Source organism: Diplotaxodon limnothrissa, linkage group LG11, assembly GCF_057381915.1.
Source record: "Diplotaxodon limnothrissa isolate DT_005_m linkage group LG11, D_limnothrissa_male_GT1.1, whole genome shotgun sequence".
Classification (NCBI taxonomy): Eukaryota; Metazoa; Chordata; class Actinopteri; order Cichliformes; family Cichlidae; genus Diplotaxodon; species Diplotaxodon limnothrissa.
The window spans coordinates 36,141,117-36,213,205 of record NC_140606.1 but is presented as its reverse complement, the minus strand read 5'-3'; the positions used below and the strand labels follow the sequence as shown (position 1 = coordinate 36,213,205).

At 40.4% G+C, this 72,089-nt stretch overlaps 3 protein-coding genes across 6 annotated transcripts in view; 1 reads left to right on the top strand and 2 right to left on the bottom strand.

Annotated features, from left to right (window-relative positions):
* Positions 1–12,945: 12,945 nt before the first annotated feature.
* Positions 12,946–30,974, bottom strand: phf1 (PHD finger protein 1). Of its 4 annotated transcripts, none has more exons than XM_085365927.1 (15): positions 30,897–30,974; positions 30,663–30,744; positions 29,903–29,989; positions 28,526–28,620; positions 27,852–28,000; positions 27,275–27,370; positions 24,595–24,663; positions 24,209–24,332; positions 22,780–22,847; positions 22,010–22,141; positions 19,720–19,798; positions 16,980–17,095; positions 15,078–15,164; positions 13,107–13,360; positions 12,946–13,070 (listed from the first exon to the last, which is right to left on the bottom strand). In XM_085365927.1, exons 1-15 carry the CDS (start codon positions 30,972–30,974, stop codon positions 12,946–12,948), a joined length of 1,641 nt encoding a protein of 546 aa, XP_085222053.1. The 4 variants fall into 4 exon arrangements, with proteins under 4 accessions (XP_085222053.1, XP_085222054.1, XP_085222051.1 ...); XM_085365928.1 differs by having other exon boundaries at positions 12,946–13,112; positions 13,158–13,360; XM_085365925.1 differs by having other exon boundaries at positions 12,946–13,360; positions 22,004–22,141.
* Positions 30,975–34,915: 3,941 nt separating this feature from the next.
* Positions 34,916–66,835, top strand: rgl2 (ral guanine nucleotide dissociation stimulator-like 2). Its single transcript, XM_085366681.1, has 20 exons — positions 34,916–35,108; positions 37,063–37,232; positions 49,004–49,051; positions 49,524–49,607; positions 49,730–49,896; positions 51,342–51,398; positions 52,306–52,502; positions 52,975–53,084; positions 53,780–53,995; positions 55,175–55,278; positions 56,982–57,066; positions 60,131–60,190; positions 61,139–61,225; positions 61,315–61,347; positions 61,715–61,836; positions 61,964–62,050; positions 62,786–62,879; positions 63,034–63,258; positions 63,487–63,601; positions 64,788–66,835. Exons 2-20 carry the CDS (start codon positions 37,074–37,076, stop codon positions 64,967–64,969), a joined length of 2,232 nt encoding a protein of 743 aa, XP_085222807.1. The 5' UTR covers positions 34,916–35,108; positions 37,063–37,073; the 3' UTR covers positions 64,970–66,835.
* A 982-nt stretch (positions 66,836–67,817) lies between these two features.
* Positions 67,818–72,089, bottom strand: part of dnase2 (deoxyribonuclease II, lysosomal) — an 8,999-nt gene continuing 4,727 nt past the window's right edge. Inside the window, exons 6-7 of the mRNA XM_085365924.1 lie at positions 68,656–68,874; positions 67,818–68,500 (exon numbers count right to left, since the gene is read on the bottom strand). Coding sequence (XP_085222050.1) covers positions 68,136–68,500; positions 68,656–68,874 — 584 coding nt within the window. The 3' untranslated portion in view covers positions 67,818–68,135. The remainder of the gene's footprint in view (positions 68,501–68,655; positions 68,875–72,089) is intronic.

The following is a 72,089-nucleotide window of genomic DNA, read 5'->3' as shown; positions in this document are numbered from 1 at the left end:
CAGGCTACATTAGCCAGGCATATAGAGAGGATGTAGAGCTCAGACACCAAGAGGACAAGGCCAGGATGACCTCCCTCGCTTCCCCCTTTAGCTGCAACCTAGCCAGCCCTCAGTGGAGGCGGGATGCTATTCTCCATGAGACGGCCTCGCGCTATGGAGCTCAGAGCCAACAGCACATTCAGGAGAATCAGCTAGCCCCCCAGCTGTATCCGGAGAGATGGCATGGGGAACAAGCCTATGATCACTCTACTCCTCTACCCTTCGTGCTCCCCTATACACATCCAAATAAGGAAATAAGTGCAGAGTTAGAGGATATCCGTCAGGAGCGCCACCTCATCCAGCAGAGCCAGCAACGTATGTCATCAGATCTGGTCGAACTCAAGGCACTGCGGGCAGAAATGAGACAGTTAGTGGAAGCTGTCCAGAGCATGCAGGGCCCATCTTCTCTCCAAACCAGTAAGTCAATGCAGTCACCGCTACCGGGTGATGCACCAGAGATTGAGGAGGATGATGACTGGCCTGCCCCACCACCGTGGCCAGATCCAATTGAGGAAGCGCCACTGCCTAGTGACCCACCAGTGTTGAACCCCCATCGCCAAGATGCATGTATGTTTCCAGCCATTAAGACAGAGGCAATGGCAATCCCACCTGCTAATATGGTCGTGGACCACCCAGGACAGAGTCTGTCATCAGATCCTCCACCAGCTCTCAGGTTTCCAGATAAAGCCTCCCATAATCCACCTCCCTGGTTCAAGCCGGTTCATCTCCCACCTCGCCCAGGCAGTTTCCCACTGGGTGGGTCCAAGCATCCGCGCGCCGCCTATGGGGACAGTAAGACTGAGCATGGCTGTAATCCAGCATCCCCTGAGCAGCAGTTCAATCTGTCCTCTCCACAGCCACTGCCGGACAGACCGAATCCGGGCAGGACTCCTATCACCTCAGAGACAGTTTACCGTGGTCCCCGCCCAACAATCCCCAACTTCTCCAGTCGAGACCCTAGTGAGTTTGCTAGGCTTAAGATGGCATTGGGGAATCTTCTACCTGAGGACACGACTGAGCTGTTCAAGTATCAAGTGTTGGTTGATCACCTGCACTTAGAGGAGGCCAGATTAATAGCCGATGCTTACCTCAACTCTGCCACACCCTTCACTGATACGATGGAGGCCCTCAATGACAAATTCGGCCAACCACATCAGATAGTGCTGAGGCGTATTGCTGCGATGATGGACTCACCTGACATCAGACGTGGAGACGTCTCGGCATTTGAGAGATTTGCCCTCCAGATACAGTCACTGGTGGGGATGTTAAGGACACTAGGCCCAGAAGGAGAAGTGGAACTACACTGTGGTTCACATGTTTCTCGTCTGCTTAGTAAACTACCCCCCGAGCAGAGAGCGGAGTTCCGCCGCTGCATGTTCCAACAAGGTGTGAGGATGCATACCTTGGCAGATCTCGCAGGGTGGCTTAAGTATGAGTCCTGGTGCCAAGACTCTGAAGGGCAGCTAGCAGTGAAAGGGACAAAGGAGAAACAGTGGCCCAGGCCTGAGGTGCGCCAGGGTAAGAGATCCATCACAGTCCTTCATGGTGCAAAGGAGGTAATGACGAACCCACAGGCTTTGAGGCCAGGTGGTGTGGCCAGCAAGAACAAGCCATACTGTCCATTCTGTAACACGGAAGAGCACTATCTCAGTCAGTGCACAATGGTATCCAAGTTGACAAAGGACCAGCTAACAGAGTGGATAAAGAGTAACAAGAGGTGCTGGCGCTGCGCACGGTCACACCAGGCAGCCCAGTGCAATCTGAGGAAGACTTGCAGCCTCTGCCAAGGGAAGCACCTGCAGGTACTGCATGATGTCAATGTTAGAACACCTAAAGGGTCGCTAACAACAGCGGTGGTGAGCGGTGACTCGAAGGCAGCAACCGACGTCCTGTATCTAGACAGACCCACTGAAGGCTGCAAAGTCCTTCTAAAGATTGTCAAAGTCTGCATTCATTATGGCAAGCGAACAATCAGCACTTATGCTGTACTGGATGACGGGTCAGAGAGGACAATGCTTCTGCCGGAGGCTGCCGAGAAGTTAGGCATGCAAGGGATCGCAGAGGACGTCCCACTGCGCACGATTAGGCAGGACGTGCAGACTCTCAGAGGTGAGTCAGTGTCGTTCTCTGTTTCTTCTCCATCAAGGCCCAGGACCAGGTTCAAGATTGCTGGGGCCTTCACTGCTGCACGCATCGGACTTGCAGGCCACACTTATCCCATGGAGCAACTCAGGGAAAGGTACAAGCACCTGATTGGTCTTCCGATCCACACCTTGTTAAATGTGAAACCTTTGCTACTCATTGGCAGTGACCATCCCCATCTGGTTACCCCCGTTGAACCAGTCAGGCTGGGACCTCGAGGAGGGCCTGCTGCTATTCGTACCAGGCTAGGTTGGGCGCTACAAGGGCCAGCAAGTATAGTTGGCCAGCTTACCCAACCGCAGCAGTGCTTGCTGACTTCTGTTGCACCTCAGGTCAGTGAGTTAATGAGACATGTGGAGAAACTGTGGCAGGTCGACATCGTTCCATTCCGAAACGAGAAGCTTGTTACTCGTTCAAGGCAAGACCAAGAGGCCATATGCATTCTGGAGACCAGAACTGTCCGAATAGAGGTTGAAGGCATACGTCGCTATGCCACCCCACTGCTTCGCCGGAAGGGGATGCCTCTACTGCAGGCAACTAAAGACGCCGTCATGCCAAGTCTACGGGGTGTAGAGAGAAGGCTGGCCAAAGACCCAGAACGAGCTGAGGCCTACAAAGTGGAGATGGAGAAGCTTATCAAGGCTGGCTCCATCATTAAGTGTGGCTCTGGGACACCTGTGACAGAAGGTCAGGAGGCGTGGTACATCCCTCATCACATGGTGAGCCATAATGGCAAGAACCGATTGGTTTTCAACTGCTCATTTCAGTACAGAGGACAGAACTTGAACGACTACCTGCTGCCTGGGCCCACCTTAGGTGCGTCGCTTCTGGGAGTCCTATTGCGCTTCAGAGAGCATGCAGTTGCAGTGAGTGGGGACATTAAAGGCATGTTCCACCAGGTTCATCTCTTACCAGAAGATCGTGCCCTGCTCAGATTCGTCTGGCGAGACATCAGCGACGAGAGCCCTCCAGCAGTCTACGAGTGGCGGGTGCTCCCGTTCGGAACCACGTGTAGCCCCTGCTGTGCCACATTTGCCCTGCAGCGTCATGTCATGGATAACAGCCAGCCAGATGATGACGTGAGACTCTCGGTCGAAAGGTGTTTTTATGTGGACAACTGCCTTCAGAGTTTCCCCACCGTGGAAGAGGCAAGGAAACTTGTCGACAGGTTACGGGCCATCCTAGCCTCAGCAGGTTTTGACCTACGTCAGTGGGCCAGCAATGAACGTGACGTCATCAGTCACTTACCACAAGAGAGCTGCTCCGCTAGTGTGGAACTATGGCTGGCCCAGAACAAGGTAGATACCCCAGAATCTACCCTGGGATTGAGCTGGCTATTCCACACAGATGTCCTAGGCTACAAGCATCGTCAAGTTCCATATGCAGTCCCCACGATGCGCAATATCTACAAGGTCTTGGCCAGCCAGTACGACCCCCTAGGGTTCATCTTACCCTACACAACCAGAGCGAAGGTAATCATCCGCCATCTTTGGGACAAGCAAAGGGGTTGGGATGACCCACACCTACCTCAGGAGCTTATGCAGCAGTGGACAGCCTGGGAGGAAGAGCTGCAATTTCTACCTGAAATTACTCTTCCCCGACCATATGTGTCTAAGGAAGTGGACCCCTTCAGCTGTCAGAGAGAGGTGCACATATTTTGTGATGCCTCTGAAGAAGCTTATGGCTCAGTAGCTTACCTCCGGACCACTGGCAGAAATGGTGAAGTGCATCTGTCATTCTTGGTGGCCCGTTCCAGGGTTGCCCCTAAGCAGTTCCACTCCATGCCCCGATTGGAGCTCTGTGCTGCACTCACTGGGGCACAGCTCTCACAAGTGCTGGAAAGGGAGCTCACCCTTAGAATCGACCAGACGGTCCTATGGTCCGATTCTACAACAGTGCTGACCTGGCTGAGGTCTGAATCCTGCCGATTTAAGGTCTTCGTGGGCACTCGTGTAGCCGAGATACAAGAGCTGACAGACAGGCACTCCTGGAGATACGTCGACTCTGGAAGGAATCCAGCCGACGATGTGACACGTGGGAAGAAGTTGAAGGAGCTCACTGTACCAAATAGATGGAGCCAAGGACCATCCTTTCTCCTGCGCAGTCCAGACTCCTGGCCAGAGGATCTCACGGTTGACCAAGCAGGAGATGCCTCGGAGCTGCGCAAAGCTGTGTTCTGTGGGACCACAGCAACTACTCCGTCAGGTCAGCCAACTTCAGATTTGAGCCGCTACAAAACCTGGAGTGAGATGTTAGAGGTTACAGCGCGGGAGCTACATGGGGCGGCCCAACCAGATGGTCATCCCACTGTTGAGGACTATCGCAAGGCGGAGAGGCTGATCCTACAGAGGGCCCAGATGGATAGTTTCCTGGAGGAGTACAACCTGTTGAAAGTCGGTAAGCCAGTTCCCAGGAGCAGTCGTCTTCTCTCTCTGTCACCCGAAGTGGATGAGACCAGACAGCTCATTTGTGTTGGAGGACGACTTCGTCGATCTGAAGATTTGGCTCTGGAGACACTCCATCCGATTATCTTAGACCCAAGCCACCCAGTGACCAAACTCCTGATCCAAGACTTTGATCGCCGCCTCCATCATCCTGGCCCGGAGCGGGTGTTCGCAGAACTTCGGCGCTCCTACTGGATTCTGCAAGGGCGTGAAGCTGTCCGGCGCTACCAACACCTCTGTGCTGATTGTCAAAGGTGGAGAGCTAGACCTACAGTGCCAAGGATGGCAGACCTGCCAGCAGCCCGGCTACGTCTATATAAACCGGCTTTCTACTCTACGGGAATGGACTGCTTCGGGCCGTTTGAGGTCAAGGTTGGTCGGCGTATTGAGAAGAGATGGGGAATCATATTCAAGTGCCTCACCACCAGGGCAGTCCACTTGGATGTTCTTAACACCATTGATGCAGATGCATTCCTGATGGCTCTTCGGCGATTTGTCGCCCGTAGAGGAACACCTGCCGAGTTGTTTTCAGACCAGGGGACCAACTTCAGGGGAGGTGAGAGGGAGCTGCGTGAGACCTTTCTGAAGATGGCCCCGGAACTACAACAGCTTCTAGCACCCCAGAGGATCAGCTTCCGCTTTAATCCTCCAGGTGCCCCACACTTTGGGGGAGCATGGGAAAGGGAGATCCGGTCGGTTAAGTATGCCCTCTATGCCACCGTTGGTGCTCAGTCAGTTCCAGAAGAAGTGCTTCGCACTGTACTCACCGAAGTGTAAGGGATACTCAATAGTAAGCCCCTGGGGTATGTGTCTTCCGATGCCAGAGATGCAGATCCGGTGACTCCTAATGTTCTTCTGATGGGGCGGCCGGATGGATCGCTACCTCAGGTAGTATACCCAGAGAGTGAGCTCCTCAGTCGCCGTCGCTGGAAGCACTCCCAGGTTTTGGCTGACCATTTCTGGTCACGTTTCATTCGTCAGTACATTCCCAGTCTGCAGACTCGCCAGAAGTGGCAAACAACGGCAGCTGATTTGGCTGAGGACTCTGTGGTGATGATCGCTGATCCACAGCTTCCCAGGGCTCTCTGGCCGGTGGGGAGGGTGATTAAAACTCATCCTAGCCCTGATGGACGCATCAGGTCAGCTGACGTGAAGGTGAAGGAGAGAGTCTACACTCGGCCAGTTGCCAGACTGGTTGTCCTCCCTGCGCTGCCCTCTGGAGAAGATGAGGACAGCTCTGCGTCGAACTCACCACAACCCTAGAACTTTGTTGCCTTATTGATGAGCAAATGTCTTACATACATTTGGGGGCGGCTGTATAAAAGGCCCCAAAGTTCATATAATAGTTTTATTGGTGTTTATAAGTTTATATAAGTTCATGTAATGTTCCATCTTCTGTCAGTTTGGGCCAGCCCACCTTCTAGTGACATCATCCGGTTAGTAAGGTGGGCAGTTTAATGGCGGCTGAGCAGTGTTGGTCCGGAGGGGGTGCACTGATTCCTGGGGCATGTTAGGTGTGCGTAAATGACAAGTAAGTAGTGACCTGTGTCGTATTTTGCCTTTGTTGTGTCAGTACTGTAGTATGTTACCATTTAGGAGCTAATGTAGTCCATAGTTGGAGCGGTAGGCCACGCATGCAACGCGTGAGTTCACCCTCATTTCATATGCTAACTTATGTTGTTAGCTTGGCCCCGGTTTAGCTTTGTTGACGCATGTACGGTCGTTCGTATGTCCATAATGTCGTTCCTGTGTTATCAGACCTTCTCTGTATGTTGTATGTGATGCTTGTGATTGTTTACTTTGAAGTAGCGGAGTTTGTAGCGAACAATTAGGTATGTGGATTAATAAAATAGCGAACGTAGTTTGACCGGAAGTATAGCGTCCCGTTTGCCCTTCACAATAAGAGCATTATAGCGGATTATAACGGGGGATGCTTTTATTTTGTATAACTACCGGAAGCAGTTCCTGTGTACTGACGGTTGCTTAACCTCGCACTGATGCTATTTAGTTGCATAGTGTGAGCAGTTTGGAGTGTATTATATTTTTCTGATCTTTATATTTGATAATGTTAACTATGTTGTATTATGTTTATATTTGAGTATTTGACTTGTCTATTATCTTTATTGATTGTTATTTCCCTTGTTTATTTCCTTGTAGGAAACCACACACACACACACCCAGACATACACTTATGTACACCCGCTGTGTTACAGCCCCAGAAATTAAGCGGTGACAATAAAGTGCCTCAAACGGAACCTCAAGCTCTCTCCTTCTTTCGTGCTCTGGGCAATTTGGCCTTAAGTGGTGTTCTGGCCGACACACCGGGGTGACCGTAGTGCTCAAAGACTGAATCAGTGCCACAGCCGTGCCTATCTTTGATATCTCCACTACAGAATCAGACATAAGTGGGGGAGCATTTAATGAAAAAATATGGTATTTTAATTCTTAAAGAGAGAGTTATTTTTCTATTGTTTTATAACATCAGAAAGTTCTTTTGAAAAATTGAAAAATCATCTTAAGGTGGTAAAAACCAGACTGGACATCGCACACCACTGCAGATATGTTTTGGTCCAATATGAAATTAGTGATATAAAAACACCTGTGTAGTCCTGTTAAAAAAACAAGTACACCCCATGATTCAGCAGCTTGCACAACGGCTTTTAACAGCAATAACCTGAAGCACTCACTTTCTGCATTACTCTGTCAGTCTCTCACATTGTGGAGACACTTTGACCCACTCGTCTTTATAATGTTTCTTCAGGTCACTGGGATCTGTGGGGATTTGTTTATGCTAGACTCTCTTAAGGTCTCACCACATCATTTCAGTCACGTTGAGGTGCATTATGGCCCAAAACCTTCACTTTGGTCTCATCTGTCCAAAGGTTTGTTCACAGGAAGCTTTGCAAACCTATGATGTGCTGTCATGAACTTTAATATTTAACATGGTAACTGAGGCCAGTAGAGTCTGTAACGTAGCTCTTAGGTCTTTTGTGATTTCTCTGAGCATTGCACCTCGGGGTTGAGTTGTGGTACTAATTTGTTTTCCCTATCACTCCATCCGTACAGCATAACAACACCTTACAGGGAAAATAAACTTTAAAAAAAGACCAACATGGTAAAAAAAACAATTCTCTAATTGACAGTGATTCTGGTGAAAGTTATTTTAAAATATTTTTCTCACACTTCTTTTGTAAGCTGCATATATGTGAAGCTCTGTTTTTTGGTTCTACTTTGTCTCCTTACTTAAGAATGTAATTCTCTCATGTTTTAATATGATTCCTGTTCTTTGCCATTAGTGCAGGAATGCTTGAATCACCTCTAATTAACTACGGAGGACAATGAGCACAACATTTTGTATGAAATCATGTAGAGTTCACTGGTTTGAATTGGTTGAAACCAGAGTGAATATCTAAATCAAACCACCCAAATGCATTTCAAAGGGTCTGTCAGAGGTTACCTCTCACGGTACAGTCAGTTGGTGATGCTTGCACGTCTTTGCACCTGTTTGACAAAGGACATATATAGCGTGGAACCACATACATTAGCACCCTCTGTAATCTCAGTGACGATCTGTCAGACAAATAAAAAGATGAATTTTGATTATTTCCCTCTCACAAAAGATGTTTAAAGGGTTTAAAAGTCTGAAACAGCTCATCTGGATCTTTTAATTTGAAATTTGAAAATTTGTGTTTTTATCCTTCTCTGACCTTCAACCAGGAAAGTAAAACACACATTAATTTGATAGTGGAAAATAATGACAGCAAATTAATTAATCCTGGTTTGCATTTATCTTGTGAACCACTTTCTGATGGACCGACACCTAACAGGACAACTTATTTTTAAGTTTTTTAATAGAACAGTGCAACAGAGAGGTGAAACTTTTTTATTTTTCATGTTACATATTAGGTGTATCAACGCAGAGTATACATGTACAAATGTAATTTCTTCAAAAATACATCAAAACTGAACTTGGACTTGACTACTAATCAGAAAAAGAAGACCACGTCTCCCAAAATAAATGGTTTTTTTTTTCTTTAATGTAGATGTTTTATTTCCTCCTGTTTTGTTTTAAACTAATCTGGTTGGTTTCCACCAAGAGTACAACCTATAACAAGCACTTGACGGGTATGGACATACCATAGAAAACACACAAATACATTCATCACCATCGCCTAGAAAGGTTCAACACACTCCTCCCTAATAAACTACAGTCAAATAGTCACTGAGGAGGATGAGAATTGCAATGCAATATTGTCTTACTGGACAGGAGCTAATATAACAAAGAGGTTGCTATTTAAATAAAATCTGAGCATTTTGCATCAATTATAACTGCATAAATGTTGTACTAGTCTTTTTATTTTTAACTAAACCTGTAACGCAGTCTTTCTTTAAAAGATAGAACTGACAAATGTGCATGTTGTGTAAGTTTTATCAAACAGATTGCTGAAATAAACCTCTGTATAAAATATAAACTCTGAAACCCGCACAACAGTTTTCTAGATTTATGTAACCTGTTTGCACAAAGATAAAATCCAACTTTCAGCAGCTCCACTTCACCTCCATAAACATATTTAAGTAGATGGGACGTGAGCAGTCAGGCCTCAGCTGATGCATTCGTGCTTAATGCCTTGTTTTAGATTTAAACCATAGACGGTTAGTCCCTGGAAGAAAACTATGGTTTTAGTATGGAGTGTCTTATTTACCTGTACTGTTGTGAACAGTATTGGAGTGGGAGCGCCTTTAGCTGATCTTTATGACATTTAAGTCCCATCATAAACAGACAAAAGAAAAGAAAATTCTTTCAAATAATTCCACTGTGATGACTTTAAATGTATGCTTTGCTAAAATGTGTTTATATACTGTTTTGTTGTTTGGAATGTACAGTAACATCACAGTCCTGTTCGATTAAAAAACTCTCTTCAGCAGCGTAACTGGTCCGTCTATGCACACGTACACAAAGGTTTGGGGGTCACTTTGAGTACTCCAAGTTGGGGGTTTTTCCTACAGCATAAGATTGAACATATGTTGTAAATGACAATTAAGGATGAATGAAATCACTCATCATAAGTGATTTATGAGTTTGTGTAGATGTTGTTGGAAGATAGGAGTGACACTGAAAACTTACCACTGTACTTCTACATAGATTATCTATTATAAAACATAAATTATTAATGATCGATTATTCCCTTAATTGTCACAGATAACATTACCAATCGGTTGCATTTTATATAATATCACAATCTTCTCAAAATTCATGCATTATCTAAGGGAACCCCAAACCTTTGAGGTACTGTTGGATCTGTCAACAACGAGCCTTCACTTGTATCAGTATGGACTCATTCGTGTCTTTTCACCGTCTGATTGGCCGACCCAGTCGAGCAGACCAATCGGCAGGTACACACCCTATATAGGCACTATGCAACCACATCAAAATAAATAAAATAAAGTTGTTCCATCATAGCAATATATTGTGAATATATAATTCTATCTATAAAACAAAAGCCCTCTTGTGGCTCCTATTTCTAAGACATAACAGTAGTCTAAATGTAAATTATGTGTGACAAAATCTAACATAACAAATAAGTATCCCCATAATAACATGTATACAATCTCTTATTAACATACTGTGATGAAAAAAAAAACATGAAAACCTCCAGAGAATTTGTTGTTTATAGAGCCAAAGTCAAATCCTTCAATAACGTACTCGTCAGTGAGGCATTAAACTCCCCCCAACGTAGTCCAAAATATAAGCCTGTCTGTAGTACTGTGTCCATTAAAAGGTTACTGCTTTTTCATGCACAGCCAGCAGCCACCAGCAGGCTGTCATAATGCCTCTCACTGATGAGAGGGCCATTCGTCTCTGATAACATTCTGGGCTCATTTTCTCGCTGAACTCCACGTGAACATTAACCACGAGTTGATGAATGAGCAATTAGAAAAGCGAAAGCTGATGGAAGCTTGACGTCTCATTTCTTGGATATCAGTAGCAAATGCTGTTAATAACTTGATAAATGTTTGTGAGCTGTAAAAAGTACAAAAAGTTTGGGAAGCTTTGTGAAATATAAATAAAAACAGAATCCAGTTATTTGCAAGTCTCATAAACCCATATTTTATTCACAACAGAACATAGAAAGCATAATACACATACTGGTTTAAACTGAGAAAATGTTACTAGTTTAAGAAAAATATATGCTTATTTTGAATTTAATGGCAGCAAAATATGTCCAAAAAGATGGGACGATGTTGACTGTGAGGCATCGTCGCTTCTTTTAACAACAGTGAAGAACAAGAACTGAGGAGGCCAGTTGCTGGACTTCCAGGAGAAGAATAATATCCCATTTTTGTTTGATATAGAATTCTAGCTCACCAAAAGTCCTGACTGTTCTTTTTCATACCAGTTGCAAACATATCAAATGTTTTCAACTGGAAGTCTTCCTGAGCCCAGGCTGTGACTTCAATGACAGACTCTTGCCTGTTTTAATGCAGTGTCACCTGAGGGCCTGAAGATCGCTGTCAACCAATATTGATTTTCAGTGAGATTTCAAATTATATATATATATCTATATAGATATAGATATATGGTGAAAACTTGGCCCGTTTCTTCTGAGAAACTCTTCCTCTCTAAGATGCTCTTTTTATACCCAAACATGTGACTGAGCTGTTGCCACTTAAAACCTAATTAGTTGCAAAATGTTCCTCAAGCTGTTTCTTTTAGTAACACTTACTTTTCAAACCTTTTTTTTGCCCCAATCACAACTTGTTTAACCCTTGTTGCCGACATCAAATTCAAAATGAGCCATTTTATTCATGAAAAGTAAAATGTCTCAGTTTAAACAACTGTGGGTTTATGAGATTTGAAAATCATTACATTTTGTTTTCATGTACATTTTACACAGTGTCACAACTTTTTTAGAGTTTTGTAATTAAATGTAGTAAAACTTTATGGGGCCTGCTCTATCAGTTTAGTGATTGTAGTCCTCAGATGTCCAAATTCTTTTAAAAAAGAAGCAATTTTCATTTTACAGAAAATAAAAAGATGTCAGAATCACAATATTTTCAAATTAATGAATCATCATCACATCATACTATCTAAATATTAAAGTATAGTTCAGAGTATTTTAGTCTATGGTCATTTATATTTAGCAGCATGGAGCAGCAGCGAGACGAAGCAAAGTATACACAATAATAATAACGGATATGACACTGACTCTGGAAGAGGGTTCCAAAGTAGCTTGCAGATGCACTGCAACTATTGGCAACTTGAACCAGTTTAAATAGCACGCTGCATTTATATATTTTATGAGAAATGCCAAATCAAATAGATGTGTGAAATAGTGGCTGAGCTCGTCCTCATGACCTGCCTGTAGTAATATGGTCAAACTGTTAACAAAGCGGAAAACAATTTTCACTTTTTGGCAAAATTTGATTCTCGTTTCTGGTAAATCATCAAATTCTTGTTTATTATCACAGTAATACTTTTTCTACCTGTTCTCTTACACATTTCCTGTCATTTTGTGCATCGAGTCAAGCTGTATTGTACATTATTCTAATTTAGTGGGCAGGAACAATTAAATGGTGTATTGTAGGTTTTTTGCCAAGAAATAGTTCCAAATTTTAGGAAATACGCTTTGTTGTTTTCTTACTGTGGACATCCCACAGAAAAGCGGTAGTTACCATCTTTGCACTTGTACATTACATTTGAAGCTACACCCAACACAAACTGTTCCTAAAACTGAGCCATAAAATCTTAAAATAAGCATGCCAGCGATAACATTTAAATTAATGAGCTTAGGATGGATCTAGGTCAGCTGTTTCTCTCTGCTTTTTGTCTAAAGTGACTCTAACTCCACTCTTTTATTTGTGATAACTAGGTTTCAACACAAAACTGAACCAGAACAAAGTAAAATAAGTATATTTGGGGGTTTTTGACTGTTAAATGTTGAAATTTCAGATATTTCTTTTTAAGCGTGGCCTTTTAATTACAAATATTAATGTGGTCCAAACACAGATAAAATCATCAGGAGGTTTACACATTTTCCCTCATCATTGTAAAAGATGATAAATGCAAAGGCATATTCCAAAGTTAACAGTACAAATATCAGAGAAACACTAGCAAAGAGGGACATTTAGTAACAAGTAGTGAGGTTATAATGATGTAGAATTAGAGGTGATGCTATGAGAGCAACCTGGATTTGCAACGTGTACAATTTTTTTTCCTTTTTGTTTTGTTTGTACTTTAAACACTGCCACGTATTACATACACAGCAGTTCTGTGACAACTGCAAAACAGTCATTGTGTCTCTAGTTTACGCTCTTTGTCTCAGTACAAACTCACGTTCTCCCACTCCACCAGGTACTGCACCTTCCCGTCAGGTGTGACTCGTCTCGCCAGGATCCTCACTGCCTCCCCTCCTCCCCAGCTCCTGGCCACTGTTCCGTCCCCACCTCCCATTCCCATTCCCGGTGCCCCGCCGCCGCCACCTCCTCCTCCTCCACCACCGCTGCCACCTCCTCCTCCTCCGCCTACACCACCTCCTGCACCCATGCCAGCCTGATAAGGAGGTAAGTCACGTAGAATGAGGGGCTCCAGCTGCTTCTGCCCCAGCTGGTGTTGATGTTGGTGGTTGTGCTGGTGGTTGTGATGGTGCTGGTGGAGGTGGTTGTGGTGATGGTTGCTGTTGGAATTGAGGGGGTATGGGAAGTATGTTGGTGGTAACCTGCAGTTGTCCTCCATGCTAGGAAAAGAGAAGGGGAGGAGTTAGGAAAAGAGGATGGATTCATCTGGATGGAGATCAGTCGGTCCTTCACATATTTTATCTAAGAAAAAAAAATTAAATATAGTATTAGTGAAGTTCGTAAATAACCCATATATTAATATTAGGTAGACTTTTGGTTTGTGTCTTCTTGAATCGATGCCGCTCTCACTGCTCTCATCACTCTTGCTTGCTGCGGTTTTTTTTAATAATAATTTTGTGAAAATATGTCACAATCGCCCTTTTTCTGTTCCAAAGTCATGGTACTAATAATAGGCCAAAGAAAGTGTTAATGCAAAACAATATTACAAACATTACATTACAGCCAAGTTAACCTGTGAAGTTTGGGGTATAAAAATTACTTTGTTATTTTATCCTAATAGATATTTGTGACCAAACTCTGTGCAGACAGAGAATTAGCAACCAATTTGCAAAGCTGCATAGTCAACCATGTATCAGCCAAGGATCTAAACACTTACCCCATCAATAGAGGTTATTACCAACTGAATAGTTAATTATGAAGTTAATTATAGATGTAAAAAAAATAAATGGTTGGCAAAGACCAAGTCAGTTTTTGATATTTTAGATAACTGTATTAAAGATATTATTTTAAGTTACATTAAGTTTATTCTGTTATGTATATTTTATTCTAGTTCCTGATCTGTAGTAGTCAGTAGTATGGTTTTATGAGAAAAACATTTAGATTTTTTAACTTGTATATAAAATACCAACTATGGACATGAATTGAACTACAGATTCTCTGTGCAGAATAAGAGTTTCATGGTCAGTTTAAAAACTGTAAAATAACCTTGCTGTCTGCTCCAAAAGAGCCAAAATTTAACAACTAATTAATTAATTAATCAATTACTGTAGGTTTGCGCTCAAAAAACCCAACAAAAAATTATATTAAGAAATCTACAGTTAAGTAATATTTAAATAACTTAAAAATATTTTATACCTGTATTATAAGAGATACAAGATGACAACAACTGTGTTTTATCTCAGAACTATTAAAACATTTGTAATAATGAATGGTCAACTAGTTCCTTTTAAGTTATTTATGTAATTTTAGATCAGAATATCAGAATCAGAAAAATTTATGAATAAATTACATAATTCTGAGCTACGTGCCAGTCTTTGCTTTGGTGTTAGGCCAAGAAACAATAACTGTCAAGAAAATCATTGATAATTAACTTGAAAAAACCAGAATGACTTCTTCTTCATAATGAATCTCTTAATTGTGAGCACATAAAACGTTTAGCAGATTTTCATTTATATTCTCTTTGTTTCATACACATGCCTGCGGTGCTTGTAGTGGTTTATTTTGATAACTTAATCGATAAGGGGGGCTGCTCAGCTGCACTGGGAAGATTAAAAATTTGTGCTGACCGATAAAATATGTAGTGTGCGCACACTGAACGTCAACAAACGTGCCACTCGGTGCTCAACTGTCAAATGTATACGATTGAGGGATCTGTCTAAAATATTTGTATACACCACATATATGTTGGCACTCACAGTGCCCCCAGGCAGTGCTTATGCAAAGGTGTTCAAGATTGGTCCACTCGTCTAGAAAGGGAACATACAAGCATATATACATACACTACATTATAGTATGACAAGTTACCCCAGACAAAGTCAGCAGTGAGCCACTATATAAGATTTAAGTCTAAATATGAGGAGGATAAATGAGAAAAACCTGTTGTAGTGATGGAGACTCCTGGAGAGTGTTGAGTTCCCATTGTAGGTGGTGTGGTATAGGGCATACATCCGTTTTGGAGGAGAGCTGTGAAGGGGATTCAGACAGGTTGACACACAATTTCCATCCAGCTGGGTTTAAAAGGAAAAGAATTTATTTTAAAGCCTCTTTGAAAAAAAACAACAACACTTTTGTGATTTCTAGCCTTGGAGTTATTTGTTTCAGGTTACTTACTTTTCTGCCACGGAGATTTCTACTGCCTAAAGAATATGATGGAAACAAGGTTTTTGACGGGTTCCTCGTGTATTTTCTCATTTTTACCTTTATCCGTGCGGCCCTGTGCTTTTCATCTGACCCAACACCCTCAAAGGCATGTTTGATGGCATCAACAATCTTATCATGTTCAAGTGAGTTCAGCTGAGCTCATCTGAAACCGGATTTGGTCACTTTTATAATCATAACCTACTTTTATTTACCTTTTTCAACTTACTATAATTTTAAGACTACTATTTCAGCCTGACATTATTCAGTTTAACAGCTACTTAAGTATTACGCGTAGCAACTAATTTTGCTTGATTAGCCCTCATCGTCAACAAACAACTGTCATGGTCCGCGCACCTCGCCAGCTGACGTCAGCTCTCGCCTCTGCTCTCTTTCTCTCTCGCTCTCTCCCGCTCTCTCTTTCTCCTGCCGGGGCGGAGCTTAGTGTGGGCTCCCGCCCCTGGCCCACGCACCTGGGGATGATCAGCACACCTGCCACTGATTATGAATTAGTGCTAGTTAAGATGGCGGACCTGCGCTACTCGTCGCTGGATCGTTGAGCCATCAGCGTCAGTCGTCCTGCAATCTGCAAAGTTTAAGTTGTGAGTACGCCTGAACCTGGAGACTAACTGTTTATCTGTATGTGTGTAGATTCCCCCTGGACCCGTTCCCTGTGCACTGTGACTGAGCGTGAGCCAGAGTGGTGGTGGAGAGAAGAGGAGCTGTTTGTGTTTAAGAAAGCTGTGTGGAAATCTTCCCTCCCTGGACTCCTGCCCCTTTCACTCCCGGACCCTGGAACCCCGGCCCCTTTTCCCCAAACACCTTTGTACATATATTTCACTGTGGAGAGCACTGTAAATAAATGCACTCTTGTTTGAAGGAGTTTGTGGTCTGCGCCTGAGTCTGCTTTGCTAGCCTTGACAACAACTTTATTTATACTGTTAGACAACAATATTTTATTACATTTTTCATTTTTTAAATGGTATTTATTCATTTATTCATAATATTTAGCTAACAATTTGATAACAACTATAAACCCATATCTCCGCCTTCAACTATTCATCAGTATTCATCAGCCAATAGTTAATTAAATATAACTTTTTACATAACTACTCTGTTTCAAACGTTAGATAACACTTGTATTTGTTTATTAATACTATTAGCTTGTAATTTTAACTGTCACGCATACTTTTAATAAGCTACAGCTATTAATGATTCACCCTTTAACCATTACTGATAGTCCATTACTTTAAGTGACGTTATTCTTTTTGACTCCAAAAGGTGCAATAATTTACAAAATGAGTGCTGTTTGCATTCAATAAGACCTGAATCTAAAAGTCCAAAAAGTCATCAGGACAGTGTTTACTGAGGTCACAGACAAGAGGTCCAAAGTGTTATTTTTCCCATTGGCTTCTCTAAAAATGGACATCCTTTTGAAACCAGATGAGTCACCTCCTCCTCCTAGCCATTATATTTGTATTATTATAAATTATGGATACTACTTTTTACACAGGTGAAGTGAGTTTTTAACTCTTCTTACATCCATTAATAATTTACCTGAGCAGGAACAAAACTGTACAACTGAAAACTTCTCTTATTCATGAATAATTCACCTGAGCAATAAAATGTTACAACTCTTACCTCAGGTTAAGCTCCTCCTCTGACTTCCTGGAGTTATACAGGCTGGCCCCACCCATGTAGCCATGGCAACATGGCAGTAGCTCAATAGGGTTGGCAGCTACTGGGGGTGGACATGCCTGGGCACAGAAGACACACACAGATCAGCTTGTGTCTGGATGCCAAGATCACAGGAGTCAATGAAGCACTCGTACCTCCTTATTATTTTATTCTATTCTGTACAGCTGTGTACTGTATTTATTCTTATTGTATTCTAATTTTTGCGTCATAACTTTTGCACTGTCCACTTCCTGCTGTGACAAAACAAATTTCCCACGTGTGGGACTAATAAAGGTTATCTTATCTTATCTTATCTTATCTTATCTTATTAAGTCAATTCTGCACAGGGAACGTTCTGTTTTATGACAGATACGTCTAGAGAAAGGTGAGCATGCTGAAAACCAGAGTGAACACATCTTAAAACTGAGGGGATATCCATCCTGAAGGCTTTTTGCTATTCTTACAGATACAGAACAGGTTGATTTCCATTTCCTTGCACTGCCTGATGACAAAAACGGGCAGATATACAGTGGTGTAATAAAAAGTGCTTGCACCTGACCTGATTTCCTGTTTTTTGTCACACTTCAAAGTTTCAGATCATCAAACAGATTTAAATATTAGACAAAGATAACCTCAGTAAATTCAAAATGCTTTTGATTAAAGGAGAACGGTTATCCAAACATACCTGGTCCTGTGTAAAAAAAAGTAATTGCCTTTCTGGTTAAATCATGAACTAACTGTGATTAACAACATTTACTAGAAAGCTGAGCTCAGTTTCGCTAAACACACTCAGGCCTGATTGCTGGCAGACCTCTTGGATCAAGAAATCACTTAACTAGAACCTGTCTCACAAAGTAGAAGCAGGCTAAAAGGTTTCAAATAGCGACACATCGTGCCACGATCACAAGAAACACCGGAGAAGTTACTGACATCTATCAGTCTGGAAAGGGTCACAGAGCCATTTCTAAGGCTTTGGGACTCCACTGAACCACAGTGAGAGCCATTATACACACAAACCTTGGAACAGTGGTGAAGCTTCCCAGGAATGACCAATTACCCCAGGAATACAGCGATGACTCATCCAGGAGGTCACAAAAGAACCCAGAACAGCATAAAAAAACTCCAGGCTTCACATGTCTCATTTAAGGTCAAAGTTCACGATTCAACAATAAGAAAGAGACTGGCATCCAAAACCACTCCGGACCAACAGGACCATAAAGGCTTGTCTCACATTTGCCAAAAAACATCTGGGAAAATATCCTGTTGACTGATGAGACACCTTATGGAAGGTGTGTGTCCCATTATATCTGGCGTAAAAGTAACACAGCATTTCAGAAGAGGAACATCACACAGTAAAATATGGCGGTGGAGGCTGTTTTGCTGCTCAGGACCTAGAAAACTTGCTGTGGTAATTAATGATAAACACCATCATTTAGAAACTGCATTTTGTGTTGACTTGTGTTGTCTTTGTCTAATATTTAAATTGGTTTGATGATCTGAAACAATTAAGTGTGACAAACATACAAAACATAGGAAACCAGGAAGGGGGTAAAAACTCTTTTTTTTTCTTTACATCACTGTATCTTTAAATCCAAATAAATAACAGGATGACACATCATCAAGGCTCATCAGACACAGCAGTAGGATGTCTCCCTTAGACGCATCATTCCATAGCACATCTCATAGTGCTGCTCTGCGGCGACTCATGACCCATGACAAGTAAAAACATCAGAAGATCATCAGAGCCATCAATCACTGGAGGCATCATCTCGGAGGATGCCACCTAAAGATTTCTCATCACTGGACTGTGACATATAGCACCAGAGTGAGCCCATTATCATTCCCTTCTCCAGCATTACTATTAGGATGGGATTATTATTCAGTGGCCTTAGTCGACATCTGTGCCTTTAAATGGATGTGCTCTGTCAGTGCTGGACTGTCAAGGTGCCAGCGCCACCTGGCCAAACTGTAATTGACTGCAAAGTGCACTTGGAAGTGATCCCAGGATACGCATATCAGCATTCAAGGAAGCAGTACAAGGAAGCAGCTCCTCCAAGACGGACGGGGATTAGCATCAATCAAACGGGGCACAATGGGGCCTGGATGTGCCAGAGTGGAAACGAGTGCTCTGCAGAGCGTATTGTTCCAGGATTACTGTATGTGCACATACATGGATGACTGATGTGTAGGATGACAAAGTACAATGAGCACTGTAAGAATGCCGTGTAAAAATAGTAACCACCGCATGTGATGTTCCTTGTTTCCGTGCAGTCCGCTGGGAATTGGATTTGATGATCAAGATAAATGTGGCGCTGAACTGCAGGTGTTGATGAAATACATGAGCAGCCAAGATTGGATTTGAATTATACATTTTAACTGAGCCACATACACTACACTTCATCTCTCACGTGCTAGCCTTTATGCGAACAGCAGACTGTAAAGCATCAGCAGGCTTTCAACATACAGCGAAAGGGAGAAGAAAAATATGAGGCACTGAGCTGCACTGGGTGTAAAAAGACACAGACTGAGCTCGACTGCGAAATGAACCTTCATCACAGTTTCTGACTGACAGGTTATTTGGATCGCAGAGAGCTGTTTACCTGGATGCATGAAAAAAAATTTAAAAAAAGGAAAAAATACCAGAGAGGTTTTGTTCCCCAGACCTCCTCCCCCCTTCCCCTGAGTTGAAGACAGAGGCACTGACCTGTGTCTCCATGATGCGACGCTTTGATTTACGTGACTCTGGCCCCCCCACTCTCCTCTGGCAGGGTAGCGACAATGGGCTGAAGTGAGCAAAAAAAACACATAAATAAGTATACAAGGATACACACAGAGACAGAGTCCCTGTGTGCAACACTTAGTTTTTACTGCAGTGTGATACAGAAGAGCAGTGAGATGATTGTTAATACAGACCAGCCTAAACATCCTTTGTCTGGCAATCTGTTTCTTCCTCTGTGCTTAAAACTGACCTTGTTTATAAAAGCTGCAAAAGCTAAAACTGCAAAAGCGTCTCCCAAAGGATGAAATCTCCACTGCATGCTTCCATGACTGGCCAGCATATACTTGTCATTATACTATAATTAGAACTTTATCAGTCTTAGGAATTGAAATGTGTCTTTTGTCCTAAAGGCAATGATAAAGAAAAGACCGAATAGTCATTAAATGAAGAGATTTATCCTTCTCGTAGCGTGTTTTTTTTTTTTTAGCAAATAGCACGGCAGTCTGGTCAGTGGATTATAAGAGAGTATAAAGCTGACATTCTGTTGTAAGGAGGATATCTTAGAGGATATCTTATGAAGTGTTAATATAAAAAGGTTTATATTCTGGGGAGAAATAACATTACAATCTGCACATATAACTTTAATATTTCTGGTGTGCAAGCTGAAATTCAATAAGAATCTGTTTGCAGTACTTTGCAGAAAAAGATGACAATTTCACCAAAGCCAATTTAAAGAAAACCATGACATTAGTTTTAGAGCTCAATTCAGTCTGGGTCACAAAAGAAAGGGTACATATAAAAAAGAATTACAGTAAATATTGATGTGTTTTTTTTTTTATCTCATAAGAGCTTTATTTTCTGTACTCGGATTAACTCGTGAAAGTGGCCAGTTTTGTATTTTTCTCATGCAACACAATTATATGAATTATGTATAAGAAAAATACACGCAACAAATACAAGTCACGAACACAAATCATTATCATTTTTACTGAAGACAATAGAAATGCTGATATCTGATGTGAATGGTGCTATTAGACCACGGCTCACACGACCCAGTAATTGTTTAGATATCGTCCTCTGAGGTGCATGAATATCTAAATGAAATGTTGTATGTTAGCAAAAGTCTTTGCTCAATGTTCAAGGATGCTCAGATGGTCATCTCCTCCTGTCAATCAGCAGCACAACTTCACTTATAAGATCCGGATGGTTTAATAAATATTATCCTTCAATATTGAGCTGATTGGGAGACAAATCTGAAGACAAATCTTTGAAGGTCTCAGCGTACCCAGCAGATATCTCGAACAAAACTTCCTATTCAGTCAGTTCAGATCGTGTTAACTATCAAAAAAGCTAAATTGCTAAAAGCTACAGTGTTTGCAGATTATGGATTCAAATATATAAGAAAAATGTAAAGATATATAAAATATAGAGCTATGCATAGAACATTCTTTCCTCAAAATCTGATATAAAACACCAACTTATATATCAGCCTTTACATGCCTCCCCAGCTTGGTGCTACTAAGCAATCACATCCCATGTTGCTTTAACAAAATAACCAATTGATGTCTTTTGTAAGTACTTTAAACCTAATACTGAGAACAATGTCCATTCAGATGTCTCAAATGTCCGTCAGTATCCTTTAATATCTGCTTTCTTTACTGCTGGCTCCCTCTATAAGATGAACAAACGATATCTCTTAAAATGGATGCACTGCTTAATGCTTCTGATGTGGCTGGCTGCTCATTTATAGAAAACTGACAAAACTAGTTGAACCAACAAACCTGCTGTCTGAGCAGAGGGAATTTGTAGAAATTTGGGTACGCAAAGACAATGCGTGTTACATCTCTAATATACATATCTGGATTCTGTTCGGATAAATTTTAAATTTGTGTTTCATAAATGATACGATGGTTTTGTGAAATGAAAATCCTCCCTTCAAGACTGCTCCACTCTGCAAATGATTCCATTGTAATTCAGTCTCAATACGCACCAGCTAAGTACTAAAAATGATTTATGATGTCTATGAAATCTACAGGACACGTGCAGATGCATGTGCACACACACTTGGGTAGATAATCACACGAAAGCACGCAGGGGAGCTTTCTGCTCTTTTAGGAAAATATTGAGACGCTGATACTTGTGCTGCTATATGAAAATTGCAGTCTTTTGATTCCTAAGTTAATTGTTCATGCATAATGACTATATGCCCTGTGGGAATCTCACAGCTCTTACTGAGATAAGAGCCAAAAATGAGAGACAGTGTCCTTACTCTGACCTTCTCCGGTGCGTGATGTTGATAGGTGGGTCGGTGATGAGCGGCGACGAATCGGACGTCAGCGGTGGAGGGGCTCGAACCTGAAGCCCAAAAAGACACTTTTTCTTCTTGATCTCCTTTCCAGAGACAAACCTGGGAAACACGGAAAAACATCTTCTGTCTCCAGCTGGTTCTTAAACTGTATCATCACCTTACATGTGTGTGTGTGTGTGTGTGTGTGTGTGTGTGTGTGTGTGTGTGTGTGTGTGTGTGTGTGTGTGTGTGTGTGTGTGTGTGTGTGTTTCTAGCAGTCCTCTGTGACGTCAACATTAAGCTTTAAGTTGTGTAACACAATGTACATATTCTCCTGATGAAAAATTTGAATCAGGAGCATTTCAGAGGTAGTGACTGCGTAATTAACTTGTACATAATTAGAGCAGAGTCTGCCTGGAGAAAACTGCTGTTTTTTGGCCACAAGGTTTCTCTGTTTTTTCAAATATTCAAAGAAAATTTGCTCATATTAACTGCTAGACTGTTTTTAAATAATTAATACCAACGATTCCTGTCCAGCTAGACCAAACAAGTATCAAAAAGTTGTACTTTTAATCTGGTCTAACTGGCAGCCATAGTTCACTTGCTCTGTATGCAATACACCTCGCCAGTTTGAACCTGCACGTCCAACGCTACTACCTTCAGTGCACTAAGAAAAGTCTTGTATTCATAAAGTGCTACTCATCACTCCAGTCATGTGTGGTTGGTGTTTATTCTTCTCATCATATGCAATGACTTACCTGTCTTTGTGGGAGTTCAGAGCGTTGAGGAGATTGTGACAGCGGTCTTGCCTTGGCGTGTCAGAGAGCTGGAGGACAGACAGGAATGAAAAATCAAAGCTGTGTTTACACAGTAGGTGACCACCAGACAGAAAACCTCTAATGCATACAATCACTTTGTTTTACAGTTTCTGACAGCAATAATGGCTAAAAATCCCTGTTGTACATGTCAAATTTGATACTAAGAACAACTTAAAGGAGAACTCAAAACCTCAGACACAGAGACAGGAAACTCTTTACCTTCCTGCTTATTCTCCTGGGGGGGAAACTAGACTTTTTACATGGTGCTATGACTTTAGCACAGATGTTAATAAGAGATGACTGATTCCTTATGAGGGATATTTGTCCCCCAGTAGGATAAATGAACATATAATAATGATATATTTTTTTAAAAGCCCATCTAAATGTGATAAATTGTAGGGACTGTGATCTTAAATTCCCCTGTATGCAAATATGTGGCTATAGTAAGCTAGAAATACTGGATAGATGTAAAAGTTGTCGTTGAGTAACTAAAATACAACATATGTTTATATTCTGGATGAAGAGCTGAAACAGTTATCTAAAAGCACTGGATAACCTGTTGGAAAATGGTTGAAATATGTATCTGAAACAAAGGATAAAGAACTGAGATAGTGAGCTGAAACACTGTAAAGTTCAAATGAATAGCTAAAAGTAGCTAAGTGCCAATATATCAATCTGTGAATGAAATACTAGGAAATATTATAAAATTAACCAATGACAATAGAAGTTTATTTTTCAAATTAAACTGATTCTTGCTAGACACATGTTGCAAGAATGAATGAAAATGTTTGAAAAATCCATAATTGGTGCACAAAGACAAAGGAAACTATGAAAAACAAAGATGGATTCACATGTGAAATACAGTAAAAAAAGACATTCAGATTTACGAGAGGAGTACTGTACTAAAAACAAACCTACAAAAACTGTTGAGTAAACAGTTTGTTTGCTTCATTTCTTATAAGCAATGTATTAACTGTTGAAATAGTTCGCTGAAAATAATCAGTGGACATTTAAAATGGTTAAGCTGCACAGTACTGCATATGAACTACTCAACGCTTTAGCTCAAGGCAGCTAACCCATTCAAAACAGTAATAATTGTCACTTGGTGATAGTGGAGGAGAGTTCAGTTAATCTGATACGGCTGTGGGGGTCTATTGGCCAAGTAAGGTCACTAACCGCTGTCCTAGATCAACACTGAATTTTTAACTTGGTGTTCTCCTTTAAGCTTACATAGAGGTCATACATTTTTAACTTTAATTTTACTTTAATGCTGGTTAATAGGCTTTAAGTCTCAAATGTAAGAAAAAAAAAAGCCTGGCAGCATTTCACATCATTTCATCATGGTCCTGAAACAGGGAAATATCAATACCGCGCCTAGCAGCAACGAGTCCCAATTCTCATTGGTGAAGGACAGGATTTCATGGTCAAAATCAAAGTATTTCCTCTTGCAGCACAGCGAGAGATGGTAGAGTACTAAATGAGCCAAATCCATCCTGCATTTCAAAAGAGTAAGAGTCCGTTACACAAGACACAGGTAAAATGCAAAAACAGCACGGACATAAACAATCAATATTTGGTGTCATTTTTTGTATATTCTTTTCAATGGACACAATTTATATTAATTTGTGTGTCAACCAGACGTGATTACCAAAAATGGGTGGAATTAATTCTTTAAAATGTATTTTCTGTTTCTGTTCATATTCATTGGCTGTAAAAATGTCAGTAAATATGTTACAGTCAAAATGTCAAAATCACCAAGTCATGGGGAGTCTTTGGATTGTCTCTGGTCCCTTTGTACATACAGAGCACTGGAACTGATAAAACCTAAAACAGAAGAAAAAAACAAAAATTCAGACAAGCATCTCAGGTTATTCCTAAAAAACCATTTCTTTTACTCTTGATGAGTTTGTTTGTGTAATAGTTACCTATGGCAAGGAGGTCATGTAACTTTTTTTTTAGGGTTATGATTACAGAGAGGTGGGGCTTCACCCAAAACATAAGTGATTTGTTTATATTTCACTGTGTGTTATACTTGTATAACTATACATGTGACAAATAAGGAACCTTGAACCTTGTGTTTTGGATCACAGGGACACATTAGGACTGTTGAATGATGAAAAAGGTGCATTTGCAAAACATCTCCATGAAATTTTTTTTAAAAGGGAGGGGAATTTTCAACTCTGTCAAGAGGTAAGCATCTTTATTTTTTTTTTTTTTTACAAAATAGCTAATCCTTTTGTTTATTATTTGCAGAATCAGTATTTCTTTTTGTATCTAGATATATTAATCCAGGGAACTATGTTACGTCTTGTTGAGCTCTTATTAATAACTTCAAGTGATTGATACGTGTGGGGTTTTTATTCTTTCATTTTCAGTCATGTAACAAAGGTCACGATCCCCTGCCGTCTGTGTCCCCCTATCTCTGTTCTTCGTGTTTCATTTCAGCACTAGTTATTTATCTTTAGTTCCTGCTTTACTTTGAAGATTTGCTTCATTATGTGGCTTTTTGGTTTGTTTGATTTTTAACTTTCTGCTCTTATCCCCCTCCCTCCTTGGTGATTATCTGCCCTGCCCCTATTAGTTTTACACACCTGTGTCTCATTTCTAGTCACTGCTGAGTGTGGATATATATTTCTGCCTTCTCCTTGTCCGCTGTCAAACTGTCTGTCTCGATTCCTCACACCCTTCTTTTTGGAGCCAATGACTTGCTTTTTCTTGAATATTTTGCCATCTTTGGCTACTACATTTGCGTCCTCTCGCCAATCTAGGACATAAATCTTCACAGTTTTTCCACATTTTTGCTTTCCTTGCTATCTATAGATGTCTTCTCCAGACATTTTATCATATAAATCAAGCAGAACTGGAAATAAAGGGACAGGTGTATCGTTTTTCCACTATAATAACATTCTGCCCCGAATGACCCTGAAACTGAACTCACACAACAACAACACTGTGTGCATCTGTCCTTCTATATGCATGAAGGTCACTGGGTAAGATGAAGCGCAGACATGGTATGACAGCGGTGCATGCTTACTATTCCAACTGTGAGCTCAGTCTTCACTCTTCCTCCATCACCTGCTCAGCAGATGTTGTACCAATCCGGCCTCACTCCCCCCGGCTGTCAATCTAAATCTAATCCCTCCTTTTTTTCCCTCTCCTCTTCAGACAGGTTCGGCGGTAACACAGTGTCAGGAAGGGTGTGAAACCCAGTTGGCTAGCACAGATGGTTAATGACAATAATAACTTAATGGATGGACACATTTTATTACACGCATGGGATGCAGCCTATGAAACCACACAGTGATCAGCAGCTTGCATATCCACCCAGCATCACATCTGAACTAATAGCTGTGAGGTGATATGCCTGCTTAGTGTCTGTCACCGTCCCTTTGCTCTCAGTATGTAATGAGCTGTTGTCCTTGTAGAGCGAGTCACAGAGTACATTAACAGGCACACTAATAATTTAGTCTTAAGCTAATTAAGGCACTTCTCTGATGAGTGAAGCTGTCATGTGGACATCTTTATCTGTTTACCTTAAATAGACTGTTTATCTGCTTATCTCAAATAAACTGAGACAATCAGCTAATTAATAATATTGATAGTGGATTCACACTTTGTTATGAATCTGTTTAAAATAACAAATTTTACTGTTTGCTTCCAGTTTCGTAAATGTGCAGATTTTTTCTCTATTTGTATATTTTTAAGTAAATATAAAGCATATGGAATATTTGAGATTGCCTTTTGAACCACTGAGAAGCTGTGCTACATGTGTGTCATTCAACAACAACGAAATAATCAACAATAGCAAATGTATGCCGAGTAGAACACAGGTACTTTCTGTGCAGGGTAATTACATATCTAAAGAGGCTGGATCTAAAAGTAAATGATATTTGGTGAGCAGTAATAATGAAAAAACAATGTAAACTAAGCTATGCTTGAAATTACAGACTTACGCGATCCAATTATAGATCGTGACTAATACACCGCCTTAATATTGATGTTGACTGTTTATTAGCAGATAAGGAAAGACAAAGAGGATTAAAAATGTCTTGCTTTGTTTTTCTTAATTTATATCCTTATCGTTAATTTAAGTTTCAAACATTTTGATTGAGTTCTTAATTGAGTTGTTATTTATTTTGATTTTGTCTTTTTTATTTGTTAAAATGTGCATCATTGCTTTACTGTTTTTATCAAGCAAGCCAAAAAGTTTTTTGCAGTCATATAATTATCAGAATTGATGTACCTTTACCCTCAAGTATCAACATCTGCTTCAAACGTCCAACAAAATCTAACAAATAAGTTATAACCCTCCCGGGGAAAGTTTTAAAAAGTGCACATAAACAAATGCATTATACTGTAATGTGTTAGCTGCACAAAATTTCAACATAATTATGAGTATACTGTCAGCTTTCTGCAGCGATACCCTGTAATGTACCTGTCCCCATACAGCAAAGGCTTGGTTAGACACTGCGTGCAGGCCTCGTGGAACCACTGACCACAGCTGCCACACTGTAACATCTTCAGGTTCCACCTGCAACCCAGTCACAAGAAAGAAACAGCAAGAGAGACTTTAAACACACAAATGAATGAATGAATGTGTCCAGCAGCATAATTGAGCGATGGCTACCGAATGATGACTGCAGCATTTCATAAGACGTATCTTGTGGTCCCACGACTCACAGTTGGGCGTTTGCTTTATTCTACTTGAGGTACTACATAAGTACTACATAGGAGCTAGCCAAACACAGAGAGTGCATTTAAAAGATAGCTTGGAGTACTTTTATTTTATTGATTGCATATCTGACTTGATCTTTGATACATAGAATTTCACTCAAAGAAAGCCAGTTTCAACTGACTGAGACACGGCAGATGCACTGCGTGCGCTTTATAAATAACCCACAATACGCCTTTGAGATATCTGAGTTCAAGCTTTGTGGGAGAATGAAAAAAGTTTAGGAGCATACACAAAGTGTACAGTCAAACTTAAAACTGGCCTCTGCAGTGTCACTCACTCTCCAGGTCCGGCACAGTAGCAGTAACACTGCTGCTGATTGGTCAGGTGCTGTGGGTCCCAGTCCAGGGATGACAGCTGATAGGGTAGCCGAAGTTTCATAAACTGCATGAGCCGGGCAAAGCGCCCCCGTTTGAGGGCCCCCCCTCTCTGTGAATACAATTTGAGGACAGAACTGATTGGTTTGCGACCTCTGAAATCACTGTCATGTCAGAGCAGCGAGGGAGACGGATCACATGCGATGGGGAGAAGGCAATTCGTTTCATTTTATTGTAGGTCAGCTGTGAGAGATAGTGTCCGAGGAAGCGGAAGTCTGGACAATGAGATATGGACATTGACCGATTGACAATTAAGCGAGTGCCTTCTCATCTCATATCTACAGAACTGGAGCACATGTGATTGATTGACTTTAAATGTACTTTTCTCAACTCCAGTGTAGTTTTTCAGCTTCATAGCTATTGATTGTTCATGATTTCACTGACATAATGTAGAACATCTAATACTCAAGTCAATACTGAGAGAATTAGTGCGCTTTTACCTCGAATAAACCCATTACCTGCCACACACAACAGGGTAGCCGCAGCACAGCTTGATATATTTGACTGGATTTCTCCTATATTACGCACTGAATGTTTTTCCCCCCAGCATGTGAAACGTAGAGATTAGCCGTCTGACCTTGGTTGCGACTGCAAAGACACATTGCCGACATATCCACGAATCGCTGTCAGCTTCCGGTTCGATGGTTGGCGTGTGACACTCCGGATGATAACCTGTAATGGGAGGAGGAGGCAGAGCGTTTAATTCGTGTTTACAAGACACACAGCCGGAGTGACAATAATGACAGAGCAGCTCCATGTTTAGTGCCAGTTTGTTTCAGCTGCATGAAAAACATTTCACTTACACTATTTGCATTTAGAGAGAGAAACATAGTGAATATGTTTGTCTGCTTTTTCCTCAAAAACAAACTGTCAGAAACCGTGTATGCATGACAGAGCTGTGAAGACATGACGCTAAGATTTGCTGTCATTGCTGTGACAGTTTTAAAACTTCCTCCCACTTGCACTTCAGTATATCGTAGCTTAAAGGTCCAAATGGAGTAAAACACTAAAATGCATGACCTTCACTGTGCAGAATATGCATGTGTAGAGGTCAACACTAGCCTGCTACTTTCTGAAATCTTATGAAGTGGGAAAATTTCTCAGTCCTAACTGAAAATAACACTTTAAGACAGCCACATGTGAGCATGATTAACCTTTCTGAAAGTCAATCATGGTCCATCACTTTGTACTTTTTTAAAAAAAAAAAAAAATATATATATATATATATATATATATATGCTTGAGACTAATCCTCACCCCTGTAATATCCTGATTTGCATTCATAAAACTCACAGCATTTACACGAGAAAGACTCCCCTTTATCCTGGGGCTGGGGGATCAACTGCCAAGATTTTAAGGCTTGTAAAAGCTAGCAAAATTCCCAACTGTTTGTGAATTCCCATCAATTCCTGGAAGGTTTCTATGCTACCTACAAGTTCCCATATATAGTCACTAGATAGAGAGAGGCAAAACTCAATGCGGTGTATTCAATGTAAAGAAGTGTGACGAAGACACATCAAGCTTTCACTGTATATACACAAAATTTCATTTAGAGTATTGCACATCTTGTAATCTGCAGTTAAACCTTTAAAAATCTTACTGCGTGCATTTTTCAGCAAGACAGAAAAAGAAGATGTTATTTTAGGATTGCTTAACTATGCAATTATCAAATTAGCTGCAAATTATTATTCTGCAAATTAGTATTTCCAGTTCTTAAAATATGTCTGGAAGGGATATTTAAGTCAGCAATAAACCCCAGAGAAGTTTTTTTTTCTCACTTTGTTTCTGGTTCCGATGCAGGTGCCAGCGACAGTATTACTCATTTCTGATATGTGGTTTTCTTTTTATAAGTGTGGCACTTTTATTTACCATAATGTGTCAAACGTTCAAGGTCAGTGCAGGAACTGGTGGAGCACCACCATTTGACAGCGTGTGATGAGGTGTGCTCCCTTACCGTGGCGACATTTAAGACAATTTATGAGGGGTTCTTTAAGAGGCGGAGCGTCACAAATACAGCAAACTTCTTCCACTCCAGCAGCAACTGAGGCAAACAGAAAAAGACAGAGAATAGCAGGGGAGGGGAGGAAGGAAATGTGAGAGAGGAAGACAGAGAGAGAGAAAGCAGTCAACAGCATTAATTTATGTATATTGATTCACATCCTTGCCACCTCATTGATTTCAGTGTCTCCTGTACCCTTTCAGATTTCACTTCATTTGATGAGCGGATATCCAGCCTGGTCCTAACAAGTGTCCAACTTCCCCTTTCTCTTGATGTTAGGTAGAGTGGGGGTGCTAGCTCCCTGTGGAGTCTAATAAACTCTTAAATAGACTGTAATATACCAATTACATCTCAACATGCCCCCTGTCAGAATACTCAGAGCACTCGGTATCATAACCTCAAACGTAACTGAAATTTCTCTTCTGCATTTTTCTTTGACAACAGTTGAGAGATCTTGAGAGAAAAGGCACAAGATTTGAACTTTTGAGCTCACAAGAGGAACAAATCAGACGAGCATTCATTCAACTCCTTCAGCAAAATCTGAGAGTGGAAGCACCACCTTTACTGCGAGTTCATCCGAGCATCTCTGTGTTCAAAAGCTCAAGCTAGATGCATTTTTAACCCAACAAGTACAAAGTTCTCTCAACAGGAAGCTACTTACTCTTCTTGCCGAAGGGAGCGGGAGGGGGGGAGGAAAAAAAGGAGTTTTTCTTACACGAGTGAATGTCCTTTCTCAGTACCCAGAACTCAGAGTTGTCCTCAAATCTCACCAGACAACACTGCTTCACTCCATCTACCTGAGAAGGAGATAGCAGGTGAGCGGAATGATTGACAAAACTAAATGGAAGTCTTTTCAAATCCAGCCAAACACATTCATGCACATGCTGCATACACACAATCAAAGGTCTCTCTGTCACACACAAGCATACACACTCATACATGCACTTACTCTTTTCACATTGCCGAGGTACAGTAGTCCATCACTCCATCGAGCCAACACATCATCTCCTTCACTTACTCCCCCCATCCTGAGGAAAGAGACAGAGAGGGGAGAGAGAGCAGGGCTCATGTGAAATGGAAATCCGATTTATTCGCTGAATACTTTGCTGCCATTGCTGACAGAGGGGTTTATGGCCCCGGCATTTCGACTGCTTCTGAGACAGGCGGGCTTCAGTGCAAAGGGGTTAAAATCTCCCCCCCTCCATCCGCCTCCTTTTAGACTAGAGCATAGCGACAGCCTGTATCCACCACAGTGAAAGATGAGAGTGAGTACACAACCAGAGAGCAAGACAAATGATTACTGCACACATCAAATACACATACACACACAGAAAAAAAAACACTGCATGATGACTACTGCAATACAGTTTGACTGAATGAGCAAAGATCACAGTGCAGCTACTTGAAACATCTTCCCTGCACTTTGCTGTTGTCTTCCCCTCTCCCAACATCTTAAAAACTTGAATAGATGCATCAAATGACTCTGCAGGCATTATCTCTGCACATTGAGCATTTGTTCCAATGCATGCACTCAAGTCAAGACAGACGCAGGATGCATTACAGTGTATGTAGCCTTTTGTGAGTCAGAAGGAAATCAGACAAATTTCGCTGAAAGCTGGCCGGTGAAGGGTACCTGTCAAGTCGAACTCCTTTCCGTCGGGGTCACAGTGATTCCTGGACAGGTTGGACATGAAATGCCCTCATCTGCTGTGGGTCTCCGCTGCCCAATTACTGCCAGCTCGGATGCGCAGCCTGCGTGTTTGCAAAAAGTGGATGATGTGCATGTATGTCCCTGTCTGTGCCAAGCGCCTGTGTGTGTCAGTCAAGCCGTCAGCGAGGAGGGAGAGGAGGAGGAGGAGGAGGGGGGACTGACTGTCCGTCCGTCTCTCAGTCTAGTTTGTCCGTCCTCCGCGGTGCCGTTTCGTCATGTTCCCGTCGCTTTTGCTCTCAACCCCCCCCTCTCCGTCACCACCTACTGATGCTATTAAGGCGGGTTTGTCAGAGCAGCACCGGAATCAAGCCGCCAGAGACGCCATCATCCCTGCCTCTCGCTCTCTACCGACTTGTTGTGACGCAGACATAAAACACCAAGATAGAGTGGGAGGGAGATACTGATAGAGGGGGATCCAGAGGTGGCGGGGGGGTCCTCCGCGAGAGCACCTTCCTGTGTGAGAGATTGACCCTAAATCGCTGTGACAAGGTGGGATTGTAATTTCTGAGAAAAGAAAGGAGGGTGGCGGTGCGCTAAAAGCCAGCGGAAGCAGCGCGCCCGGTGACAGGGGCCAATTAAGTAGCCAATTAGTGAGTTTAGCCGCCTCATTAATCGGTTTCAAACAAGAAGGGACCGGACAAGTTTAGGAAACCGGTGGGAAAAGTTTTCAGCAGTAGAAGCTGAGCAGGAAGATTAAACTGTTGCTTTTCAGTGCTGATTTTTAGCCGCTGCCTGCTAAAATGAACTGAATTTTGTGTTATCGTTCTTTCTGTTTTACTCAAGAATTTTGGGATAACATTAAACATTATTTAGAAAACACTACAATGGGATCCCAGTAGATTTAAAGCATATATGAGCTCAATGACTTGCAACACAACGTCACAGAGAATTACTTCCCATATAAACCAGATCTTACAATTTTATCTAAAAAATAAACTCCAAAGGCGACAAATATCCAGAGGCCATCTCCTCTGGGCTGTGATGTCTGATGGCTCACAAAAGAAAGAAAAAAAAAACACATGAACAAATGCACAGTGTCCCTAATTGCACCAGTTCCAGTCATACATCCAATGCAGGCTGCTTCATTGAGTTCAGTCTTGAATGAACCATGCACGTTGTTGAGTATGTAGGGTTACTGAAAACCTATTAACCGCTTCAGAAAAAGCAAACATCGGGGGGAAGCTGCTTCCAGAGAGTCACAGACACGTTATTAAATTGTAAACAATGCTAAATCACACCGGGATTTAGATTACTCTTACAGTTAAATTGCTTTAGTCGAACGGCGTGTTTTGCTGCTTTTGGCTGCAGGCTCATCCATCAAATCCAAGGTTGTGTTTGTTTGTTTTTGCTTTCTTTTCTTGTTTATGTCTTGCACATTACTCACACCAGTCGAGCGTGTGGTAACACCGCCGTGCGGTTCAAAATGGCCCCTGGCAGATTAAAAAAAGAAAAGAAAAGAAAGAAAGAGAGAAAGCGTAAAGTGTCATTTTCCAAATGTGGCCGCTGGGTGGCGAACAAACACCAGAACAGGAACTCTACTGAATCAGGCCTCTCAGTCTCATAGACTCGCAGGATCAGAGTGAAGTTCGAGAAAAGCCCCAGAGTTGTGATGATGGTGATGATGATATGAGTAGGATAATAAGAAAGGAAGAACATTTAAAGTCCTCATGGCTCGTGGAATCTGTAATGTCGAGACTTCACAGGTTCTAAGACAAAAAAAAAGAAAAAAAGAAAAAAAAAAGAAGCTGAAACCTTGACATCATGGGTTTTTATTGCATGTGATGGGTGTGTTGTTTCTCAAGTTCCTTTCCGTGTCACAATTTAAAATGCATTTGCCATTACAGTCACACAGTAGCTGTTGCACTCTGAATGGTAGCATGGCCTACTTGTTACAGATGAAACCATTCATCCTTGAAGGAGCAGAGAAGGCAAATACTAACATTTAACACTACAGCAATGCACTAAAAACAGCATTAGATAATTACTTAAAATATGAAGCTAAACCTAAAAGTGTCTAGACTAAATGTCATGGGCCTGGGGGTTGGTCTGTGGGCTTTGGGTGAATACCGATCAGCAGATGAGTTCAGTTGTGAGAACAGGTGTGTTTCTGGGATTTCTCAGTGAGGTGGCACAGGAGTGACCAACAACTAGTGAGGGACTTTTCTTAAAAAAATATATCAAATCAGTTATATGAGTTAAATGACTCATATTGATCTTAATTTGCAGTCCTTGTGAATGCATTACAAGATGTGACTGCCCTGTGACAATGTGGCACACATAAGCACAAGACGCATGGTGATGGCACTAACAACGGTCTGGGTACAACTGTAAGGGTGATTTATTCTACTTATCAGTGGTAAAAATAAAGAGCAATATCTCTCCCGTTCTTTGAGCTCAGGTTTGTAAGGTAAAGACTGTTTCATGCGTGTGTGTGTGTTGACTTTTCAAAAATGAAGAATGTATTGTTGAAAAAGTGCCACAAGTAGCCCAGATTATGCCCAAGAGTGTCTGCTGTCTAGGTTTGCATTGTGAATATGGATGTGCAAATATCCTTAAGGGTATATTAGTCTTAAAGGGGCCATCTGAATTTTTCTACACATTAAGCTACACCTACCAATCATGTGGGTCAACCTGTGAAAAGTCTTGCGTACTGCAGAGAGAACCTGCATTAAAATCTGAGGGTTCAAGTTTAAGCTGCTTCAGTAGCCTAACGTGGATTTATGAAGTCTGGTGATACAGAAGATAGGTCAGAGGTCAGGTTTACTTTTAGGTGTATGCGTTTAACAGGGACTGCTTTATAATTGTTATTGTAATATATAGGTTTATCAAAGTATCAAAGCCAATTTAATGGGGCCTGTTTTTCTGCAGTCAGCGTTCGTTTAGATGAAGTGAAGATTTTATGGATGTAAAGACTTTCAAAAATGAGGGAAAATGTGTTTGCGTGTGGTTGTGCGTACACGTGCTCGTGCGCGGTCACGCTGTCTGCCTGCTGGTCCTTGAAGTAACATTTCCCCGGAGGTGACGCGTACGGCTGTTGCGGTGTGTCGCTATCCACACTGTGGGAACTGCCCGGAGAGACGGGTATGTTGCCAAAGCAGTGAATGCACAACGTACAGGAACTGCGACGTTAGAGCAAGAGAGAGGCGGAGAGAGAGGGAGGGGAGGGAGGGAGGGAGTTTGCAGACAGACCAAAGTGCGCTATCAGCTGCTGAAAGCTGGACAGACGAACAGTGTGGAGAGACCGATAGAGGGGCGAGAGAGGGTGGGGGGGCGAGGCGGAGGATGGAGACTCCCTCGTCGTTGTCGGCGGTGACGGTGGTACAGATGGGTGCGACTGTCCTCAGCTGAGCTGGCCACCGATCCAGTTGCCCCGGCGGTCATCCAATGCAGTCTGGATCGAGCTGACCGCGGTTGCATAGCGCACATCCCGCGAATGAGACTTCGCTATCAGTAAGTTGAATTGTAGCTTCCTTCATTTATCTTCCTCTATTTGCTTAATTTTTATAGCCTAGCTCTTAATTTTTACGGCCTTCGTGTCCCTGAGTGATTCGCAGCAGGAAGCAAATGTCATCATCTGTCACTCTGCTGTGTTTAAATACACGCGTCAAACTTTTACAGCCCTCACAGTTTCAAGCTCCATTCTCGTCTTCCAGCCCACATCGAGACTGAAGCTGTCATTAGGACTGTACATTGCTGTAGCACCACCCCACGGCTACATTTATTAAACAGAAAATAGGCACTATGGGGTGTGACTTACTGTAGCCTAGTTACTGCGTTATATGTGTGTACACCTCAGTCATATGTGGCTGTTTGCTTTGGTCAGGCCAGTGAATAGCAGCCTTTCAGACTTCTGCATAACCGTTGGTCAGCGGGATCATATGCTGCACTGGTAATGCTTTGTTTCCCCTGCAGGCCTGCTCCCCTTTCCTCTCCTGGTACAAACTTGCTTTCTTGAGCAAGAATATAATGAACCATCACAAACCCGCAGTAAAGACAGAGCATTATGCAAGAGAAAGTTTAGGGTTACACAAATTGTGAAGAACCAATACAAAATGAGTGGAAACAAGGGAGTGCCATTAATGCATTTTTAGACCACACACTTTTTACGTGCTCTTTCTGATCAGATGGGTCATGTGCCTTGCTCAAAGGTCATCTGAACATGCTAGCAGGGCAGACTCTGCTGTTCTGTTGCTGGTCACATCACAGCCATTCTGTATCATTTGCTCCAGGTAAAAGTAAGAAGAAACTGTGAGGCACGCAACATTTATTAATATGCCAAACTGCACAACTGAGCACCTTAGCATGTTTTTTAATAAAAATTCTTCAGGTTAACATAACTGTTTATGTGTCTGTGGTTGACATTTCCATCACCCTCATATCACTCCTATACCCGCCAACTGTCTCGCTCCACACCTCTTTTCCTGTAACAGTGTTTACTTGATGTTTATCTTCAGGGCAATCTAAATACCAAAGAGGGGAAAGGGAAATGGAAGGAGGGGTTGCTATGCAAATCCAGACCTGCTGTAGGGCACAGTCAGTGTGTTAAGCAAATCAACTCCAGGATACCATTTAGAGTGTTGCTTTTGTTTAAAATGCAGTTTAAAGGCTGTCTTAAAGTTTTTAAAGCTATAACTGATAGTTTGTCCAATGTGGAGCTCGAACATGTGAAAGTATTCACAGGTGATGGAACAAGGCACATATGACGAGCGTGGCTATACGTCATAAAGTTACAGTTAGTTTATTTACTGGAAATGACTGATGATTACTTCTTCAAACCTTAAGTACAAAATCCAGCTGCCCAGTGGTCACACATTTAGGGACATCATTCTGTACACTGTTACAGCCTTTCCTCATTTTATGAAACAAACTAATTATTAAGAATCTAACTGGAAAATAGAAACATTTAGACTTCTCACATTTGTTATGTAACTGTCTAAGATAAGACATTAAAAAGCATCAAAATAAAGAAAATACAAGTTAGTTTTTGAGAAGAAAAATCGAATTCAAGATAAAAAAAAAAAAGCTCTGAGAAAAAAGTACTGTGCAGTGCAGGAATAAAGAGTCAAGTTTTAAGCTTTGATCTAAAACCTAGAAAGTTGGAGTGAGTGTCTGTGTTTCTGACAGTTTGTTTCAGATTTGTAGTGCTTAAAAGGAAAACATTGCTTTTCTATAATGAGTTTGGACATGTTAAATGAGTCAGTTGTAGAAATTTAAGTTAGTTTCTGGCTGCTGGCCTGATGTGATCCACTTTTATTGCCTTAGCCACAGCTTTAGCACCACTGTCTGATACTAATGTAATTTTATACTTTTATGTTATAAGGAAATGAACATGTGAGTACTTAATTCATTCCAACAGCTTCTTAAGAAATATCTAAAACATTTCTTATGTGTCTCTTATCTGCAGCAGCTGGCACCATGCTACCCCGTAACATACGTACAGGTGGTTATAACCTGCCAGGGGTGGAATCAGACAATGTGCCCCTCATTGGCTTTCGACCTTTATCACCTGACAGAGGAACCATAAGTGGCCACTCAGGGAGGAGAGCCGCTGACGCTGAAGTGCAAAGTTCGCAGGTGAATGGTTTTTACTTTGCCTCAAAATGGATGGATGGGTGTTTTATATTTGTATATTGGTGTTCCCAACAATCACAGAAAAATATGTAAGTTTATTCAGTGTAATGTTACCTCTCCCGCCAACGACCTCATATTGTTACTATGGCTTATTTGTATTGTAATCTGAAAATGTTACAACAACTTTCAACATGTTCACAATGTGTTCTGACCATCGATAAAGGCGCTAGCTACAACTAAATTTAGCTAATAGTAGTAACTGGCTAAATGAATAGCTTATTCATCTAATGGATATTACAGCAGTTAATGCTGTAAGCTAATGCTATTTCCTGCTATTTTATTAGAAAGACGTTGTATGTTTGTGGCTTTAAGAAATGTGTGAGATTAAGTCAAGTCAGATGTGGCCCACTGCGCAATTGCAGCACAAGCAATGGGAGCAGCCCATTCCTTCATTTGTGTTACTGACACTGCATTGCCCAATCTAATCTCTTAACAAGACTGGCCCCTCCCCTACCTTCGCTGTGCACTCACATTTCGTGTGGAAGAAGTGTCGAAGGTGCTACTGAAAAGCTGACAGAATAAAAAGAAACTAATAATAAATGCAGAAAAATCTGTCAAATTAACCAACATGTTAGCTGTTGCTGCTGTTGGACCGTGAACAGTAGTACCAGCAGCATCTAGTAACAGCTAGTAACCACACCTCAAAGTCACAGGAGGCTACTGCTTCTAGCACCAGCTGTGGAGAAGTGAGGAAGAGACGAGGAAGATACAATTATTGTGGTAAGAAACTAGATGGAGGACAGTAATTTGAAGCGAGAGATTTAAGGATTCAGGTAAAATGAATGGGTGCTTTTACCATGAGCCACTGCAAATAGCAAAAGTGTGGCTTTTAATATTGTAACCCAACAAACTACTGATTAAAACCTGCTTCAATATCTAAAATCAAACAAAATGAAATAAAATATAAACGTACATTGGCGTTTCCAACAATCACAGAAAAATATGTTTTTTCAACATAATCTTACTTTTCTTGGCTACCTGTCTGTTTCGCCATTGACCTGATATCTTTACTATGGCTTCTTATGTTGTAATCTTATAATGTTTCAACAACTTTGAACAAGTTCACAATGTGTTCTGACCATTGAAAAAGGCGCCAGCTACAACTACATTTACTGAATATCATAAACTCGCTAAATGGATAGCTGATTCATAATAATATAGCATTTAGTGCCGTGCAAGCTAATGGTGTTTCATGTATATGCATTATACACATATATATAGATACAGTGATCAGTGTGGGTTTTTTGTCCCAGTCCAACCCTGATCTGAAATGACTGTGAAAACAACAGCTCCCATGATTTTTCATAGAAAATTGCTACTTTCGGACTTTTGGTTAAATAGAGGATAGTCACAAAATAGTACAGAATAAAGTGGGCCTTTCTAGCTCTCGCCCATAATTGTAACAGTTATGGGCTAAAATGTTGGGTTTTTTTTTTACCTGTTTTCAATTAGTGCATGAACAAAACAACAGATGTTGTTTGATTCTTAGATTTTATAAAGGTTTATTACTGTATTAATTTACCTCTCTGTAAGTATTAGTATTGCCACAGAACCACAAGCCACTTGACAACATTCGCTGACCACTAGAAGGAAATCGATTTCAAACCACAACCAGGTCCTTCTTTTATATGCACGTAGGTTTCTTTTTTAAGTTATTATTCTTGTGTAATCTGCAGGACTAACTATTTAGAAATTTGTCATAAAGAGGAGAATTCTTTAATTCCATCCATTTTCTTAACCTTTTCCAAGTCAGCATTGAGGGAGACAGGCTCTGGAGCATATCCCAGCTGTCATGGGGTGAGGGGTGTGGTACAGCTGGACAGGCCACCAGTCTACCACGGGGACATAGAGACAGATAATCATTCACACACAGTGCAACTCATTTATGGATAAATTATCTTGTATTGCCAGAATACTAGTATTTTTTGGCAAAATTTGGTTTCAAAGAAAACAAGTAGCAGTGTTTAGCATATAAACTGTTGTGTGTTTGTGGAAAGAGGCTTTTTTCCCTGACACTATCACCTGCCCTCTGGGTGAACTGCAGCCAATGTTGGCACAGTGGAACTGTTCTCAGCAGATTGGTTTGGTCCAAAGTGGGAAAACTGCATAGTGTGTATTGGAAAACATCAATTACATTGTACATCTTTGCTGTGGAAAAGAGTCAGATGAACTTGTGACATATCCCAGAGCTTTGTTCTGTGGGACTGTGTTGATGGTATTTGAGTATTGACAGTCATATGCTTTAGTAGGTTTTCTGATGTTGACACAATAAATAGATCTCACAGAGCTGAGAGGGGATTAGGAGACTGTGACATTTGCCATGGCCTCACTGGCCATCACAGCTAGGAGCATTTAGAGCATTGTCCCAAGAAACCGCGTGAGCTGCCTTGGACTGTATAAACAGCAGATGCGGTAGGCTGCTTTTCAGCCCTAAGGGAATAAAGCCACTGTGACTCAGACAGAAAAGCCAAGATACAGATGTATGAACGCGTGTGTATTGCACCATGGCAACACAAACACTGCTATTTACCATAAAGTGAATAAATTCAAACTAGTAGAATACATGAAAACACTTTTGTTATAGAGCTAATGGTTAATCATGATAACAGCTAGCAAACGGATTTAAGAAAATATTGTGTTTGTAGTGGCAACCCTTATACAACTCATTTAATTCATTTTGCATTGAAATTTAATCTTGAACACTTCACTTCAGCTATAGGCACGTCTAAGTTTTATGTATAAAAACTGCATAAAAATAAGCCAGTATCAACAGATGTGTAAGACATTTACAACAGGTAGAACAGAGCAAAATAATCAATAACATTAAAACATCACGACAGATCTCTTTATCTAGTTTTTTTTAAAAAACAGCCTAATGGCATTAGTGGAATTGCTAGCAACGTGTTAGTAACGATCTGTGTGTCGGTCCAATGCTTTTGTCCTGACTGCAGTGTCTCAGCAGGAAGTAAATGCTTAAAATGTATTTTAGACACTAACAGACTGAGGAAGAATAAATCGTACTAATCGTACTAATTGAACTGTTACAATTTACTCTTCTTTCTCCTTGCTGTGATTTTTTTTAATGACAGCCATGCTATGCTGCATATGTATTTACATCCTGCACAGGATGTGCTGTAATACTATTGCTCCTCCCCCGATGCTTCTTTTTCTGCCATCTTATAAGTAGGAAGGGCATGTGGTGTAAAACTCTGCCAAATCAAACATGCGGTGATATCTCCTGCGGTGACCCCTTGTCCCAAGTGAGCGGCCAAAAGTAGCCTCGATTAGAATAAAATGTTGTTTTAAAGGTCAATAACACTTTGGTTTATGACCAAATTACTGCAAAACTAATGATGGTCCTTAGTTGTACTTGTGTCCCTGCCTTACTAACATACTACCCATGTTAGTAAGGCAGGGAACATAAAGCTTTGTATATTTAAAGAAGCACTTAAAGACATTGTTTCTGCACTGTTTATATGAAGTTTTTTGTTTTGCCACATAAACTCCTCAATTTGACTTTGTAAAAGGGAGTAAAACTGACTTTAGGTTAGGAAGTTAAATGTTCAGGGCACAGGTAAATTTCCCACGAACTTTGCGTTTGTTAATGTTTAATCATCTGATAGTGAGGTTTTCTGAGCATTAGCAGACTTACACACACATGGTCAAATGCTAATTTAAGCTGAAGGCAAGACTACTGTTTGAATTCTTCTTACACGTACAGAACTTTAGCCTTTCTTAAGACCAACGTTGGAAACAAAACGGTTGTACTGGTTCCTAATAATATACTGACCAAGCTTCATGCCCCAGCTTCACAGGGCTCTTTGGTTTACTTCTCACCAAGTCTCAAGAAATGCTGCAGCTAAAAAAAGAAGTTACACTGACTTGCTTTCCAAATGACCAGACTTCCTCTCTGTTCGTGTCACATGTTGTCTGCTGAAGCTCGCATTAAATAATGCATGCTGTGGCCTGATCAGTGGATGCAGTGTACACCTGCTCTCCCCGTAAACAGTATCTAGTATCACAGGCTGTCTCCAAGGACAGGCTGTCAAGTGGAATCCAATACGACCTCTTGTTCATTCTTTAATGAGGGAAACTTGGATGTGTGATTCAAGATGCATAAAGTAACCTGTGGCATTTCGAGCAAACATATTGTAGCAAACTATCTGCAATGTAAAAATGTAGAAGAGTAACAGGAGTGCTTTGTTTTATGTTTTGACAACTTTTCCAGCACAGCTGATTGCTCAATCCTGAGCATTCAGTCTGTACATCTGAAAAACAAACAGCACAAAATAACATATTATTATGCATATTATCCACTGAGCGAAAGCCTACTGCTATGTTGCTACTCCTCTGCTCTGTTTTAACGTGTAGCCCTACAAATCGCTAAGTTTCTTATTACATGCAGCAATTGTAAAACTCAAATTTGTGGATGTGCAACTGTTACAATTTCAAAATGTTACATTTACTTTATACAAGATAATTGTTATGTTGGTGTTGCAGAAAAGAATCTGGGTAATAATGTGGTAACAGTGGGAATAATAAGGTAGGAACAAGAAGGTAATAATATAGAAATGACAAATTATTACTACTTAGTTACAAAAGTAATATCCAAGTAATTATATTGTATGATCATTGGTTATAGCTGAGAAATACTTCAGTAACTTAAATAATTAGTAACCGTACAGTAATATAGTGGTAATAATAGGAACCTGTTAGTAATAAATAGTGTACTATGGTAATATATGCACATTGTGGTAGTAACTAAATAACAATTAAGTAATATTGGTTTATCTTTAATATAGCACAAGACAATTACTTGCATATTAGTTTGGTAATTAAGCAGTAATAACTTGATATTTCTGATAGTAGAGCAGGTCACCTACCAACTGGAAAGTCAGTAGATCGATCCCCAGCTCTTCCTGTCCAGCTAAGATACGGAACCCTGAGTTGCCCACAATGAATGTTAGATGTTAGATGATCCATTCCCACACAAGTATGAACTTGTGTGGGAATGGATGAATTGGACTTGTTGTAAAAATCACTTTGATTGCTCAAAAATTTAGTGGTAGTAACACGCCATTTAACATTTGTTTCCACATTATTACCAAGATGTAGTAGAAAGAACATTTGTGTTTTCTGATTATTTTATAGATAACAAAGATAACATAACGCCACCTGTTGGTCAGGTTGTGAATTTGCTGAATGATCAAGTGCAGCATTGGTGTTATGCAACATTTTTGCGTCTTCTCTCCGCTGCTCTGCTCTGTGTGAGGGACCCTGAAGCAATCACACAGAGTGGTCAAGTGAACACAAGTGAACAGAGATGATAATTACTGGCTAAAACTAGTTTTGCACAGTTTTCTTTTACTGAAAAGTAAAAAAAATAAAGAGAGGGAGGCACATTTGTTTTGGTCTAATATATCTGTACTCTAGTAGTCCTGTTATCAGGTTATCTGTATCAGGTTACAGATCACACGTGTTGATAATGCTCTTTGCATTCTTGAGCCTTTTGGTTTTTACTGTTCAAGCAGATCAGTTCAAGATATTGGTGTTAAACAGTTGTATATTTCAAATGTATCCTTTCATTTTTAACATTTCATCAACCTGATATTTGCAAGATTTTGTTTACAAGTGTACTGTTGAGTAATTTTAAAACATGATGTAGAAATACAAGAGACGCAAGCTTATTTACTACTTTAAGAAGTGGAACAAGGCAATAACTCCCTTTATTTGTCCCTATTTTTGTTTTCGTGTGAATGACTTCCCATAACAAAACTGTACCTCATAGATTCATTTCAAACAACAACAGGTAACCTGTCAGTGAAGTTACGAGCCTGTTTGGTCTGGACTTTAATACTTTATTTAATCACTTTCCTGTTTTAATATAACCTCAAGTTTGCACATAAATAATTTTCCTATTTTGGTGTGAGAGAACCTGATTGGCCAGCACAAGACCTGACCTCTACCTTACCCAGCACGTTTTGGATGAACTAGACTGCTGATGAACATGAGCTGGGTCTTATCAACCAACATTAGAGGCCAACATCTTTCTTGCTCTTGTGAATAAATAAAAACACATCTCTGCAGCTGGCTTCCAAAATATGGTGGAAAACCTTCCCAGAAGAGTACAAGCTGTTATGGTTGCACTTTAACACATTATTTAATGATGAGACGCGCCCCAAGCACATATGGATGACCACATATAAGCATGAGCACGAGCATTTTCTAATCACAAAGTTATAATCATGTAATAAATTTTTTTTTCTCTTTACGATGAATAGGACTTCGGCTACAGAGTTTTACTTGAAACACAGTAGATAACGGGCACCAGGGGATAGATAGATGAAAGCGTGAGAAGAGGGACAAACAGAAAGATAGGAAGGAAGGGGTAGGGGTTTTGAACTACACAGAAAAAAAACAATGGTTATCTTTAAATAAAGCTTCAGAAGATATATTTACGACCCCCTGTTTGCAGGAATGCCTTGTCTGGATTGAAAATGGTGGGCGTCAACAGTGTATTTGTTTAACGTCAAAGGTATTCGGCAGAACTAATTGGATATATGTAAGGGAAATGGTTGAAACTGCTGTTTTTTGAGGAAGGAGGTAGGGTTAAAATGAGAGACGATTTCCTCCCTGTTGCTTTTCTGGTTCTGTCCAATAGCTGACATAGTTGTTCAGCTTGTGGAGGTGACGCAGCCTAAACTTTTGATGGAGAAGGGAAGAAAAATAGCTTCACAACACGGCAGCACGTCCTGCTTCCTGTGTTTGTCTCCACTTATTATGTGCTTCCTGTAGGCAAGGAGGTGGAGGGACTTTAAGAAAAGCACAGCTCAGTGCCCAAAGAGAAGATCCCATCTTACAAAGAACATAAACAAAGGGTGACATTTGGTAACAACAATGGATCACATGGGTAAAATCAACCCTGTGTGTGTTTCTAAAGCTTATGAAATCACTAGAGATCCATGGATAACAGCTGCACAGTACTCTTTTTATGTTAGGAATCAACACATGCCCCCAACCGCAGTGGCCTATAATCATGATCCTTATACAGCAGCCTTTGAGGCAGCTAAACTCAAAATTACACACATCTACTGAGAGGTTTCTCCACAGAAAAGACTATTTTATCTGACCCAGATTCAGAGTGGTTTTAGAAGACTGGTGCTCCACTGAATATACTTTTACCTCCTAGCAGAATCTCAACACAACATCTATGTCTGGAACAAGGAAACAGAGCAAAAGCTAGTTTCCTTTGCATCAGAAAGGCCCACAATATCACTATACTTCACAAGGGATCAGTGACAATTTTAAACCACATTCCCTCTTTTATAAGTCAGTTGTAACTCTGCCTTTGGGGGGTAATTATACTATCTTTGTGTATGAACAAGTTAAACTAGTTTTAACTGCTGTTTTTTCTCAAAGAGGTTTCTTATCACTGAGCTGCTGTTCGTTATATAGCACGTGGATATACAGTAACATATCTAGTTTTCATGTGATCACACATTATCACACCCTGTCTCATTATCAGTGTTAGCAGAATTAAATACAGAGAAAAATATTTTCATGCAGTTTTTTACGAGTTGATGTAAAGACAGTAGCTGGTTGGTAGGAATGAGGTCCGACTGGCACCTATCCCAGCTGTCGTGGGGTGAGAGGTAGTGCACTGTAGACCCTGGACAGGTCAGCAGTCTGTGTCCAGGTGAACCCTTGATGACCTTTCATGCTCACACACTGACACCTACGGCCAGAATCACCAGTTAACCTAATGTGCATAGTGTAGTGGTGTACGCGGTTAACAAGACAAAGCTCCTTGGGTCGTTTCTGGGAAGTGACACACAAATCCCTTTGGGGTTGCACTGGGAAGAGCATCTGGCATGAAAAGCTGCAAAATCAAACATGCAGAGTTACCAGCTGTGGTGACCTCTAATTTACTCTAGTTAAAGTAGCTCTAATTAACCCAACATGTCTTTGGACTCTGGGAGGAAACCAGAGTACCTAGAGAGAACCCACGAAGGCAGGAAAACATGCAAGCGCCACACAGAAAGACCCCACCCACAAATAAAGGGAGCCACTAATGCAGTTTGCAGGTCACTGCCCTAAGTGCTTCACACGGACGTATATGTCTATATATATATATGTCTATCTGCCGTTTTTTCCAGGAGTAGGTGGAGGCGCAAATAGAAACGTCATGCCAAATAATTTCTAAGGATTATTTTGCTCTCTGTCTGCTGGATATATAAGAAAGCAGCTATTGGTAATATTACTCATAAGAAGTTTATAAGGAGAAATGCTAAATGTTTACAGCCTGTCTTTATGACAGCAAGTGCACAAGAAATAATACAATCATTGGTGTTTGCTATGCTAACAAACTATCTCACACACACAGCGCTGCTGAAGTCTCCAGTAGCATGACTTCACTCTGCAATGCCATTAGCCCCTAAATAAACACAGCTTGCTTCCTGGTTTAGTCGCTGTCTGAACGTTTATTACCTCTTGTTACAGGACTGCAGGCCTCTTGCTGCTCAAACTGCAGGCTGCCTACCACAGATGGCAACCTTCACAGTTATTTCTGTTTTTCTCAGTGTTGTTTTAAACAGACTACGCAGTCAGACTGGTTTATCTGCATAGGAAGGTCATCTACAAAGGGAAAGAGAGCAGGAGAACGGAGAGGAGATTGAAAGAGTGGGGCATTGTTCTGGAAATGGCTTCAGGGCTTTGTCAATGTGTGTGTGTATGTGTGTGTGTGTGTGTGTGTGCACTGATGAGGCATTTATTTGTGTGAACAGTGTGGCTGTGTTGGGGCTTTTCACATAGCCTGCTATATGTGTGTGAATGGGTGGAAAGTGACCCAGTGTAAATGAGTGTCGTCCTATGAACACCGTCATATTCTTGTCTGTGTTTGGAGTGTGTGTGTGTGTTTAAGTGTAATGGGTGTGTCTAGGTGATGTAGACCGATGGGGGTTGGGCTTAGGTCCTGCTTCAGGTGTGTCTTTGTGATAGAGAGCAAAAAAGGTTGAGAAGCAAACGTAAAGAGGTAAACATACAGATATGGGTCAACTGTGACAGGGGAGTTGATCAGAAACGAGTGAATAACAGATGAGAAGCAATGGAGAAAATAAGAACACTATTTCTGCGTTTATCCTGAAGATTTCCAGGAAGCTTAGGGATTCCTACCTGTCTGAACTTGCCCACGGAAAGGTAAGTTGTGGGACCATTTTGTCTCTTTTTTCAGTCTGTGTGCGTGTGTGTGTTTAGCCTGACTTCATGGGAAAAGACATAATCGCAGGCAGATTTGCATGGAAGTAAGCGGAGTTAGAATGGGTAGAATAACAGGTTTGATGAGTGCACGTTATATAATGAAGTGCTATAGGATCATTTTTGAATTGAAGGAGTACCTGTTTGAAACACTGACCTTTGGTCACTTTAAAGCAAGGTAATTTGATAAAAGCGAACAGAGGCGAGCATTGGTTTATTACAAATAATTACACTGCTGGTTTAATGAAGGGAATACAAGCCATCTATACCATCCTGGGAATGATTCTTGGCTTATACTGTGACTTTGAAAGTTTGCATATGAAAGAGATGACATGCAAAAATGAATGAAAATGTAAGTCAGGTTTCTGTTTGTGTGGTTAACAAACAGGAGCTTTCGAGGCCGGCGTGTTTTGCTGTTTTTGTTAGCAGAGTGTGTCTCCAAGGTGTTTCCTTTGCCTTTGCCTGTTGACTCATGATGAATATACGCTTTCTAATAGGTTTGGAGATTTCAGCAGACACCCAGTAAGACTTACTCAGTGCTTTACTCATGCATTTTTTATTGTGGAAAAAGTTACAGTTGTGAAAGCGTCAGGGTAAAGTGATATTTATCGGTGTATTAGTTAAATGCTTTGATCCAAATGTGAACTACAGAACAGGCCAACCCTTTACAAATTATGCGGCATGAGGTTAAAACCAACTGACATTTTAAAATACACAGACAGCTCCTTTGCTGTGAAAAGGTCCACTATCAAAAAGCAATAAAAATAAAATAAAAACAACTTTGTTTACATCACCTATTTATGCTTATATCAAACCACATGCTAAGTCATCTATCTTTAACTCAAACTGTAAAGATATAAATCAGATTTATGCACTAAAAAGGAGTGCAAAGGGAATGCAATCATTTTTTTTTTTCAAGCAAAATGACCAATTCTGTGTAAAATATTGATTATGACTTCATAATTCAAAGTATTATTTAAGTATAGTACTTCAAGCATAATGGTAAGTATGATCATCCACAGCCCCTGCTACTGATAATTTCTGAACTACTGTTTTATTAGGTTGTTAGTGGTAAAGTCTAAATGTGTAGCATAAAAAACATAAAAAGCACTCACTGAAAAACCGATGATCAGTGTGACCTGCCTATGTTTTGTGAAATTATTTGAATTTTATTGTCAGTGGCCCAGGTATTTAATACATCTTTAATCAAGTTAGTCTAGAGAATAATGACTTTGTTAGTGAAATAATGAATGAGACTAAGCAAAGAAAAAATCTGCTGCATGGTAAAACAGACCTTTTTTTTTTATCTTATCAGTTTGCAGTATTTACCTCTCATTCACTCATTCACAAACACATTCAAAGAGTTTGTGTGCAATGTGTTCAGCGTCTGACTAAAGGACACTATTGGCATGTGGACAGGATCAGTCAGAGATTCAGCTGGATGTGAGTTAGAATTGCTACATCTGCACTCATTTTTAGACTTTAATCTTTGCTTTTTGTGTACTGTTGGATGACTTATCATCTCAAAGTTTTACTTACATAAAACCATTTGTAAAGCTTATGAGATAAATGTTGTATAGAAAAGCTAAAACACCTCATTGAAACCCTCATTCAAACTTGAGCAGTGTTTTCCAAAATCAGATGTGTTTCTTTTATTGCAAAATGTTTAATCTCCAGTGCAAGTATTTGCATTAACTAATGTTGCAGTTGAGCAGCTGTGTTAGGTTAAATGAAATAGAAATACTCTTTTAATCTGCAGAATCACACATGCATTTAAAACAGCTCTTTGCAATCAAAGGTCATCTGCCTTTTATCTCTCCGGCTGTTTTGACAGTATTAAAATGTCTCTGAAGTGTCACCGCATGTCTCAGGCTTCTTCTCCTCTCTCTCTAAAAATGTGCTGTGAGTCATGCAGTGTCTGCAACATGACATGGCTGCAGGATCCTACTATCCAAGAGCTGTTTGTGTCAATATGTAATTAATAAGTATGCAGTAATGGTGCCAAGTGTTTTTTGTTTGCAAGTGCTGTCTTATTCTGTTATTTCTATTAGGAATGTTTCTGTCTTTCTGTGGCAGACACGCTGTTGGTTGGAAAAAACTCTTGGTTCAACATTTTAATGCTTTGCACAATTTGATATAGACACCTTTAGTGTATGGGGCACAACAGACTTTGGATTATTCAGATGAGCCTGTCATTATTGTGCATGTGTCCCAGTCCAGGGAAAGATGTTTAGAAGCAGCGCTGCGTGACTTTTCCCAACAGTTGCAAATTAGGTTAAAAACAATTCTGGGTTGAATTACCTTTGCAGCCTGGTGTATTTTGGGTTGTGCTTCATCATTTTAAGGAGAACAAAGTAGATTATACGTGTTTTACTCTCAGTTTGGTCTTTTTTTTAAATTCTCTAATAAAATAGCTAAGACATGTGATTTTGTTTTGACTCTTGTGTGTCTCTCTTTCTCAGGCGGAGCCCTCTCCGATGAAGACTACCTGGTACTGTCCTCTAGATTTGGTAAGGGTTTCACATTGCATGGGGATTCACAGCCTGTGAGCTAGTACCAGTATAAAGTAGGGTGACTGTGTCAGGGACTGTCCCTGAGGTTAAACTGGATTGTTTCATGTCCCATCTGAGTTGCAAATTAGCCAAAGTGGAATACAAAATAAATTCTTTGTTTGAATTTGCAGCTTGATGAATTTGGACTGTTTCTTGCACTGGTTCAAACAAGTGTGATTTCACACACTGTTGTTGTTGTTGCATAAAGGAACACAATAACCATAAAGATAAGATAAACATAAAGATTTTATCTCCATTTTTTAAAAATTAAACTGTCTGATCATGTACGTCTGTTCATTTCAGTTAATGGTTTAACAACAATTTCTGCCACTCATTATTAAATATATTTTAAAAACTTCAAAGTATGCATTAGTCATAAGCAGCAATCTTCATATAAACAGTGTCTTTACTGTCTGTCTTTGCTCTACAGCCCACTGTGGTGGAGGAGGAGGAGGATGGGGTGATCTACACAGTTACTGTCAAGCAGCACCATGGTGGACCCAACAGTCCAATGGTAAGTTTAATGTGACTGACTGGGTAAACTATTTGAGATGAGAGGTTTGTGGGGGTTGCAGTAACATTGTTTCTTTCTTTTTTCCTCACTTTTGATCTCATTTCTTTCCCATTTTCTTCCAGTCCACAGTTTCCAAATCCCAGTGTGTGAAAGCAGGCACAGAAGAGAAGTTGGTGCTCCACCTCCTCCACTCATTTTGTATGGGCGACTCCTCCTTCATCACCATCTTTCTCTCCACCTATCGATCCTTCACCACCACGGGGAGAGTGCTGGACATCCTCAGTGACAGGTAGGAGACTTTTAGCTGTGATCATTAAAATGAAAAAGAATTTAAAAGGCAGTAAGATCAAAGAAACCAGAGCGACGGCATACTTGTTAAACTGTAGAAACAAATTAAATTAAACTTTTTTTACATTAGACCACATAGAGGCATAGTACGCTTTGACTCTTATCACACTGAAAAATTGAGGAGATATGTTAAAACATCATGTTCTGTTACATGTTTTTAATTGCATGTTGTATATTTTCATGGTATAGATGTTTTTGTATACTTATTGTTGATAACAACATATATGTATCTCTGCTGGAGGTTTCTTCTTTTAGCACACATATATGAATCATCCTCTCCAAAAAAAAAAAGTTTGACCTGTATCCTAGTTTTAGAGAGTTTTAAACCTTTACTAAACACAAACATATTGGAGTTTAACTTTGACCTGACGATTGTGTCAGATGAAAAGTCATGTGTTACCAAACTGATTACAGTCCCTCCAGAGATAAATATGGAGCTGTTATCCAGATCTGTTATCTGGTGGATATCCAGGTAACAGATATCTTCCTGTTTGTCTGATGCTTGTTTTCTGCTAACTAACTGTTGACAACTTTTTAAAGCCAAATAAAAAGCTCAGTCATCATAGCTTTTCAGATTCTCCACATTGACTTTTCCCTTGCATAGAGCAGAAGCCAACACAAATATGATTGGTTGACAGGATACATGGATACTAATAGAAACAGAAACCAATCCATCCTGTAGAGATTTTTACTGGAAAAGGAAAGTTTTGACACACATGACACTAAAAACAAAGCCAGGAAGCTAACAGTCATTCAGATTCATCCTGGAAGGTCTTGTCATGGAAATCCATTGATTAGTTGTTAGGATTTTTCAAGATCAACACAGCCTGTGAGCCTCATTTCCTATTAGCCACTGCTAAATAAGAAGCTAAAGAATAAAGTTCAGTTCATTGCTTATGATTCAAAACTATACACCTAGTTTTCTCAAGATACACAGGTGTTATTGTGGCTTTGCAATTCGTCTTCAAGCCATTTTTAAACAGGGATTTCTAAAATACTTGTAAAGTTAAAGACATTTCACATAGCAGGAAGCACCTGTGTGCTGATTTAAAATAACTGCAGCTTAGTTCTTCTTCTTAGAAACATTACTCAGCAAAATAAGAAAACTGCTTGTGGAATTTCCTTCCACCAAATAAAGGAAGTTTATATATGATACACCTAAAATTTTCCAGAGATGCAACAGGAAAGAGAGTGAGAGAATCAGCAGGAATGTAAACACCAAAGCCTTTGCGAAAAAATATCTTTGGAAAAATAAGTCATATATAAAACCACCGGAAAACTGAAGTGCTATTTATGATACAGCAGATGCAGCTATCTGAAGCTGAATGATACTTTCAAGCTGGTTTTCTTTTTCTGCTTCATGATTTTTTCGTTTTTTGTTCACAGGCTGGAGAACCCACCCGGGGACAGCGAGAGAAGTCAGATAAGACAATCTTTTAACAAGTGAGTTTTTGAATAGCTAACCAAAATCTTTTCGAGTGCTTGAGTTACTTTAGTATCTGCATGCCATAACAACAACTGCTGCGAACGGTTTTGCTTCTTTCTTTCATTCTTTTCTTTTAAGGGGAATATTATTTTTACCAGGCAGGGTGTTTTCAAAAACTGAAACAGAAACTTTCATGTTACACATCATTTCAACAGCTGCTGCTATTAAAATCAGCGTGAGCACAAAACAAAGAGTAGTTAAAAGCTATTTCTGGGGTATAAATCTCTTTCTGCAGAGAGTAAGTAAAGGAAAACAAGCTGTAAAATCTGAGAATTGTTGCTAAATGTCCGTTTTACAAGGATACACTAATGAACTGAAATCCAAAAGTGTTTTGAATTTTCCAAAAAGCTTGTATAAGATATGCTCCAGTCAAGCTTGTTCATTGAAGACTGTCTCATAAGTGCCTGCCTGGTGAATTCCAGCCAGTTTCATGTTAACTGGGGCGTCTTTCTTTGCAGAGGTGCTCGGTGCCACTGGCAGACTTACTTTTGTACCACTTCTTGTAAGCAGACTTGTCCTTCAAACTAAAATCTTGACCCTTTGGGTCCACTAGGCTCATGTCTAATCTGCTATTCTTGTCTAAACGCCTGAAGAGGGTGATTTATTGGAAACTTCTTAGATGTGTTGAAAAATATCAATATATCCAATCGATTCCAATCTCATTCCGTCATCTAGCACAGGCAGACCGGTCACATATCACATGCAATCTTAGCAAACACTAGAATAAATCTGAGGATTAGTCTTTTCAGTTGCAAGGCAGAAAATCTGTTATTTCTTTTATGTTCTTGCACCAGCCTCTCGAGTCGTTCCCCTTTCTTTTCTTTAATTCCTCCCATCCTTATCTCCATGTCTCTATCCCTACAGAGCAGTGTGTACAGTGTTCAGCACGTGGCTGTCAGAGTATCCTGAAGACTTTAAGAGTTTGGGGGACCCCTCTCGCTTGCTACGCTTGGCTCCCCTCCTCCCTCATGACTCCTCATCTGCTGCTGATCTCCGCGCTCGCTTCCTCAGGATAGCCGAGGAGCTCAGCGAGAAAGCCCTGCTCCCAGATACCCATAAAGGTCTGTGTTTTAACTGGGATTTAAATGACAGTGTTATGGCCTTGTTCAGTGAGGTCATCAAGAAATATATATTTCTTCTCACTTGAAATCAAATGGAGACTGCAAGAATGGAAATATATACAATCTGGATTTGTTGTGACTATTTTCACCTAAAATTATTTTCTCTGAACATAACATCATTTTTCCCAGATATCCTGAACATTATTATGAAAACTAAAGGTTTTAGTTACTGCTTTTTCCATCTGGTTTGTCAGTGAAAGATCTCAACAACTATTAAATCAGAAGCAATGCTGACATACCTATTCCAAAGCTAAGATTCAGAAAGTAATTAAAACAAACAGTAACAATTACTCCTTTCAGTTTTGTGCTAATTTGCTACACAACCCCCATTTCAGCTGCTTATTTCTCCCATAGTCACCACAGCTCTGAACAATCTGATGCACATTTACTTGATCAGTGTCACTATTTGCAGATCAAACCAGTTTCACCAGCCCTCCTCCTGATGCCTCCAAGTTTGAACCTACCAGCATCCTTGGATTCTCTGGAGCGCTGATTGCCGAGCAGCTCACCATGATAGAGACTGTGAGTTTACCCTGAAGACAGAACACTTTCTAAGTAATGACCTGTGGTGACAAAATGTAAAACACTGCACTCCTTAAATGGTAAATGGCCTGTATTTGTATAGCTTTTACTAATCCCCCCTAGGGACCCCAAAGCGCTTTATACACCCAGTCATCCACCCATTCACACACTGGTGGAGGCAGCTACAGTTGTAGCCACAGCTGCCCTGGGGCAGACTGACAGAAGCGAGGCTGCCATATCGCGCCATCGGCCCTTCTGGCCAACACCAGTAGGCGGTAGGTAAAGTGTCTTGCCCAAGGACACAACGACCAAGACTGTCCGAGCCGGGGCTCAAACCGGCAACCTTCCGATTACAAGACGAACACCCAACTCTTGAGCCACGATTGCCCCTTACGTCCCTGGAGACTTATGTGATCGTTTCAAACATTTACTAATCATGTGTGCTTTCAGTTTGAGTTCAATCTGCTTTTTATTGTCTTAATCCTGTTTTTTGTATTGATACTTTTTCAAACAGCAGTTTGATTAAAATACGCAGAAGTAAGAGAAAGAGAAGTGTCCCACTCTCAGAATCTCAAATGTTTTCATAAGGAAATTTAAATAGGATGACCTCTGAGTTCAGTTTATGTTGTTTAATCAATGATTTGTAAGCAGTTTTTACAGATCTTAGTTATAGTTGTAATTCTCACCTCTTTCAGGAGCTTTTTGTCCGTCTGGTCCCGTACCACTGCCTCGGATCGTTGTGGTCTCAGAGGGACAAGAAGGGGAGGGAAGGAGTTTGTTGGTCAGTCCGTGCCACTGTGCGTCAGTTCAACAAGTTGGCCAATGCTGTTTTAGCATCCTGCCTCTGGCCGACAAAACTGCGGAGCCAGCAGAGAGCTCGACTGCTGGAGAAATGGATCAGCGTGGCAGAGGTCAGTAGAATGAAGTCACAATATATAAAATTCAATGCAACAAACACATATTTTGTATCAATCTCAATAAGTCTCAATAAGAAATTGAGGTCTCTGTGAAATTAAACTATTAACTGTATTCCACTTGGAGTTTCAAGGCATCCAAAAACCTCAAGCCTGCTTTAAATCCTTCAGTAATCCTCTAACTGTAATCGTATGCTCAGCTCTGACTCTGCACAAATCATGGCAAAGTCACAGTTGCTAGGATTCTGGTTATACTTTTATATTAATCCATAGCTGTGAGCACCACACGTTATGTCACAGTCTTCTCTCCATCAATGAGGAACAAATAACAAAAAATACTCTGGTGCATTTTTTTGAGAATGCAATGCAGAGTTAATATCGTTTTTCAGGGTAAATTCCCCTCACAGATAAATGAATTAGAAAGCAAACCCAGAAAATCGAACCCATAAGTTGTTTTTTGGGTGTTTTTTAAGCTGTGTTTCACTGATATGAACAGGATATTTGAGAAACGGTGCAAAATCATTACACAGCCAAAGAAATGTTCTTTTCTGTTTTCCATTTTCCAGCAACTCCAAACAAAAATATATGTTTACCTCAAGATCAAATGAGATCTTTTTCAAAACCAGCATTTTTTTGGACTGCATGTAAGTGTTAAGTGCTCCTGGTGTATGTTTCTGTACACGATGAGCAAATAGTGTAGGAAATGAGCTCTTCCAGTAACACCAGCGCTGAGTCAAACAATGTGATGTACGACCTCTGGGCAATGGGAAACGTTTGCATCTGCTTACTGTGAAAGAGAAAATGTGGATTAAGTGAAATCTGTAGCAGTGTTAGAGTTACCGTGCAGATCACTCAGCTTCTTTAAAATATTAAATTGCCTGCAGCAATGACAAGCTCTGCTCGAACACACACAAGCACAAAACATATTGTGTCCCTGTCAGCTATGGCCTCCAGCTTTAATTCTCCCTTTTTTCCTCTGGTTTGCTGGAAACCTGGCGTTCCGGTCTCACCCTATGTTTGTTATGAGACAAACCCCTTTAGCAGCATCCATTATTCAGCACATCAAGGTGACAGCGTAACTCAATACTCGGCAGACCCACAGCCACAGGTGTTCTCAGTTACACTATACCATGAGATGCAAACGGTGGTATTTGTCTTTGTACGTTCTTTCAACAGGCGTGTCGAGCCAGGAAGAACTTCTCCTCGCTGTACGCTATTGTGTCTGCCCTCAAGAGTAACCCCATCCACCGGCTGAGGAAGACGTGGCAGGACACCGACAGGTCTGAGGCTGCAGTACTCCCTGTTTTAGTGCAGAGGCTTTATAATCAAATATGTGGAAAACAATCTAAGAGAGGAAAAGTGCAGGATTACAGCTCGAAACAAGGGCATTTAAAGGCTATGGTGATCATTCTAAACAGGTTCATGTTAAGTATTGGAGCAGCAGCATGAACAGCTGGTCTCAAATATTAGTTTATTTAAGTATATCCATCCATCCATCCGTCCAACCATCCGTTTTCTGTCTGGGTCTGGGTTATGGGGGGCTGTAGTCTAATTTGAGATACTCAGACCTCCCTCTCTCTAACCTCGTCTTCCATCTCCTCTGGGTGGACACAGAGGCATTCCCAAGAATGTAATCTCTCCATCATGTCCTGGGTCTACCCTGAGGTCTCCTCCCAGCTGAACTTACTCAAAACACCAGAAGGCATCCAGAAGGCATCCCTGTCAGATGCTGAACCACCTCTCCTTAAATGTTTTTATAAATATCAGAATATAAAATCATGCTTGTACATCTTATATTAGGGGTCTGAAGTGCAAAATAAGAAAGGAATATTGTGCATTCTTTCATTTTTATTATCTTTTTCATTAATAATAGAAAATAAAAAATAATTGGATAACTATACATTCAAACTATTTTTGTCTGTTTTGTGCACTAAATCTTAAAGTCGGACATACATCTGGATTGTAATACTTAAAACAGTATCACCAGTTTTAAGTACTTTCTGATGTACAGTGCAGTAGACAATACTGAATTAGTATGGGTAAACAAGGCTCTTTATGGTAATCGAGGAATGGCACCAGTGCTGTCTCAGGTATCAGGCTGCAGTTTCTTGAACCTGAGAGAAACAAAGGTGTTCCACATTCTCGATAATTAGACATGCCCCTCTTGAAAATCAGTTTGGCTTTGGATAGGAATAATGCCGAGCTGGAGGAGACAAAGACTCCCACATGCTCACAGGGACCAGGCGGGTTAAACTGTTGAATGTCTGAGTCAGCTGAGTCAGACGTGCGGGTACTGCTGAGAAACGTTCAGGCCTGCAGTGCAGGTGGGAAACTGGTTTAGGAGTTGGAATCAAACGGACGGCTGATGTGTTACTTTGCTAGATAATTAAAGCTTTTTGCTTTAGAGCACTTTTTGTAAGAATTCTTATTCATTGAAAAAACAGGCAAAGACTACAAAATATATAATTTTATATAATTTATTTACATACTACAAAAACAACCATATTTAGAGAAGGCTAAGGAACTTGGAAAGGAAAGCGTCTGGACTTCTTTAAGTTGCTTGAAGACATTTCACCTCTCATCCGAGTCCCAGATTTAAGCCCTATGGGAGTGTCCCCCCAACAGGGACAATGGACCCCCTAATGATCCAGATATAACTTCATATTGCACACACTGCACCATCGCTGTTTTAATATTATTTTATAGCATCAGTTTTCTGGGATGTAACTGCCTGCTGTTCAAACTAGATGTTAACTCCATTTCTAAATTACCTCAGGTGTCTCTTTCTGTGATATTGTCTTTTAAAAAAAACCTTTCATATTATCTCATATGGGATATCATGCAATACAATAACAGTAAATCTGTGCCTGGCTAACGTCATTCAAGCTCAAGCTTGCACAAATGATCTTCATTATATTTTAGTAGACTGAATAATATAAGACTACAAATCAGTCTTTATCTTACTGATCTGGTTACTTTACAGAGAGGCGTTGAGGAAATATGAGGAACTGTCAGAAATCTTCTCAGACAAGGACAACTATTCACAGACCAGAGAACTCCTGAAGGAGGTAAGTGGCAGGGATTAAGGGTGTAATGATAGTGGACTGTATGTCTTCAAAGTTGGCTGAGGTAAAAACAGGATCAAATGCCGAATGATGACATCAGTTACATTATACTGTGCGAAGAAAGCAGATTCAGTGAGAAATTTGATATTTTATTTATGGCACACTGAGGCTGCTTTCTACTTGGGTCACGACACATCACGAAACCAGCAAGTAAAAAGTGAAATCATCAAACACGGATGGCGTGTGTTCTAGACATCTTGTCATTTCACTGTACGTGTTGATTAATGATGAAACTAGCTGGAAGCAGCATCTTATGCTGGAAAGCTGCCGCTTTGAGCTCTCAGTGACGGGGCTGTTGTGTTGGAGCGGTCTTGGTTTAGAGTCAGATTTCAGCAACTCTTGTAACGACTTGGACTCGTTTCAGGGCTATTTTTACTCAGACCTGTGCTGCTCTTGGCTACCGTTAGAGGCTTTTATGTCTTATCTTTGTACTGTCTTGCTAAAAAAAACAACTTCCAAGGACTCTTTTCCCTATTCCTTTATCGCTCCAAAAACATTGATTTTGAAAGTATGCTGTAGGTGCATGAAGTCATGATGCATTAGGCTTATATAACAGAGCCTGTTTGGGGACTTTACTCGATATCATCACATTTTTTAAATCTGCTATATTACGTATGAGCTAATTCATTTGGGTAGTACTCTCCCAGTATCTAATATTCCTTTTTTTCTAACATAAGAATGAAACAGGATGTTTCTGATAATCCATTAAAAGCTTTAAAAGGCACCATCAGCACAAACTCAGCAGGGAGGTGTAGCTCAGTGACTCTAGTTGAGAGACCTAGCAGAAACAGGCTGGCTGCAGGATGTATCTGGACACCTGTCAAAGTGTCCAAGCTTCCATCCAAGGACCATGTACGCTCACACAGTAGTATTTCTTTTTGCAAAGAGAGGAGTTGCCCTCCGTTGGCCATGAAAATAATGCAGGTTCTCAGTTGGCTTCGTTTTCAGTCCGTCCTTTATATACAGTCTTTGCTTAACACAGCATGCACTGACTGCACCGATGTCTGTTAATGCTCAAACAGCAGCTCTGTAAAACCATGTGGTCACTTTGCTATTTCACATGCTGGTGGTATGAGACATTTATTAATGTGCCTGTCATCTGTCATCACATTTATTAAATTCATATTTGCACAGACTAAACCAGAGCCTAACCATCCACGGAGAAAGATGACTGCTATGCAGGCCAGAAAACAGTGTAATCTTCATTAGTACAAGTGCCCTTATTCTGTCAGCGTTTCCACTGTGAAACACCCATTTGAAGATGCATTATATTTAGTTTGCACCGTGTCAGCGAGTTTGGGAAATTGGCAGAATTAGCAATGTTTTGATTTTCTATAATGGTGCCGCGCGAGCATCAGTGGCTTTGCATTAGCTCTGATTTTACCCATGATACCCCCAAAGGAGTTCATCCAAACATTTTCTTTCATTTCTAAAGCTTCACTCTGAGCTTTGATGTCAGAAAAACACCACTGCCTTCTGTTGCCCTTTGATTTTTTTTCTCTCCCTCACAGTAACTTGCTCCTCTTCATCTCACAGCTTGTCTAAAAATGACTACAACCAGCAGGCAGGGTGTAAGATGAATGATTCAGTCTAATAAAAGACTAAACTGAACGTTAGGAGAAATAAATTATTCACAAAACTGTCACAGAAACATTTGACAGTAATACCGCTTTATTATGATGTTTATGGCAAGTTTTGACTGTTTCTCTTCCCTGATGCTAAGTTTTCATGACAGATCTTTTGACTGAACGCTTCTAACTTTCTTATTAATGTCGTGAAAAGGATTTTAATGTGTGCTTAGGTTACCTGAAAATTAATCATGACAGAATTAGGTTTTACAGTATCTAATTTAGTGGTAAATAAAAGTCTTTACTTGCAAGCATTGCAAGTAAAGATAAAATGTGAGACATTTTCACAGATAAACATTGGATATACCTATAAATGTTGATGGAAATGGAAAAAGTACATTACAAAACATTCTACCATGGTAGAAGGATTATTCCAGGAAAAAATCTTTAGAAATTCCACAATTAAACCTGCATATTTTAATTAAGACCAACCGCATTGCTTGATTTTAAAAGGTTGGATCAACGTTGTCTCATTGTAGAGGCTGGCAGTGGAAAAGAAATACCACAAGCTAACATTACCTGACACTAAAACCTGATCAGCTCATCAACACCAGTATGTTTTTTTTCTTCCAACAAGGCCCAGGCTGCAGCAGCATCCCTTGAAACTCCAGATGCGTCTAATTGTGTGGTGATTCAGGGATTTCTTTATTGCATCAGATTGGAATTTATAATGTAATTAGGTTGGCTAACACAGGCATATATTACACAGCAGCCAGAAGCATTTGTGATGGAATGGGGTTCATTAGAATTCCTTTACAAAAAATGAACATTTATTAAATTAATATCAGATAAAATCTCTTTTTTTTTTTTTGTAAATTTACCTTTTTTTATTTAAATAACCCACTATTAGATTTGTTGTACTGTCTCAGTGTAATAACTTTCTTCCAAAGTCCATAATTTTTTATACAATTAATATCTAATAATGTTAATAATATACAATTTGTTGTACATTAAAAACCAAGTTAGATAACATCTATTTTAACAATGTATGGCATGTCTAAGGCCTGACCTCAGGGAGTTTTTATCATCTTCAAGTTCACTGTTTTGCATTTTCAGCCTTTTGTCAGCAAAAACGTCTCTGACAAACTCACAAATACAAATTATGTCAGCTCTCAAAATCAAGAGCTTTTATTTTGTGTTCAGTTTTAAGCAACTGTAAGTGCAAATAAGTGCTAGTTTGGTGTCCCAGTGGCCTCTGCTGGCATTTCCATCTTTTTGGGTGTAACACGTACTTTTATTGTTGACCAAATGCAATACAGTACAATACAGTTGTCACTGTAAGTATTGTTGTTGTTCTGAAAGTAGAGGAGGAGAATTGATTACGTTCTACTAATCCAGGTTGAAACTCGGGATTTCCCTCTGGTTTTTTTCTCTTGCAGGAGGGCACGTCAAAGTTTGCCAACCTGGAAAACAGGCTCAACAACAGATACCTTAACAAGGTAACTGGAAATACTGTCAAAACTTGTTGTGGAGATTAAACATCTGACAGTGGAAGAATACTTGGTTAAAAACAGGTTGGGTTGTTTGTGTGATAATGAACTCCCTTAACAACCTTTAAAAAGAGATTGTAGGGGGACACTACTTAAATGCCTCAAGTGTGCCGCTCTTAGCTTTCGTCCACAGTTTGACTTAAATAACCCTCAGTGGAGTGTCAAATAAATTTGGGATTACATCATCAAGACTTTCCACATAGCTGCAGCAGCAGAGGAGTCCTTTAAAATGACCTTATGGTCTTCTGCAGAGGCAAAACCTCAGATCTGCATGCACATAAAAGACAACAATTTTCACTAACTTTACAGCGCACATCTGGGGTACATACCAAAATTTTAGCCTGAGGGGTTGTACACCCCCACCGTCCTTTATGGTAGACCTTGGAAAAATGTGAAATGATGTAAGACCCTGCAACCGTGTCATGAGCGTTATAAAAGACAGAGACACCGTTTTAGATGAAGTTTGAGGGCTTACAGAATGACACGAGCGCTGTCTTATTGCATGCACAGCGTATGTACTGCAGAGCGTGGTTTCAGCATGTCACTAATGTGCGAGTAGGCAACGTTTTTTGGGGGGAGTTAAAAGTACTTTCCTGACAGCTTAACATATTGGTTAACACAAGTTAAACTCTGCATTCAGACACTAACACTGTTGAGCGGGGGGTGTTTCATTGGTTTAATAGAGGGTTGTGAGGGCGATCGACCAGCATGCAACAGCAAAGTGGAACAGCGAGCTGTTGTCTTTGTGTATGTGTGTGATGAGCTAAATCCCAAGCCACTGTTTGAAAAATAGCTGCAGGCGGCAGCTCTGAAATCCCTCGCTGTGTGGGCTCTTTACATTGTGAGTAGAAACCTCTGAGGAAACTGATGAAACACTTTCTTTTATTTCTCACACAGTCCAACGCGCAGGGCACCGTGCCCTACCTGGGTATCTTCCTCACAGACCTCACCATGCTGGACACGGCAGTCAAAGACAGGCTGGATGTAAGTTGATTTCATCTGTGTCACGTCCCCTGGACTTTTTATTTTACAATTCTTGAGCTGACATAACAGATTCTGTCACTCCTTTGCAGAACGGCTACATCAACTTTGACAAAAGGAGAAGAGTAAGTGCTGCAATACACATCAGTTTGAGAGATAAAAGGTTCAAAGTTGAATACGTGATCTGTTTTAATGCTTATGATAAGAGACATTCTGCATTTGGTTAAGCTGATGCCCTGATACTAAGCAGTTTTGAACAGAGTAAGCTCCACTTTTTGCAGCATTAACATAAGCTGCTAGTGTAAGTAAGAAAAGAGTGTGTAAGAGGGAGCAGTAACATAATATCTGAGGGAGGAAATTATTAAGTGTAGGGTGCTGAGAGGTGCTTCTGATACAGATGAAAAAAACTGGCACAGTAATAAGAGAACAGCTAACACGGGTGGGGTTTTTTTTGTTGTGAAACTTTGTGGTGATATGGCTCTTTGTTAACAGGAATTTGAGGTTTTAGCTCAAATCCGGCTCCTGCAATCATCCTGCAAAAACTGTGTTTTCACTGCTGACGAGGCCTTCGTGCAGTGGTATAACAGCGTGCCTACTCTGAGGGAAGAGGAAAGGTGTGTATGCATTTGGTTACAGTCGAGACAACCAAAAACTGCCTTGAATGAATTCATTATTTTAAAGACAGCTGCTGTAGCACGTGTTGATGGATGAAGAATGATAAAGTTATCCTTAATTTTTCAGTTATAGGCTGTCCAATGAAATCGAAGCACCTGGCGACCCGAGCCCTCGCGGTCATGCCCCAGCTGTCGTTATCACACAGTGTCCAGAGTAAGCTAAGCAGAGCTCACTGACTCATTCATAAACATACACATAACACTAAATATAAGTATATATATGCAATACCACATATACAGTTTAGGATATAGAATTTTAATGGGAAGCGGATTTTGGCTTCTCAACTCGTCAGTTGGTGACCACTGCAGTAAAGAAGCTTTAAAAAATATTTCTCACTACATTGGCAACAAACCAGAGCCCTGGATTGGTTACAGATATTTTTTAGGTTTTATGATACTTTTTGTAATTATCCACTTTTACCACTGGAGGGCAGGATTTCAGCCATTAAAGAAGTGCTCATGTTAAATTTTTGATATTTCTTTTTAGTCCTGCCTTCATTTCCTCAAGAAGATTTATGTTTTATCAGACCGTCATTCTAAATAATAATTTAATGACTAATCTGGTTAAATTAATGTTGCATGAACTCACTCCACCATCTTGTGGAATAAGCTGGTACTAAATAAAAGTACAGACCTATTTCAACTTAAGCTAATATCTCTTTGGACCTAAGGTCACGGTGGTTGTTTCTTCGTAGGTTTAAGTTTTTTAATAATTTTCATAGAAACAAATTTGAGCCTTTAAGCCTGTGCTGCTTAAAATTTAGATTTTAACTGTTTAACTAAAGTTTAACTTTAGTGTAAAAACTTTTTTGCAAATTTGTAACAAATAAACCAGTTTCCCTGACAAGTTTCTCAGATTGTTGTGTTGTGTGTTTTCATGCATTTCCAGTCTAAGCACCTCCCGAACCAGCCTGGCTGGTGACAGTGACAGCTTCTTTGACTTTCACTCACCCGTCAATAACCTGCTTTCAAAGCTCACAAAGGTAAGTCACTCAACAACAGTCATCAGTCAGGTTTCTGTTTATATTATGTCATTTCACAGTAGGCAGGCTGGACTGTTTTGCATGTTTAAATATACAGATTAGTTTCCGATTCCACTCAGTCATTATCATTTTCATGATTACTGTTCCACTGCAGCATATGAGATCTCCGTCGGTGTCCTGTCTGGATGTTGACACGTCCCCTCCTACCAATGAATCCAACCCTGCCACGCTGACTCCAACCACTCCTACAAAATCACACCGTCGATCAGCCTCCTGTGGCAACAATCCCCCTGGTAACATCCAAGGGTCAGGGGCAGACATGCGGATCATCAGGATACGGATGGACCTGGAGGATGGAAACCTGTATCGGAGTATACTGGTACGAATCCAAACCATTTGTCTCTAATTAAAATCAGTAGAATCAGCACAGAAGCCTTTGTCATTAATTTATCAGTGACAATTTGCACTTACAGCTTCTCCTCCTATCTGCAAGGACCCCATAATCATAGTAATCAGAGTCAGATCCTCAGGATACAACGGACCCAGGTTATTATTAGTGCAAATCAGGCTGTCCTGTTTTCACTGTTATTGTCCTTTGTCGCCTCAGGTTACGAGCAATGACAAGACTCCCACTGTGATCAGCTCTGCCTTAGAAAAGCACAATCAAGACCCCAAACAGGCATCCAGATATGAGCTGATACAGCTTCTGCCTGAAGGAAAAGGTAAAAAAAAACGAATCAATTCGACAGACACAATGTTTAAAAAAGTCATCATTACTAATATGACCAGTTTTGTCAAAGTGGTTTCTCTTTTCAGAGGAGACAAAGACTTCATTTTGAATTTTTTTCTTTTGACTAACCCATCAGTGCCACAGTTAAATTATTATTATTATTTTTTTAATTTTAGTCTAGTTTGACACATGTACAAAGTCATTACCTTTGTCAGGAGGTTATTAACTTTTGAGGGAGTTTCATCTGATATTTGTAAGGTTGGGCATTTTGATTATGCAGATCTTTGTAAAGCAAGTGCTTTTTGCACATATTGGGACAGACAGTATGAGAAATATGTGCAATCAAATAATTATTTAAAATCATTATGAAAATCCAATTAATAATGTAGGAACTTTAAGAGAATACAAACCTGAATGTTTGAATTGCCAGTGCAAAGCTGAGCTTCCTCCTTTGTCCATTAACTAGGACAGTTACAATCAGCTGCTTTGATGATCTTAGAACAGCTAGACAGACATCAAAATCTATATTTTAATCTTTAATCTATATTACACATGTGTAATACTTTCTGTACAACCTGGAACCTCAATTAAATTTGGATCCTTGAGGATCATTTTCTTACTGGACCACATTCAGCATTTTTGAGATTTCCCCCCCTTCTCTCTCTTTTCATTTGTGCGTCTGCAATGACCACGAGATGTCCTTCAGTGTGTCAAAATGGCAACCGTTTAATTTTAATTTCATTTCTGGACAGAGGACAAAGGAAGTCTGCTGAATATTCTCCCTCAGACAGCTGGTGATATCATAACAGTCAGCCTGGGCAGTCCTGCAAAATTTACAGCCACAGGCATTCAAATGTAAAAATAAAAAGCAACACCCCAGAAGCATGATTCTGATCGTGCTTGTGATGCTTCACTGCAAACTCCTATGTGGTCTCTGGACTGTTGCCAGAGACAGGATGTACTTCATGATTGCACTTTTTATCATTAATATCTGTTATTAGAGTAGCACATTTTGCTCTTGAGCGGTTTGCAGTTAAAAAAAGACTGAAAACTAAGAGAAAATACAATTTACTACAAGTTCTACAAGTCAAATCCATTAAACACTGCAAATGAATCTCATTAGAGCGCAGCAGCCTTCACATGTCATGTATTTATTCCTTTCTCTTCTCTTAAAACAGAACTGGTCATCCCTGCTACAGGAAATGTCTTTTACGCCATGACGTCATCTAGTGTTGATTTCCTGCTAAGAAGGAAAGACGGGAACTCCCCGTTTGGCTCGCATCCGATCAGCACAGAGACGAGCGCCACTTTTCCTCGAATCAAGGCCAAGGGAAGGAGACTGGTCAGGAATCTTTTTTGACATCAGATTTTTGTCTGCTTTGTCTACCGAGGTGGAGTTCTCTGATGGTCTCCCAATGTGAATGCAGAGTGAGCTCTCACGGACAGTAAATGTGGCCTTCTCTGTCCAACACAAAACCTACACATGCCTTTCTCCTGTGCTCCTGCCAAGCTCACCAAAACACCAAGAAGAACTCTGCTTGTGTTTCAGTCAACATCTCCTTGCAGGAAGGTGTGGCAGATATTTCAGAACTCCAGCTGCTGTGTTCAACAGAGCTATTTGCACTTTTCCATGCACGCTAATTTACATCCCGAGGACGAGCAGTGAAAGCCTTTAAGTGTACCTTTGGTACTGGTTCTCAAGTCCCTGTCAGGTAGCACTTGATGCTTTTTATCATTACAACTCACAGAAAGAAAGAGTTGCTTTAATTGCTACAAAACACCAAGAAATCCCTTGTTGTCTTGTGCCTCATCTGTGACTGACATTTCCGAATGTAAAAAAGATGTGATTGGTTGGAATGCGCTTCTGTGATTACCCAAGATGCTGTTGAAGGACTTGAAGTGTGTTTTTTTGGGGGAAATTAGATTTAATGAGATCTGAATCGGAATCAAGACAGTGCAAGTGCATCATTGTAGCAAAACACTGGAGCTTTTCAAATGAGACATATATGATTTGTATATATTTATATATTTTGTATGTCTGTGTGATCTCAGCATTGTGTGACAGGTCCTCGCGTGACAAGTAACTGTTTCAACAAGGAAAAAATCCTTAAAATAACTGCAAGAAACAGGCTGACATGTCCACAGAGAAGGACAGCTATTTTAGCTTTTACTCATTTCTCCATAAACTTAAAGCAGCAATAATCAGGATTTTAGAATAACACTGAAACTCTGTTGTAAACTGTTGTAATGAACTGCGGTCAGTTTATTATCAGTTCTGAAGCTCTGCTCAGTTTTTAAGGCTCTTTTAGCTCGTTGTTTTGGTTTTACACTCAGAAATACCACCTTGTTGCAGCTGTCACCAACAGATATTACAAAAGCAGCTCTGATTGGTCATCTTTTTTACTGAATCGAATACTCATGCAATTGTGAACCAACAGGTGAAGTCAGAGAGCCACATAATTTTCTCAGGAGCTGCTGGAGACCAAAGTAAACCTCAAGGAAGGCTGATAAGGACTAATTAAACCAAGTGGACAAAATGTATTTGCAAAGAAATTTTTACAGTGTCACCTCCCTCAGCTGCACGTGAATGTACGCAGCTGTGTTGCTACGTTACAGGGTGATCAAACATCACTCAGCCTCTTAAACCTCGTGGATGAAAACTGATTATTGCAGCTTTGAACTTTAAGCACTTTTAAAACAGCTTTGCTTCAGTTTGTTACTAGAAAGGAACATAAGTAAGAGAAAAACACTGCCATTGCTAAGTTTAAGGTTTTTCAGGTCTGATACTTTCAACAGAGCATAAGCTAAACTTAATTTATGCAGATTTTCCAGTAGCTCAGCAGGAGTCCATCTTCACTGCAGTTTACACAGACCGCAAAGCCTCAGTTCCAGCGTCGTGGCTTCAGTGAACATCTTAACTTCAGTGTATGTCTCTTTGAAACAAATCTTGTGACCTCTGGTCGTCCCGGGTCAGTGCTGGTGAGGCTCCTTTTACCGGCCGAGGCACGAGCACTGAGGGGCCAGGGAGAGGATTGTGGGTATTAAAAAAAAGACGTGCAAGCATGATCCCATGCTACAGATTGTTTTAGTGCCTTTCTCTGCTGGGTGCTCACTTTCTCATGTTTGCATTAGAATGTATACAGTCCACGTGGAGGAACTGCAGACAACTCCAGTGCTGTGTAGTTCCACATCAAAGCTATTTATGCACTACATACAGTATGTCCTATTTTTGTGGTAATAAATTTACTTTTATATGAATTTTAATTGTTTTTGACTGATGTTCAGTACTGAGATGTTTTTCATGCTGCTGAGTATCCCATAAAAAACAATTAAAGTTGTTGCTACTTGTCAAAAACATGGCATTTCTGTTTTTCTTGTGAGGGGTAAACAAAGGAAAGAGGATGCGGATCAGTGACTAAAAATACATATTTTTCTTCGTATCTTTATTCAAATTCAAGACAACCAGTGACAAGACAATCTTCAAGCACAGTCAGGGTCAGAATTAATGTATATATGTGGAAAAGTATCAAATCTAAAGCTCATGCTGGAGATGCACACACACTCATACAAGCCTGGTTAATGATTCAAGTGTCTGTAATTCATCATCAGTGACAGATTGTTATTAAGCACAATCATTCCCACATTTGATTAAAAAGAATTAACCAGCAGGTTTGGAATTCTCCCTGAGAATAAACGAGCTAATGTTTAAAAGCAGAAAATGTCAGTGAGTGAAACGGCACTCATCCCGTTCGCACCAGTGTCTCTTCAGTTTCTCTGAAAACAGTACCCAGTGGTTATAAAGATGCTTGAACCACTAAAGTGCCACTTTTGAGGTTTTTGTCTTTTACAAAATGAACATATTACTCATAACTATTCCAGCTACTTCCCCAACTCCAGAAAATCTAAAATTATAAAGAGAACAACTCAATGACCCTTGATAACCACATGAAATCATTCTTAACAGAGGAACAAATGTTCCCAATGAGTGTCTGTGGCTGATGGAAATTTTATATTTTAGCTAAAGTTGGACGAGTCGATCATTTCATTTGAAGTATATGTCTACTTCTCTAGTAGGTGTGAGTGATGACTGGCTTTAATGTGTAATGTCACGACTTCTAGTTACACCTAAATTAGATGCAGATGTTTGGTTTTTTGGTCACTACGAATCAAATCTGAAATAAACAATAACACCTGCACATACTTGAAAGTCATTACTATTTACTGTTAAATAGTAATTATTTGAAGATGAGACTCTATGGACTGATTGAAATATTGCATTGCTGTTTATTGGCATCTTACTGTCATCTACTGATCACTAGATTAGTGTAAAACGTCTGGCAGGAATGTGTTTAAACTAAAAAACTGAAATTGTCTAAATGTTAAAGGCTAAATATTTCACATAGATTTCACTAGATGTGAACAGAAATCTGTAACAAATAAATCCACATAAAACCCTGTTCGCGTTATATTTTTTCACCCTCATGACTCATCATGTCCAAGTTGACACATCTGGCTCCTCCAGACTCTCAGCACTGGACTGTTTTTCCTTGACAGTCGTCACAGTCCAAGGCCGCTGTTCGGTAAGCCTTCCACACCACCGGATCACGATGACACACTGTGCCTCCACCCCGCTTCTCCTCAGCCTCATCTCGATTTATGTCCCCGACACACACCCAGCCTCCACCAGCCCCAGTCTCACTGGGGCTCACCGCCCATTTGGAGTGGTCCTGGCTGGTCTTGAAGGAGAACGTCTGCCCAGGGTTGAGGAGCTTGATGTTCAGGACCTTCCAGTCATCCGAGCAGTCGGAAGAAAGGATGCCCGTGGAGCGAATCCAGAACTGGACCAAGAGGTCTGACTGGAGGGTTGGGGCCACCCACGCATGATACAGATCTGATGAAGGGGACACAAGATGGATGAGGGTGTTTTGTTTTTTTTTTTACATTTTTTATTGCAAGTAAACTGTACGAATGCTCTAAAAATATTCAGGGTCACAAAGACAGAAAAGGGTTAGGCTTAGAAAAGACATCATTTCGATTAAGTTGTACCGTTGTCAAAAGAGGCTCCTTTGGCAAAGCTGATGAAGTTTGTCCCACCCTTTGAGGTGAGTGTCACGCTGCGATTGGACACAGGTTTGGCATGTGGAAAGAATTCATATTTCCGATTTCTTTTGCCACAAAGAGCAGCGAGCGAAGGCACCTGGGATGCCAAAGACTCTGGGATGCTGCAGTCATACACATTAGGTTGATTGATCTCCAGCTGTTCTCCTGTGGTGCAAAAGAAATTAGATTTAAAGAAAACCACACCCTATAATAACATCATCCTTTAAGTAAAGCAAATAAAAAGCACTGTACTGGTGACACTGGTTCAAAGCCATTTGACGGACCTGCACTGGAACACTGTGCACAGTAACATATAACTAAGGTATAATCTAACTGTACATACAATTCAGGAATAACTTTAAAGTTTCTTCCTGTTTGATGCCTGACGTAAAGCAAGTTAAAACCATAATCAGATCTCCGTTTATGTCACACCAGACCAATACATACAACTTCAATTCCAACAGAGCTGAGACAGGGCTGTGTTTATTACTGTGTAGCATTCCCTGTTCTTGTAACAAGGTTACAACAAACACCCGGGAACTGAGAAGACCAGTCGCAGCACTTTTTGAGAGACTTCTTCAGAGAACAGTTTTCCACTTTGTTTCAGTCTATTTTAAATGAGCTGTGAGAAAATGGAGGGGCTTCTGGATCTTTGCACTTGTAGATGTCACAATAAAATGTATTCACAGACAATGATTTCTGGCACTGTTGTTAAGCCAGTGCAGTGATATCTATGACAGACTCTTGCCTGATTGTAATGGAGTGCTGCCTGGGGGCCCACAATACTGATTTTGTTGTTCCTTGCGCAAATTTCTACAGATTCTTGGAATCGTTCCATGATATTATGTTTTGTAGATGATGAGCTATCCAAAGTACTTGCAATTTTCCTTTGAGGAACAATATTCTGAAATTGTTCCACAATTTGTAGATGTACTTTTAACAGATTGGCAAACCTCTGCTTCTCTAAGATGCTCGTTTTATACCCCAATAATGTCACTAGCATGTTCCACAAGCTGTTTCTTTTTAGATCCACTTACTTTTCCAGCCTTTTATGGCCCCCATAACAAAATGAGCTAATATTTTCCATGAAACAGTAAAATGTCTAAGTTTAAACACTGAGACATTTTGTTTGTTTTATTTGTTCACACAGAACATTTCGCAGGAATAAAGATTATTGGGGTAAATTAGAAATTGTGTCACTGCATAGTTTGTTGAGCATCGCAGCTTTCACTTAGTTGTTATTTATACATTATTGCTTATGCTCAGCGCTGTCTGCTGCACATGTAGCAGAGAACCGCCATCATGCAGAGTTAAGCAGGTTGTTATTAAAAATTCTTTTCGTCAGCCTCCGGTTTAAGTATTGCTCTGGCTTTACTTTTAACTGAATTTTAAATTAAAGCAACACAAAAGTAAAACGGAAAATAAAATCTTGCTCGCTCCTTTCAAAATATAAACCAAAGCAGTGCATACTGCAGCACTGAAGAACGTGAAAATTGGAAAAAAAAACTTCAATTCTATTCTCTTTATATACATTCATGCATAAGCGAGGCTGAAAATGTCATTTTTACCCATAAAAGCTACGTAATGGCGATGTCTACCAATTGGTCGACTACTCTGGACTGAAATTCTTTTACAACTATCTGCAGTTTCTATGCATTTCTGGTGAGATATTAATAGCATTCAGAGGATGAGTTCTTCTGAGTTTGGTAATCCTCTGACTTTTCGTCCTGTCACCATGAGGATGACATTTTTGGTTTTAATTAAAACGTCTTGACATTCAAACGACTCTCACGATGAATCCCCTGACACACCTTCATCTGGCACAGGCTGCAGAACAGACTTTTATTTGCCTAATACTCTGGTTTGAGGCCAATTGCCCACATATGCCAGCTGATATTGGCATCCTGGCTTAATGAAGAAAATACGTTTGTGACAACTGATAAATGACTTAAATACTTAATGTTTTAGCACAAACTGAAACATAAGCAGTGCTTTGAATAAAAAACAAGTAAGTAGCTTAATTAAAGCATTAACAGGAAAATTATTCTGACAACATAATAAAAACATTATAGACAGTAGTATGAAATCTCCATTTCTCCAAATTTATGTGCAAATGAACGCTGCAAGGTGCTTTAAAATAAAAACACGATGAGGCTGTGCTCACCTTCTGCTGTTTAACCCTGCAGACTGAACACTCTGACACTCTCAGCATGTCAGCTAGAGAGACGAGAATCTGATAAAGCAAATCCCTGCTAGAGCGTGAGGGCCAGTATCTCTATGGTTACATACCTCAGTTTAATTACATTACCCCAGGCACTGCCATAGCAACTGTGCCAACTGCTGGGTCTGCCAGGGAACTGCAGAGGCAGCCGGGTGACATGGTGATGACACCTGTTTATGCTGATTATCTCAGTTCAGGCTGTTTTTGTTGTGTCAATACCTGAGTCGATTATTAAGCACCAGACGATACTTGAATCATCTTCTACGGGGAATAATAATAATTGTAGATACTGACACAGATTAGTGATTAAATGTGCTTAAGAAGTTTTCATTATTAGTGTGTAACATATACCGGCATAAATCAGCAGTATTTTTGAGCACCACATGGACATTTACTGTTTAGGTGACCTTAAACAAAAGAGAACACAGAGGGAAATCATTACTAACTGTTGATGGAGGCCCGATTTTTGTCTTTTTCTTTAAATAAACAATAGCAACCATGATCTGTTTAAAAAAAAGAGGCAAAATTACAGGATAAAAATTCATCGCAACGCAGAAAAAGAAGTACTGTATGCTCAAACATTCCTGGGGAAGGACTTTCTTAACCTATCTTGTGATGGATGACCCTCGGCCATCCCGGCACTAGATGTCTCCATTTTGTTCTGGTTTGTGCTCTGCTTTGTCCTGTAAGAGCTGACAGGGGAGTAAATGGCAGCATGAGCTATACCTGCGTGTTCACCTATAAAAGCTCCCTTCTTTCCGCAGTCACTCTGTGGTGTGATCTCAGTGTGATCCTTGGATTTCTCTGCCATTCATCCATACATAGTCTACACTACACGACTGACCCGCAGACAAGCATGTCTAAATTTAGCTGTGCTTTTGTAAATCAGTTGTGTCTACCAAGTTACCAGCTCACCTTGTCTCCTGTTCTTTGTCATAGTCCGTTAACTGGATTGTGACAAAGAGAGTATAAAAGTTGTCTTATATGTAAGACTAACAATGAAAATATGCTTTATAGTTTGAAAAAATTGCACGATATTGACTGGTTGCTTTTTACTTTCCTTGTTTTCAGTCCAACAGACAGAGTTCCAGTGAGGATGTTCATATTAATCGTAATCAAATAAGCTCTGTGAGAGAAAAAACGGGAAAAAAACTAGTTC

What these genes read in the sequence shown, in the direction of transcription:
- phf1 (XM_085365925.1), bottom strand. Translation starts at nt 30,974, where the DNA reads ATGGGGGGAGTAAGTGAAGGAGATGATGTGTTGGCTCGATGGAGTGAT. An exon ending in GAGAAAGGACATTCACTCGT is followed by an intron (nt 29,990 to 30,662) that starts GTAAGAAAAACT and finishes TGTTTGCCTCAG; the next exon opens with TTGCTGCTGGAGTGGAAGAA. An exon ending in CTGAACTCCCACAAAGACAG is followed by an intron (nt 22,142 to 22,779) that starts GTAAGTCATTGC and finishes CGTGTTTCCCAG; the next exon opens with GTTTGTCTCTGGAAAGGAGA.
- rgl2 (XM_085366681.1), top strand. Translation starts at nt 37,074, where the DNA reads ATGCTACCCCGTAACATACGTACAGGTGGTTATAACCTGCCAGGGGTG. An exon ending in CTGGACATCCTCAGTGACAG is followed by an intron (nt 49,897 to 51,341) that starts GTAGGAGACTTT and finishes TTTTGTTCACAG; the next exon opens with GCTGGAGAACCCACCCGGGG. An exon ending in ATAAGACAATCTTTTAACAA is followed by an intron (nt 51,399 to 52,305) that starts GTGAGTTTTTGA and finishes CTATCCCTACAG; the next exon opens with AGCAGTGTGTACAGTGTTCA.